This window comes from Cupressus sempervirens, chromosome 1 (assembly GCF_028749045.1).
Source record: "Cupressus sempervirens isolate cs-2001-9-10 chromosome 1, ASM2874904v1, whole genome shotgun sequence".
NCBI classification, from domain to species: domain Eukaryota; kingdom Viridiplantae; phylum Streptophyta; class Pinopsida; order Cupressales; family Cupressaceae; genus Cupressus; species Cupressus sempervirens.
Window position 1 is genome coordinate 227,661,761 of NC_143118.1, and position 72,089 is coordinate 227,733,849.

A 72,089-nucleotide genomic window follows, 5' to 3' on the forward strand; every position below is an offset into this window, starting at 1 on the left:
GATGTTTGTAGGTAATTGAATTTTGTAAGCATTATGTCCATATTTTTCCAGAATTTGTCAAGGGCCAACTTTCTTAGGTAGTAACTTTGTATTCTTCCTTTGAGGTAACCTCTCTTTCTTCAGATACGCCCATACTAAATCACCAACTTCGAATTGTACTTCTCTTCTTTTCTGATCAGCAACTTCTTTGTACTTTTGATTTGAATTCTGTAGCTGCAACTTGACTTGATGTTGGGCCTCTTTAATAGCTTCAGCAAATTCTTCAGCATGTGAACTACTTGGAAAAGTATTTGGAAGCTCCCTTAGCTTGAGAATTCCTCTTGGATGTGTACCATACACAATCTGAAATGGAGATTTCCCTATACTTCTATTCACTCTATCATTGTATGAGAATTCAGCTTGAGCAAGTATGGAATCCCACTTTTCTCCATGTTGTTTTGTAAGGCATCTTAATAGATTTCCCAAAGATTTGTTGACAACTTCTGTTTGACCATCAGTCTGTGGATGATATGCAGATGAAAATGATAAATTTGTGCCTAGTTTCTTCCAAAGAGTCCTCCAAAAATGACCCACAAATATGCCATCTCTGTCTGAAACAATATTTAGTGGTAGTCCATGAATTCGCACTATCTCCTTGAAAAATAAATCTGTAATGTATGATGCATCTTTTGTGGATTTACATGGTAAGAAATGTGACATTTTACTAAATCTATCCATAACAACAGAAATGCTATCATACCCCTGCTGAGTTCTTGGTAATCCCATAACAAAATCCATACTAATACTTTCCCATGGTTGTGAAGGAATAGGTAAGGGCTGATACAATCCTGCATTGGTACTTTTACCTTTACCTTTCTGACAAATGGTGCATTCTTCCACAAACTTCTGCACATCCTTTTGTAACTTTGGCCAAAAATAGTGTCTACGAACCAGCTCTAAAGTCTTATCCAGTCCAAAATGACAAGATAATGCCCCACTATGTTTCTCCTATATGATATTATCTCTCATTGAACACTTTGGGATGCAAAGTTGTCCTCCTTTGAACAATAAGCCTTCTTGAACCAGAAAATTAGAATATTACCTATTGTACCTTTCATCCAGATTAATACATGCTTGATAAATGTCTTTGAAATCAGCATCATCAACATACATACCTTTCAGATTTGAAATGCCTGTAGTTTCCAACTGAATTTGTGACGTAGTCAAAGTTCTTTTGCTTAATGCATTAGCAACCTTATTTGTTACTCCCTTCGTGTGCTTGATAGAAAATGTGAATTCTTGCAATGTCTCCACCCATTTCATGTGTCTATGATTCAATTTGTCTTGACTGTTTATGAAACTAAGTGCCTGGTTATCTGTGTATACAATGAATTCCCTGGGTAGCAAATAGTGTCTCCATTTCTTCAGGGATTGAACAAGTGCATACATTTCCAAATCGTATGTTGAATATCTCTGTTTGGCTTCATTGAGCTTCTCGCTGAAAAATGCTACTGGTCTGTCCTCTTGACTAAGAACACCTCCTATGGCTATGTTGCTTGCATCACATTCTATCTGAAAGACTTTATTGAAATCAGGAAATGCCAGGACTAGTTTTCGGGCCACTTTTTGCTTAAGAAGTTCAAAGGCTTTATTGGCTTCTTCTGTCCAAACAAATTTACACTTTTGGCCTCCTTTTATGGTGTTCAAAATAGGTGCACAAATCAAGCTGAAATTTCTGATAAACTTTCTGTAGAAAGTGGCTAAACCATGAAAACTTCTAACTGCTGCAATAGTTCTAGGAGTTGGCCAAGAAAGAATTGCACTTACCTTATCTTGATCCATCTTGAGTGTTCCCTTTGAGATCACAAAGCCAAGGTATGTCATTTCCTCTCGCATAAAACTACACTTCTCAATATTGATCATTAGCTTTTCCTCTTGTAACCTTCTCAACACCAAATCTATGTGTTTTAGATGCTCCTCTTTTGTTTCACTGAAAACCAAAATGTCATCTAGATATACTACCACAAACTTCCCTATAAAATCCTTCAAAACTTCATTCATAAGCCTCATAAACATACTAGGAGCATTAGAAAATCCAAATGGCATTACCTTCCATTCATACAATCCCTCATTTCTCCTAAATGTTGTTTTCAATTCATCTCCTAGCCTAATTCTTATCTGATGATACTCGCTTTTCAAATCAATCTTTGAAAAATATCTTGCTTTCCCTAAACAATCCAGTAAATCTTCTATTCTAGGCATTGGAAATCTGTACCTTATAGTGATCTTGTTTAGTGCTCTTGAATCTTTTCATAATCTCCATGTTCCTTCTTTCTTTGGTGCTAGGACTGCAAGTACGGCGCATGGGCTTAGACTTTTACCAATCAAACCAGCCTCTAGCAACTCTCCAATTTGTCTTGCCATTCTTCATTTTGTTGTGGTGTTAGTTTATATGCCGCCTTGTTGGGTAATGCTGATCCTGGTATGAGATCAATGCAATGACTGATTTCTCACACTGATGGGAGACTTTTTGGTATTCCATCAGCTATAATTTCTTTGTACTTGTCCAGAATTGGTTCCACTTCGTCAGGTACCTTTTCCTTGTTCTTTTCTATCACTTCCACCTTCAAGTTTGAAGACTCCATCTCTAAATTTTCTTCCTCAGTCTGATTTTCAGCATCATTCTACAATTTTTCCTTGAGTAGAGGAATCAGTGCAAAGAGTGGGCTCTTCTTTTCTTTCACTTCTTTCAATAATTCTTTCTTACCCATCACCATAACTTTGGCTTCTGCGGCTTTTGCTTCTTCTTGACTTGGCTCAACTAAAGGTATCAGTTCAATGACCTTTCCATTCTTTGTAATGGTATATGTATTCTTCACTCCATCATGATGTGCCTTGAGATCATATTGCCAGGGTCTGCCAAAAAGTAAATGGCATGCATCCATGTTAACAATATCAAACAATAATCTGTCCTTATAGGCTCCAATCTGAAATTCCACCCAAGCTTGCTCTTCTACTATAGTATGCTGCCCTTTATTTAACCAAGATATTCTGTAAGGATACGAGTGTTGTATTCTTGGTAGCTTCAACTTTTCCACCATTTCAAGAGACACAAAATTTTCTGTAGAACCGGAGTCTACTAGTACCTTGTAAACTTTTCCTCCAGATTTATAGGTAGTTTTGAAAATGGACTTCCTTTGAGGTGGTTCTTCTCTAACAGGCATTTTCAACAGTGTTCTTCTCATCATAAGTGCTTCCCCTTTTTTCGGATAACCATGGTTATCTGAATCTTCTTGTAAATCCGCTTCTTGTGCCAGATGTATTCTTCTTTCACCATGAGTACTAGAGCTTGCTTTTGCTGGACATTTGTGTGCCATATGACCTTCCTGATTATAGTTGTAACATCTTATTGGTCCATTCGTCCTTCCTGGTGATTTTCCTCTGAAATTTGGCCTTCTACCTCTGAAACTTCCTCTGAAATTATCAAACTTATTAACTTCATTATGCATCTCCGTTTGTGGCTGAAAATTTGGACTCCTTCCTGCAAATGTACCTCTTCCTCTGAATGGTTGTCTTCCTCTACCTTTGTTATTATTTTCTTGTCTCCTTTTTATTTTCTCTTCCACCTGATAGCATTTAGCTACCGTGTTAGGACTTTGCAACTCTTCTTGTATGTTCATCCTCAAACCATTTAGGTATCTTGCTACCTTGATACTCTTAGGTTCTGCAAATTTTGACCTTAGACTTAACTTCTGAAACTCTTTTGTATAAGTATAGACATCCATATCCCTTTGTCTGAGATTTTGCCTCTTCTGATGTAACTCTACCTCATAGTCTTCAGGGAGATACGTCTCTCTTATCATTGACACCATATTCTTCCATGAATAGATCTTCCTCTTATCTTCCTTTACCCTTTCTTCTTGCATGAAATTCCACCATGTAAGGGTTTCTCCCTTCATTCTGGATTTGGCCAATTTAACTTGCTATGATTCTAAAACTTTCTCACATTCAAAATGATTCTCTAAGGCTTCAATCCATTCCAACACTAATTCAGTGTCCATCTTTCCTATAAACATAGGTAAATAAACGGGTTTTCATCCCAAAGCCTTTAAAGCTTTAAAAAATGGCCTCTCGTTCTCAGCTATTCTATCTTCTTCACTGTCAGATACATCTTCCTCTTCTTCCATTTCTTCTTTCATTTCTTTCTTCTCAACTACACCCTACATATATTCTAACTTACTGGCTAGTTCTGCCACTATCCCCTTCAACTCTCTATTCTCATTCTGGAGAAGTTCTTCTTGCTCCTCGACCTTCTTTGCTAACTCTGCATTGGTCACCATCTTGCTTGACCCTACTGAAAAATCTTGATCAGGGGCGTTCAACATATAACTTCACAACCTACAACTCTCAAGCTCTGATACCAAAAATGATGCAGAGCCACAGCTTGGAAAGCTCAGGAGGAATACTCACTCAACTGAGTTACTTCAAGGGGCACAACATCAATCAGTCAGGATCGAACTCGAACCAAACTCAAGATTGGATTAATCAGAATATATAAATATCCATAGTTTATCTTCACCCACACACCAAGATCTTAAACCCAGAATGTCCTCAAAGAAAATATATTTGCACTTTAACAAGAGAGACCAAGATTGAATTGCTGCCAAACTCCATAGTCAATTATATATATCCTTTCTAAGGCAAAAACTGAAACTTTCTCTATTACCCAAATTTGAATCCTCTCTTACATAGCCAACCGGCTTATTTAAAACTGACTCTCCTTTTCTAATAAAAGGATGAGAAACATTTTTTCGTCTTCTATGCAGGAAAAGGATAAGAATCTGAAACTGCCTACTACCTATTATTGGAATCTGACAATCATGCAGTAGACCACATTTTAAATATCCACATTTTTTTCGTCTTTTATCCAAGAAAAGGATAAGAATCCGAAACTGCCTACTACCTATTATTGGAATCTGACAATCATTATCTACAAATTAAAACTATTCTAATTTAAAAAACCTATACCTGGTCCTAGGTGGCTATATCTAGAGAGCTCATTGAACTGCTACTCTAGGTATGCCACCACATGTAGGATGTTTATTGAAAACATTAAATTTAAATATTGAAAACATAAAACATTTCTTATTTTATTTCCCGCTCTGCTACTACAGCAGCTTTTAAGTAAGGCTTTTTATATTCTTCTACTTCTATCTTTTCGCATTAAATTCTAGTTGAATGATTTTATGATGTTAAACGCATAGAAAATAAGCATTTCATGGCAAATTTGGCTATAGGGCTTTGAATTTTTTTTTTAAAAATTTCCCCTTGTGCGATGGTGTTAATTTTGGTAGGATTCATTATTTTTAAAAATAAATTAAATTTAAACTTTTGTATTACTGTAAAAACATATTTTTTTGAGTCACATTGAGAGCTATTTTTTCCCTCTGAAAAAATTGTACCTTTATCATGGAAGGGCATGAAGGTTTTGTTAATAAAGAAAAATAAAACTAACCCCTGTATACTTTAGTGTTCTTTGGTGTTATTTTAGTCCCACTCAATAGATCTACTACAATGCAATATGCATTGTCTTGTCCTTTTGTATGGTTTTCATCCGAATATTCTATTGGCATGCTGAGTGTTTGAAAACCCCAAATTGTATCTATGTAGTTGTAAGTACTAGTAATGGCTTACCATGATAACTTGGTATTAAAACAAAAGCCATGTGTACATAATATCATTTCTTTTTAATCTTTCTTTAAGCCATGTCCTCTAAAGCAATTGTTGGGACTTGCAGGAGTGTCTTATTGCTACCAAGTTGGCAGCATTATTGTGTTTATTTTTTACTCCTTTATTTTTCATTAATCACCAAAATAAGACTTTCTATATGTTAGTTTGAATAAGTTGTCATTTCTCATTGACAAGAGTATGACCACCGCTAGAGCTTGAGTACGTGTTAGTTTCTTATTCAGTGGTGTAAATTTTCCTAGGAAGCTCTATTGTAAAGAGCGCATGTCCGTGCATGTTGGATTATTTCCACTCTTATAATTGTAAACTATGTGGTCATGAGTGAAGGATTTCATGTTGTAGTAGATTAAGATGAGATGGATTAGTTGTGAAATGTTTTTCGAGCATGAATTGGTTCATCCTAGAAAAAGGAAGGTTGGTGCTATTCTAAGATGATGGAAAATTTGATTGGAACCGATAGTCTATATTCTCTTTTTTATTAATAATGTCACTCTTTGAACAATAATTTTTTTTTTTGATATTTGATCTATTTAGACTCGAACATACTATAACAAATATGGTCCTCTTGAGTTCATACAAGTATCTATGGTTTGAAATGTAACATGTGGCATATGTAACTTTATCATGGAAACTAATTTTTACTATATTTAATTAGACATTCTAATATTGTTAGTCAATTGGAATCGTGGGGATTAAATGTTTAATTTGAATTGTAGAGATTGAATATTTTCCTTTCATCAATAGGCTATAGAGATGACATTTAGTATAGCATATTTATAATTATTTACATTTTTCTAGTTAATGTCATTTGCTGAGGCTGATTGTTATGGAAAGGGAATAACTAGGAAATGGCTCTTAAGGATTGTTTCTCATTGAAACAAAATGGTGTGTTTGTTTTTATTGTAACTACTGGTATAATGAGAGTATAAAATGATAATTCATGGTATTTATAGAAGAGATGAATGGTTATTATTATTAAAGTTAATTTTTTTAATGATTTATTATTATTATAGTTCATACTTTTAGTAGATTAAATTTATTAATTATTACAATGTAGAAAATCTAAGATTCTAAAATTTATTAAATCTTATTTTAAAATTTACCTTTTTCCCCTGTTTTCTCTTTTCTCATTGATAAATTCTAGTTTTACTAGTGTTTAACTTAAATTTTAACTAAATATTAAAAAAAATCTATAGATATAAGTTGAATTAATCATAAATATTAATCATGCTAGCCTTTTTTTGGAACCTTTGATTAGTCAAGACCTCATCAAAGTTGTTCAAAAGCTCAATCATATGCAAATTCTACTATGGTAGGTCCCATTGCCACAAAAAAACCTCAAAACCAAGAAAAAATTTAGATAACAAGTTGAGTTACTAAACATTAATGAGTCATGATCAGACAATGTGCTGCAACTTATTCGGCGAAAAATGACACCAATTTAAACAAAGCTAGCAATGGCAACCTGCATAATGGATTTGATTTGAAGAGTCCAATTTATCAATCTAGAAACCAAGATCCACACTAAAATTCCAATTAAACTCATGGCCTACCATGTAGGTATTATCTCTATTGTTAGCTGAAATTAATTCTATACTATCCATCCTAAATAAAAAACCTTGTATGAAAATAGCCTAAGATAATCTACCTCAGAGTCCTTTCTAATGGGGAGAAATTGCCATAATTTTTTTTATTCCCCAATAGTTTAAAGCATTCAACATTTTCATTAGAAATTGTTTCTTATTCACTATGGGACAAAGACAAATGCCAGGGAAATAGTTGAAAAGTAAATTGTCCACTAAATATGATAATTTGAAACGTTGGGAATTATCTAGATGGCATGCCACTAGTGCTAACTTATCTAATTTTAGATTTCTTCTTTCCACATATTCAATCTTCAATGTGTTCAGACAAGCAGACAATGCATTCATTCATTTGTCCGACATTAGAAAAATTTGAAATAAAAGATTCTAATAATATTTTAAATATATATTAGGTTAATATATTAATATACAATTTTTAATTTCATTTTCTAGATAGTTATTTTTAGTTTGAAGTTTATCAATATCTAGTTTTCACAATTCATGCCAATTTGTTCAAACTTATTGTGAGCCAAGTAATGTGTCACTGAAATGTGAAGTTTGTTGTTTATTAAGTTTTTTTTTTCCAAATAACTTTTTTCAAATTTTCTATATGTTTGATATATATCATAAAAAATGCAATGCTTAGTGTTATTCTTTTTCAATCTCATGTTCAAACATATATGTTTTTATTTTCTATTCACATTCATCCTTGTAATTAGTCTGTTTTAATATTTTATACCTAAAATTATCTAATCTAGTTTTCAATTAAGTTATTAATAATTTTACAACATATGGCCTACCAATCCAAAATATGGCCTTTATGATAAAATCATACAACATGAGTCCGAAAAGCCTTGTAATTCCCCAACATTTTCATTTATGTATTTTTTCTTTTTGACTTCTGAAAGAGTGTTGACAGAGGGTGATGTAACTCATCTATCCCTAGTATAACAAGGAAATATTTTTGGTCAACCAAATAGGGGGAATCATGAATGTCTTAAACATCACACTTTAAGCTTCATTCTAACACTAAAAGTGTTAAATACTCAAAATTAGATTATCCTCCATTGAGCAAAAGAGTTAGTGCGATGATGAGAGGATAAGCTTATAAAGTCGTGTCATGTAAAATTATGTTGTAGACACTATGTGCATAATTAAAAGTGTGAATAATTGTGTTTTCTACATGACAACTCTACTAATTATGCAAACTCTAGTGTTGTAGACACCATGTGCTAAAATAGAGTTGTTAACTCTTGTGTCATCAGAATGACAAGTCATATGAGTAAAAATACTCCTAGATGTATAACCTAATAAATAATAAACTAATTCATTTATCCTAAGTAAATTTAAATTAAGTGTAAATAATAATCATTTAACAGCTCAGACAGGGCAAATCGTCATACATGAGCCCTTCTCTTCATCATTCGAAAGCGATAGAGTGAAATGCAGGGACATATATTTTTTTGCACGCAAGCTCTCCAGTGCAATATTTGTAGACGGAGTGGCAATTTTTTGTACTCTGGTTTGCTATTTTTCTTATTTGTGTTTGAATTTCTTTGCATGGTGTTTTCTTATTTTAATATGCGTTTAAGCTTGTGAAGATATAGGGTTTCTTTATCCTATGGTTGGATTTCAGTCTTTGTGTGCAAAATTGGTAGTTTAATTCTATGAAAATTTTGGATCCGTTAGTTTTTAGTTATATATTGTGAGTGAGAGCTTTATGCTGTATCTTTTCATAGGGGGTGGCTCCATGGCAATATGCTATCTGAACAGGAGGCTCCATGATGATGTCTCTCGGCAGCAGGGGCTTTGTGTATTACTAGCACCTTTATCTTTCAGTCTTTAGACCACCATCTTCTCATTCCCATTTCATGATCAGATTTAATCGACGAAAAACCCAAATTTAAATTCTGAAGAATTTTGTATTGAAACTTTGTATTGGTTAGCCTTCATATTGTCAATATTCTTGTGGAATGTTGTGGCCATTTGTTATCTTGAAGGATACAACGTATCGTCTACATCTGCAGATCTAAATTCCATTTCTCTAATCAACAACGAAATTCAATACAATTTGTTTATAACATAGGATTAACAAAGAATTATAGAATAATTGTCAAGAATACCCTGCTTTTGGATGAAAAATCGTAAAACACCAAAGAACAAAGCAATCGAATTGAGAGTAAAATATCTCCTACTTATGAATTATCGTACATCTTTATAAGAACATAGAGCATCCATAAAAACCAATTTAAAGCATAGATGAGGATATCTCGAGCCACAGTTATTAGTAGCATTACAAATGTGTTACTTCGTTAAGAAAAATCAAGGTCATCTGTTGGATCGATAGAATAACTTGGATCCATTAAAACTAGATATGGGATATATTGGGCACTGGGGGATCCAATACATTAATTATATGAGTAGAGGCATCAATCAGTTTGGTAGAGAGATGCCTCTTTGGGGCCTGGTCAAGTAGAGAGCTTGGAATGAGCTGTAAGGGATGCTTTGGTGGGCATCAAGGGAGCCGTTTGTAGTAGGAATTTTCCTATCATGTATGAGTAGGTTTCAAGCTTGCATTCTAGTTTTGAGTGAGATCTTTTATACCTTTAGAGATCCACTCTACAATGCTGAGTTAAAAGGATAATATTAGGTAAAATTGGAATCACAATACTATGGAGTTAAAAAGGACAATAGTAAGTAAAATTGAAATCACAATTTGAATATTTTGTGAGCACTTAATCATCAATTTTGGAACAAAAACAAGCCTTCCTAGAAATACCTTATATGAACAGTACAAGGGAAATAGACTCTCAATAGCATAAGAAGTTGAAAAGTATTCATTATCATAGATGCATATAAATGAAATAGAAACCTTATCCTAGAAGGAAGAAAGTCTCTTTTTGGCTACCCTTAAATATCACACACTAAAAGAAGAATTAGATGCATATAAATGAAATAGCAAGCTTATCCGTGAAGGAAGAAAGTCTCTTTTTGGCTACCCTTAAATATCACACTAAAAGAAGAATTAATCTTGGGAAAAAAAATCAAATTAAACTATTTAACACTTTTGATTTAGAAATTTAGTGTGTAATGTTTAAACTGTTCCCCTATCTTTCGTTATTCGAAAAGCTCAGTTCCGTGTGGACTGCACCTGTGGAATTTGAAACACTTGAAAAAATTGGTGATTTGCAATCTCGACATGTGCAGACCTGCAATTATTGGAGAAATGGGCCAAGCAGACCTCACCTTTCATAACCCAGTTCACGGTTTGACCTTCTAAATCTCTGTGGAGCCTCCATGTTATTGGGTGTCCGTACTCATCTCCTCCAAACAACACCCCTCCTTGTGTTGTGAAAGCTCTGCAGGCTTTCAAATACCTATCGCCAGACCAAGTCTTGGACTTGAAGACTAAAAACTTTTGATGCTTATAATTAGACACCGCCTTTCCCATAGCGCTATCATAGAGAGTCCATTCTCGATCTACATGTGGCATGTTGACAAAGGATTGCTCAAACACCCGACTATTGATGCTTGTTTTGGATGTGACGGCTTTGGAAAGCTTCAAAATAGGGTGCTTTCGCGGTTCAAAAGTGGCCTCCACAATTTCCCCTCTCCCAATATCTGTGATGGGATTCTGTGATGATTTTCCCAATGAAACAGAGTGGACATGGGATTGAACTAGGGGTCCTATAGTTATGCCAATCTTTGCTGGAAATTGCTGCTCATCTTCAAGGCTTGTTGGAATTGACTTTTGTTCCAGTTGCAGATGCAGTCGAATTACATTGCACTCAAGATTATCATTTTCCACCCTAACTTCAATAAAGTCTCTGAAGATGTTAACCACATAGTGGAATTGAATGACACATTGCAGCTGCTGGTAATTCAAGGCATTGGAGAGTTGCTTATCAGCAAGGCGTCCCTCGCCCGTTCTACACATTGATAGTATTGGACTATAGCTGTTGATGTTCCAGAATCCAGGAAGACTTTAACTGCATTAGGATATTCTCAAGTCATTACTTCCCCCTTTATTATCAATCTCACCATGTAATAAGCACTTGCAAGTGAACTCGACAGAAAATGCCTTAGCACATAACCAGTTGCACCAGGTCCTATGAGTGACAAAATATTCTCTACTCTATGACAACACAATTTTTGTGCTTTGCTTTCAAAGATTTCAGATCGAAAATGCACCATAAAAGAATAGCAAGTGAGTGAAAAGAGAGAGTTGAATGCTTGCTTGTACTTAGCAGATTCAATTGTCCTCAGCTAGGTGTCCATTTGCTTAAGCTTCACGAGATCTGGATCGAAGACTTTTATATACACACATGCCAACAGGTTCAAGAATAATTGAAACATGTTACTCTGGCATGATTCTACTTCAACAATCCCAAGATCAAAAAGCTTATGAACAGCGGAGGAGAGAGAGAGGTCAAGGAGAGAGAGAGGGAGATTTTATCGCAAGGTATAAATTCGAATGAAAGGAAGAGTGATTTTTTTGGGCCAAAATGAACGTTTAGTGGAAGGAATTCATGCTTCTTTGATTTCTTCCGGTCAAGGTGGCATACACAGTCGTAAATGTCTAGAAATTGAGAAGTCTGAGTCAGAACTCCTATGATTGACAAAATTTCCTCTGCTCTACGACATGGCAATTTCTCCACCCACCTTTTGGAGATTTGAAATATGGAATAATACAGAAAGGAAAAGCAAGCAACTGAAAAGAGAGAGTTAAATACTTGCTTGTATTTAACAGGTTCAATTGTGCCCAGCAAGATGTCCATTTGTGGGATGTCATTATAGTCGAAGGCATTGCAATAAACACAGATGAACAAGTTGGAGAATAGCGGGAACGTGTTCTTTTGGTGGGCTTCTTGTCCAAAAATCCCAGTAGAGTAGATTCCAAGACTAGAATGCCTACCCATATCCGATGAGACAAAGAGACCGATGTTACTAATACCTTCAAATTCAGATTCAAGGAAAAGTGAACCTGTGTTTTCAAATGAATCCACGTCGCCAAAATAAATGTTCCACGAAAGCGGAGGAAATTTATGTCCTAACTGATAGAGATGGCATATCCAGTCATAAACGTCCACAAAATCAGTCTTCGACTCTCCCGCTTTCCAAAACTCAGCCCCGTCCATTACTAGTTCGCTCATCATTTTTAGCATGATCTTTTGTTTCAGGCCAATTTTCGGACTTTAATATGTAAGCCTAATAAATCTCTGAACTATTTGAGATGAAATATTATAGTGGACTCAGTCTCAAATGATGTCTTCTGATGGGTTTCACAGCCAACATGCACGCGGTTTTGACTAGTAATCAATCTATATCCCTTTAAGTCAGTGCTTAGAAATTGTTAAAATGTAAAAGTCTTTTGGAAATGGGTCATTATATTAGATCAAATCTAAAGTCAGTATTAGCATTAGGGTTAGGGCTAGGGTTATTTTTAGGATTATGAATCTTGTTAGGGTTATAGTTAAGGTTAGGTTTAGACTTAGAGTTAGAGTTAATGTTAGGATTAGGGTTAGAATTTGGGTTACAAATATAGTTAGGGTTAGAATTAGAGTTAGGGTTAGGGTTAAGGAAAGGGTGAGGGTAAGAATAAGGGTTTAGGTTAAACATATAGTTAGGGTTAGGATTAGAACTAGAGTCAGGGTTTGAGTTAGAGGTAGGGTTAGAATTGGAGCTCGAATAAGGGCTAGAGTTAGAGTTTAAATTAGGGTTATAATTAGGCTTAGGGTTAGGGTTAAAATTAGATTTATGGTTAGAGTTAGAGAAAGGGGTAGAGAAAGGGTTAGTTTTAGGGTGATGGTTAATGTTAGGTTTATATTTAGAGTTAGGGTTGTATATAGAGTTACATCAGGGTTAAGGTTAGGGTAAGGGTTTGAGTTGGGGTTAAGGATAGGGTTAGGGCTATGGTTTTCATCTAGATTAAAGTAAGGGTTAAGGTTAGAGTTAGAGTTTTGAGTCAGGGTTAAGGTTAGAGTTAGGGTTAGGTTACGATTTTAGTGAAGGTTAAACTAAGGATTAGGGTTAGGATTAGAGTCTAATTATGGTAGAGTTAGATTTACAATTAGGGTTATATTTAGGGTTAGAGTTAGGGGTAGGATTATGGTTTAAAAAAAGTAATTTTGTTTTTGGCATATTGTATTGTAAAATGTTATAGTCAAACATAGATATATGGTTAGGCACAAAGTTACCATTACAATTAATGTTAACCTTAGGAATAGAATAAGGGTTAGGGTTAGCATTAGGGTTATGGCTAGAGTTAGGGTTAGGGCTTGAGTTATGGTTAAGGTTAGGGTTAGAGTTACGATTATGGTTATTGTTAGAGTTATGGTTGAGGTTCGGGTTAGAGTTATGTTTATGGTTAAGGTTAGGGTTAGAGTTATGGTTATGGTTAAGGTTTGGATTAGAGTTATGTTTATGGTCAAGGTTAGAGTTAGAGTTATGCTCATAGTTAAGGTTAGGGTTAGAGTTATGGTTATGGTTAGGGTTAGTGTTATAGTAAGGTTAGGGTTAGGGTTTGAGTCAAGGTTAAGGTTAGAGTGAAGGTTAGGGTTTGAGTCAAGATTAAAGTAAGGGTTAGGGTTAGGGTTAGAGTCAAATTATGGTAGTGTTAGATTTAGGGTTAGAGTTATGCTCATGGTTAAGGTTAGGGTTAGGGTTAGGGTTATTATAGGGTTCAAGTTAGGGTTATTGTAGGTATAGGGTTAGGGTTTGAGTCAGGGTTAAGGTTAGGTTTAGGATTAGGGTTAGGGTTTTAGTTAGGATAAAAGTTAGGGTTAGGTTTAGATTCTAGTTATGGTAGAGTTAGATTTAGGGTTAGAGTTAGGCATAGAGTAATGTTTATGGTTAAGTTTAGGGTTAGAGTTATGCTCATGGTTAAGGTTAGGGTTAGACTTATGGTTATGGTTAGGGTTAGGGTTATAGTAGGGCCGGGGTTAGGGTTAGTGTTAGGGTTAGGGCTTGAGTAAGGGTTAAGGTTAGTGTTAAAGTTAGGGTTAGGGTTAGTGTTAGAGTTAAGGTTAGGGTTAAGGTTAGAATTAAGTTTAAGGTTAGTGTTAAGGTTAGGGTTAGGGTTAGATTTAAAGTTAGGGTTAGCATTAGGATGAAAATTAGGGTAAGGGATAGGGTTTGACTTAGAATTAGGGTTCTTGTTAGGGTTAGAGTTATAATCAAGGTTAGAGTTAGAGTTAGGGTTAGGGTTAGGTTTAAAATTAGAGTTAAAGTTGGGATTAGGGTTAGGGTTGGAATTAGGGTTAGAAATATAGTTAGAAATAGAGATAGAGTTAGGGTTAGGATAAGGGTAAGAATTAGGGTGAGGGTTAGAATTAGGGGTACAAATATAGTTAGGATTAGTGTTACGGTTAGAATAAGAGTTAGGGTTAGGGTCAAAGATTGAGTTAGAATTAGAGTTCGACTAAGGGTTGGAGTTAGAGTTAGAGTTAGAGTTAGGGTTATATTTAGGGTTAGAATTAAGGTTAGGATTAGAATTAGTGTTAGAGATAGGGTTACGGTTAGTGTTAGGGTTATGGTTAGGGTTAGCATTAGGCTTAGGGTTAGGGTTAGTGTTAGGGTTATGGTCAGGATTAGCATTAGGGTTAGGGTTACAATTAGAGTTAGAGTTAAAATTAGAGGTAGTATTAGTGTTAGTGTTCATATAAGAGTTAGAGTTAGGATTCAAGTTAGAGTTAGAGATAAAGTTAGAGATAGAGTTGTGATCAGGGTTAGATTAGGGTTAAGGTTAGAATTAGCATTAGATTTAGGATTATAAAGGGTTAAGGTTAGGGTTAGGGGGAGAATTAAAGTTAGAAATAGAGTTAGAGTTAGAGTTAGGGTTATGGTTAGGGTTAATTGTAATCACACTCTCTCTCACATGTCCCATTCTATAATTCCCCCCCCCCCCTCTCCAATAATGTATACCCTCCCCACTCCCCCTATGTTGTTCTCCTTGTTCATCTCTTTCTCTACATATATACATCTCTCCCTCCATAATTATTGTCATTGTCTATCACTATCCATCATACTCTTCCTCTCCCCATCATTGTCTACATCTCTTTTGGGCCTTATATATTCTTTTTCTTATTTAGCTCATCTCTCCCTACTCCCCTTTTATATATCTACATCTCCTACCCCCTCTAATCATCTCTCTCTCTCTCTCTCTCACACACACACACACACACACACACACACACACACACACACACACACACACACACACACACACACACACACACACACACACACACACACACACCATTTCTCACTCATCACTCATGGCCTATCTCTCTCCACCATCTCCATCTCCATCTATTTTGGACCCTTCTTATTCTTTTTCTCTCCATGGCTCATCTCTCCCCCTCTCCCCTTTTCCTTCTACCCCCTCTAAGATTATCCTCTCTCTCTCTCTCTCTCTCTCTCTCTCTCTCTCTGTCTCTCTCTGTCTCTCTGTCTCTCTCTCTCTCTCACACACACACACACACACACACCCACAAACACACACACACACACACACACACACACACACACACACACACACACACACACACACACACACACACATTGCATCATGTTATTTATCTCACTCTTTCTCTATATCACGTCACCTAATGTTAATATTCTCTCTCTCTCTCTCTCTCTCTCTCTCTCTCTCTCTCTCTCTCTCTCTCTCTCTCTCTCTCTCTCTCTCTCTCTCTCTCTCACACACACACACACACACACACACACACACACACACACACACACACACACACACACGTCACCTCATGTTATTTATCTCTCTTTAAATTTGACTTCATTTCTAAAGTTTGTCCCAATTTATATTTTTTTTTTGTATTTCTATAATATAAAATCAAGTACATTTAATAGAACTTAATTATCTTTAATAGTTTTTTATACAATTAATAAATTTAGGTAAAATTTTATAATTTTTATATTTGATTTAAGTAACAATTTTATTATCTTTTCTTTCTTTAATATAAGTATTATGTTAAAATTCATTTGTAAAATCTAAAATAATTTCTAAACTTCAATATTTTACAACCTCCAAAATCTTATTATTTTAATAATAAAATAAAATTACATATATAATTTTTTGTTTTTTTGAAGATTTGAAAAAATAATAAACTTTCATATAAAATGAAAACTGCAAGCAAAACAGTAACCAAAAAAGATTTATAGAAAGTTTTTCCTTTCTACTTTACAATTCATTACCAAAATAATAACAAATTTTCAAAAGAAAGAGAATATTTGTGAAAATTAAAACTTTTTGCAGTTATCTCAAACTGTTATTACTAAGTTTTCCTAGATTTAGTAGTATTCTCTGGATGAACTCAGAGATATTAATAATCAATATTTTTAATAATAAAATTAAAAAAAACATCAAGACTAACAATAATTATAAAAAAATAAAAAATAGCAGCAACAATAATAATAAGAAAAGAGTAATTTCTTTCAGTGTTTTGTCTCTTCCATGCACCGTTTAATCTAATAGTCATGCTCCAATTCACCAAATAAAGAAGAGAATGTAACATGCAATTTGAACTTTGAGTTTTTAGAATGATGAATTTACGCATGAAATACGGAGAATCAAGTAGTTATAAATTATTAATCACAAGTTCTACAACTGTCTATGTTTGTTATAACAAAAGTTACATAGGAATCTTGGGCCAGTCTCATTCGATAAAATTAGATTAAGTACAAAGTTAGTTTTGATTGTAGTGTAGTTAAATAAGCATGCGAAATTTCATATGAGGCATTTCTCAATATAAAATATTGCAATTGTAATATATTTTAAGATAACGAATTAATACAAAAACTGAAGTTTTTTCTCCATTCTCGTTTTGCTGTAGCAATTGTGTTTTTGATATTTTTGATAAGTGTTGTAGCATGTTATATTTAATATTAAATTACTCTTTATTATTATATTTAATAGTAGTTTCAAACATTAATAAAAAGACTCTAAATACAACCAAATCACATAATCTAAGAACTAAAACATAAGTACCCATCACAGGAACAGTTAGAATGCCCAAAATCTCTAAAATAATTGCACCTGCAACTGTCATTACAGAAGCAATTTGTTACTCCAATCTATTATCTTTCTTATACTAAAGGAGCACAAGAAAAAGTGAGATTGATATTATGAGTTACAAAAGAAATTTGAATGTATTTATAAGCATTTCTGCTCAGAGATTTCTTATAACATTGTGTTAAGACCAGATTTCCCTTTTTTTCAATTGTATTGCTAAGAAAATCACCATGGCCGCATTCTATATTTACAGCAATTATCACATTGGACAAGTCGTTCAGCATTGACATAATTATTTGCACCCTTTTTCAATGAAGAATCCCATCAGAATGCCACACGCTAGACATCGTGACAAAATTACAAACCGGTGGGAATGAGCTAGAACCTCTCAATCCGCACTTAACCAGATTAAACCACCGAAAGAATAGGTAGCAAGAAGGAACCTATAAATTGGAGCCGCAACAGAGCCAATTCCAAATGCATATCCAGATCTAGAGTTAGTCATTTTACTTTAATCCATTGCCATTCAGTCCCAGCAACGCGCTAATAGCATCAGGAAGCTCCATGCATGAATCAGAAGAAAATGGATGGATCTAGTAAGAAAAGTACATATTGGACCAAAATATTTCAGAAATAGAAAAGAAGACACCCCTAAAACACTCCCATCAAGCACCATTAACAATGAAAAGTATTATAAAATATATATATGTCAAATAGATTTTGAATACAAATCTAAATCTAAATCAAACATGAAAGACTAAACTATTAAATGCAAGCCTAAATAGTTATGAACAGAATTCTAAATCTAAATGAAATTAATTAAAATTGAAATCTAAATCAAAGTAGAATATTATAACTAATTTTGAATTTCAATTTACATCTACATCTAAATCTAAATGAAAATGTAAATAAAAAATAGAAATCTCACCTGCAAAAATATTACTCCAGAACTTCAATTTACTCCTATTCAAAAACTCCAATCTAATCCTCCAATAACCTCCACCTCTTCCTAACTACAAAAACATAAAATTAAAATGAAATGAGGAGCCTTGGTTTTATAACTTCTGAGAGGCTCCTCATATCCCCCAATAGATATCTCTTCACATTCCACGAATTTGTTTAAAATTCCCCCACTCCCTGCCAAAAAAAAAAGCATGAATGTGCATGCAAAATTATATTTTAAAAAAAAAAATCATATTGAAATTATTTCGCCCCTATTTTTTTGGGTCCTACTTTTCGGGCCCTACTTTTTTGGGCCTATTATTTTGGCCTCCATTTAGCTTCCTATTATTTTGGCCAACTATTATTTTGGGGATTCTTTTTTAATATTTAATTTGGAAGTTTGTAACCGCTATGAATTCTTTTTTATTGACAAGGAATCTTGGCATATTCCCATGCTGGGCATTTGTGCTACCATTGTATAGAATGCCTCTCGGCATAATAAATAAGAAGAGTTGTGGCTTATTCATTTTTTGCTCAGTCGTAGTTTTAATGCCACTAAGATGCTTTTACCTAGCATGAAAAGAGCTTTGGCTGAATATTCCATAGTGAAGCATTGCTAAGGAGGATGAATAGATACAACCTTCTAGACGAGAGCTAGAACAAGCTCGATTGAGTTATTGCATTGACCTTCAAAAACATTTTGGATCATCCTACGAAAACCGTTGTCTTTATGTTTTGCATGGTCAAGTCCATCCATCATGTTGGTGTCTGTAATGCCCCTCCTTGGTATAGCTTCAGATATTGTGAACAATACTTTATTTCCTTATATGAGTAGCTATCTAGTCTTTAAAATTGAATTGTGCAATGGAGATTGTATACAATTTCTCTTACTACTCTATCTTATATATTAAGCAATAAGAATCCCATTAGTATTTGTTATATAAGAATTCTTTATTCTTAACATATGTTATTCGGTTTAAACTCTTAGGGCCCGTTTGGCCACAGGCATAGGAATGGAGAACAAGCATGTAATGTTGGGAATGCTAATTCTAAGAATCCGAAACTGCCTACTACCTATTATTGGAATCTGACAATCATTATCTACAAATTAAAACTATTCTAATTTAAAAAACCTATACCTGGTCCTAGGTGGCTATATCTAGAGAGCTCATTGAACTGCTACTCTAGGTATGCCACCACATGTAGGACGTTTATTGAAAACATTAAATTTAAATATTGAAAACATAAAACATTTCTTATTTTATTTCCCACTCTGCTACTACAGCAGCTTTTAAGTAAGGCTTTTTATATTCTTCTACTTCTATCTTTTCGCATTAAATTCTAGTTGAATGATTTTATGATTTTAAACGCATAGAAAATAAGCATTTCATGGAAAATTTGGCTATAGGGCTTTGAAACATTTTTTTTATATGTCCCTTTGTGCGAACGTGTTAATTTTGGTAGGATTCATTATTTTTAAAAATAAATGAAATTTGAACTTTTGTATTACTGTAAAAACATATTTTTTTGAGTCACATTGAGAGCTTTGTTTTCCCTTTGAAAAAATTGTACCTTTATCATGGAAGGGCATGAAGGTTTTGTTAATAAAGAAAAATAAAAGTAACGACTGTATACTTTAGTGTTCTTTGGTGTTATTTTAGTCCCACTCAATAGATCTACTACAATGCAATATGCATTGTCTTGTCCTTTTGTATGGTTTTCATCTAAATATTCTATTGGCATGCTGAGTGTTTAAAAACCCCAAATTGTATCTATGTAGTTGTAAGTACTAGTAATGGCTTACCATGATAACTTGGTATTAAAACAAAAGCCATGTGTACATAATATCATTTCTTTTTAATCTTTCTTTAAACCATGTCCTCTAAAGCAATTCTTGGGACTTGCAGGAGTGTCTTATTGCTACCAAGTTGGCAACATTATTGTGTTTATTTTTTACTCCTTTATTTTTCATTAATCATCGAAATAAGACTTTCTATATGTTAGTTTGAATAAGATGTCATTTCTCATTGACAAGAGTATGACAACCACTAGAGCTTGAGTATGTGTTAGTTTCTTATACAGTGATGTAAATTTTCCTAGGAAGCTCTATTGTAAAGAGCGCATGTCCTTGCATGTTGGATTCCTTCCACTCTTATAATTGTAAACTATGTGGTTATGAGTGAAGGTTTCCTTGTTGTAGTAGATTGAGATGAGATGGATTAGCTATGAAATGTTTTTCGAGCATGCATTGGTTCATCCTAGAAAAAGGAAGGTTGTTGCTATTCTAAAATGATGGAAAATTTGATTGGAACCGATAGTCTATATTTTCTTTTTTTATTAATCATGTCACTCTTTGAACAATTTTTTTTTTTTATATATTTGATCTATTTAGACTCCAACATACTATAAAAAATATGGTCCTCTTGAGTTCATACAAGTATCTATGGTTTGAACTATAACATTTTGCATATGTAACTTTATCATGGAAACTAATTTTTACTATATTTAATTAGACATTCTAATATTGTTAGTCAATTGGAACCGTGGGGATTAAATGTTTAATTTGAATTGTAGAGATTGAATATTTTCCTTTCATCAATAGGCTATAGAGATGACATTTAGTCTAGCATATTTATAATTATTTACATTTTCTAGTTAATGTCATTTGATGAGGCTGATTGTTATGGAAGGGGAATAACCACGAAATGGCTCTTAAAGATTGTTTCTCATTGAAACGAAAAGGTGTGTTTGTTTTTATTGTAACTACTGGTATAATGAGAGTGTAAAATGATAGTTCATGGTATTTATAGAAAAGATGAATGGTTATTATTGTTAAAGTTATTTTTTTTTAATGATTTATTATTATTATAGTTCCTACTTTTAGTAGACTAAATTTATTAATTATTACAATGTAGAAAATTTAAGATTCTAAAATTTGTTAAATCCTATTTTAAAATTTAACTTTTTCCCTTGTTTTCTCTTTGCTCATTGATAAATTCTAGTTTTACTAGTGTTTAATTTAAATTTTAACTAAATATTAAAAAAAAATATAGATATAGGTTAATTAATCTTAAATATTAATCATGCTAGCCTTTTCTTGGAACCTTTGATTAGTCAAGACCTCATCAAAGTTGTTCAAAAGCTCAATCATATGCAACTTCTACTATGGGAGGTCTCATTGCCACAAAAAACTTCCAAACCAAGAAAAAAATTAGATAACAAGTTGAGGTACTAAACATTAATGAGTCATGATCAGACAATGTGCTGCAACTTATTGGGCGAAAAATGACACCAATTTGAACAAAGCTAGCAATGGCAAGCTACATAATGGACTTGATTTCAAGAGTCAAATTTATCAATCTAGAAACTAAGATCCACACTAAAATTCCAATTAAACTCATGACCTACCATGTAGGTATTATCTCTATTGTTAGCTGAAATTAATTCTATACTATCCATCCTAAATAAAAAACCTTGTATGAAAATAGTCTCGAATAATCTACCTCAGAGGCCTTTCTAATGGGGAGAAATTGCCATAATTTTTTTGATTCCCCAATAGTTTAAAGCATTCAACATTTTCATTAGAAATTGTTTCTTATTCACTATGGGAGAAAGATAAATGCTAGGGAAATAGTTGAAAAGTAAATTGTTCACTAAATATCATAATTTGAAAGGTTGGGAATTATCTAGATGGCATGCCACTAGTGCTAACTTATCTAATTTTAGATTTCTTCTTTCCACATATTCAATCTGCAATGTGTTCAGACAAGCAGACAATGCATTCATTCATTTGTCTGACTTTAGAAAAATTTGAAATAAAAGATTGTTATAATATTTTAAAGATATATTAGGTTAATATATTAATATAAAATTTTTAATTTCATTTTCTAGATAGTTATTTTTAGTTTGAAGTTTATCGATATCTAGTTTTCACAATTCATGCCAATTTGTTCAACCTTATTGTGAGCCAAGTAATGTGTTACTGAAATGTGAAGTTTGTTGTTTATTAAGTTTTATTTTTCCAAATAATTTTTTTCAAATTGTCTATATGTTTGATATATATCATTACAAATGCAATGCTTAGTGTTATTCTTTTTCAATCTCATGTTCTAACATATATGTTTTATTTTCTATTCACATTCATCCTTGTAATTAGTTTGTTTTAATATTTTATGCCTAAAATGATCTAATGTAGTTTTCAATTAAGTTATTAATAATTTTACTTTCACCTTGATTTATACTCTTTTATGCACATTTTCGTGTAGTTTGCATATGAAATTACTTTTATCATGGACATTCAATCCTTAATTTTTACTTTCTTATTTTTAAAAGGATATCTTTGCAATAAGATTAGAATGTTCACCAATAAATTTTATTTTTTAAAATTATATAACATTATTAAAATATATAACTAAATAAGAGGAAACATTGAGGGTGATAACTCTAGAAATATGTGAAAGTAGATTATATATTAATACAACATAGTAAAATAAATATAGTTAGAGTTTAATAAATGAAGGTTTTGAAGAAATGTACAATATATGAAAATTGAAAATTCATTCCTATAATTGTTCTAACTTTTTGTATTTTTAGGTATATTTGGTTCTTCACGCCTGAAAATAATAGTGTCTTCAAATCATTGTATAACAAAATGATATTGATTTGATTTATATTGGATATACATTTGCTACAATGGGATGCTTATTACATTGAATAAAAATGGCTTTATAAGTCATTATTCTTGTGAATAACCATCTACAAAATGCAACTTCCCACAAACTAATATGACCTTGATTTAGTGCTTATTTATCAAACTATTAACCTAAATCTAAACCTAGAGTTAAGCCAAATTAATGTAAAACTCCAACAACATCTATGCTAAGTAATTTTTTTGTCAAGTCATTACACCCACTCAATAGGTAGGAACTTATTCTCTAACAAACTTCTTGTTCTTTGCTAGAAATCAATTCAATATATTTATTTTTAAATATTTGATAGATGTCATTCATTACATTAATTTTTCACTTTCGTATGTTGTTGGAGTTATAGTGGAAGTAGATCATAACTGTGAACTATATATTTTATGTTCATTTGAGTATTTAAGATAATTATTTTCTTATTGATATATTTTTTCTTTGACACACCATCGTATAATTTCACACACACACACAAGACTAGGAGGAAAAATTAATGATATATATAGTGTCCCACTTCATCAATTGTTCAGACATTTTGACTAGATTATTTTTTTTTCGCACATTTTGACTAGATTAAAAAACTTATAGATGAAATATAATTGTATGCATTAATTTCATGTCATTAGGCCTCATCTTGGATAAGATCTACTAGTGTAAATTTGATCTAGATTGTTCACAATAGTAATGTTGAAATGTATAACTTCAAAATATAAATTCAAATTTGAATAACATCCACCCACTAGTCATTGTGGACTTGCCCATTTCATTTTTTTGTTGATTTGCATGTTAAATTTTATTTAAATACATTCACTCAAACATCCAAAATTGTCAAATACTATTCAGCCAACTAGGATTTACCAAAGAACACTTTAATTGAGAGGAACACAATAGCATTTTATCATAACATATACCATCGCATCTTTAACAATTATTCTAAGATCATATAATTGATTTGATTATGGGTTTAATTGATGAGAGTAGGAATCTCACATTTTAACACATTACTTTAAAAACACCATGAACCTTTTTTAAGGTTTAGATATCATAAGATCAAAGCAACTAAATTCTAAGCATTAATTTTTTTTCTATTTGATTGTTATGAAATATATGTTTATACTTTGACACTAATTTGATTTCTTTATCACCCTTATATAAGCCAAAGCAACTTTTAGAGCCATTTATTGATCATAGATAGAGATCTAAATAAGAACAATACAAGTCTCATACTGTAATATTTCATAATAATACTATTAAATGTTAAATACCATCAAGATAAAAATGATATTGAATTCAAACCTTCTACAATTTTAAAAAAACTTTACAACATATATTTAAACTTTCATTATTTTAAATTTATTTAAAAATCTTTAAAATATTTTCTTTATCTCCATTTATTTAGGTTTTTACTAATTTACGCTTTTAATTTTAATTTTAATTTTTAAAAAATGGATGATTTATATCTCCAAATATTATATTTAAAAAAAATATTTAATGTGGTATTTATTAAATTATTTTAAAAATGTATATTCTATTTATAATAAGATTTGAAATTTTGACATGTAGATGGTTTGTCAAATTTAACTTAGAAAAATAAAAGTAAACATTAACACGCTCACACCATCCCACTCCACCTATTATGCCATTGTAGAATGCCTATCAACATTAAAAACTTTACAACATATATTCACACTTTTATTATTTTAAATTTATTTAAAAATCATTAAATAAAAGTTCTATAACAGGGCCCTTCGTCGATCTTCTCTATGGCTTTTCTCACGGTTGAATGTAGGGACATCCATCACATTTTTATGCGTTGCCTACCAATCCAAAATATGGCCTTTATGGTAAAATCATACAACATGAGTCCAAAAAGCCTTTTAATTCCCCAACATTTTCATGTATGTATTTTTTCTTTTTGACTTCTGAAAGAGTGTTGACAGAAGGTGATGTAACTCATCTATCCCTAATTTGGTCAACCAAGTAGGGGCAATCATGAATGGCTTAAAAATCACACTTTAAGCTTCATTCTAACACTAAAAGTGTTAAATACTCAAAATTGGATTATCCTCCATTGAGCACAGGAGTTAGTGCGATGATGAGAGGATAAGCTTATAAAGTTGTGTCACATAAAATTATGTTGTAGACACTATGTGCTTCATTAAAAATGAGAATAATTGTGTTGTCTACATGAAAACTCAGTTAATTATGCAAACTCTACTGTTGTAGACACCATGTGCTAAAATAGAGTTGCTAACTCTTGTGTCATCAACATGACAACTCATATAAGTACACATACTCCTAGATGTCTAACCTAATAAATAATAAAATAATGCATTTATCGTAAGTAAATTTAAATTAAGTGTAAATAATAATCATTTAACAGCTCAGACAGGGCAGATCGTCATACATGAGCCCTTCTCCTCATCATTCGAAAGTGATAGAGTGAAATGTAGGGACATGGATTTTTTTCCATGCAGGCTCTGCAGTGCGATATTTGCAAACAGAGCAGCAATTTTTCGTACTCTGGTTTGCTATTTTTCTTATTTGTGTTTGAATTTCTTTGAATGGTGTTTTCTTATTTTAATATGCGTTTAAGCCTGTGAAGATATAGGGTTTCTTTATCCTGTGGTTGGATTTCAGTCTTTGTGTACAAAATTGGTAGTTTAATTCTATGAAAATTCTAGATCCGTTAGCTTTTAGTTATAATTTGTGAGTGAGAGCTTTATGCTATATTTTTTGTAGGGAGTGGCTCCATGGCAATATGCTGTCCGAACGGGAGGCTCCATGATGATGTCTCTTGGCAGCAAGGGCTTCGTGTATTGCTAGCACCTTTATCTTTCGGTCTTCAAACCACCATCTTCTCATTCCCATTTCACGATCAAATTTAATCGACCCCTTTTTATACTACTCCTGTTGGTAAACCAACGACCGAGATTAAATCAAACCAATGGTTGAGATTAAGACAACTCGATAGCAAATAATAGAATTGGTTGCAAGGTGTCCAAAACGGAATCACCAAAATTAGTAAATAATAACCATTTACTAATTCTTGGCAAGTGGACAAACAACTGTCCAAACCACCCATAAATACAACTGCTATTCATAGATAAGGACGAACAACTATCCAAGCTACGCATAAATACTACTGCTATTTCCAGGTCAGAAATAATAGCTGTCCAACTAACAATAATTAACACCTTTGATGCTTATAATTAGACTTGAAGACTAAAAACTTTTGATGCTTATAATTAGACACCGCCTTTCCCGTAGCGCTATCATAGAGAGTCCATTCCCGAACTACATGTGGCTTGTTGATGGAGGATTTCTCAAACACCCAACTGTTGATGTTTGTTTCAGATGTGACGGCTTTGGAAAGCTTCAAACCAGGGTGCTTTGGCGGTTCAAAAGTGGCCTCCACGGTTTTCCCTCTCCCAATATTTGTGATGGGATTCTATGATGATTTTCCCAATGAAATAGAGTGGACATGGGATTCAACTAGAGGTCCTATAGTTATGCCAATCTTTGCTGGAAAGTGCTGCTCATCTTCAAGGCTTGTTGGAATTGACTTTTGTTCCAGTGTCAGATGCAGCTGAATTACATTGCGCTTAACATTATCATTTTCCACCCTAACTTCAATAAAGTCTCTGAAGATGTTAACCACATAGCAGAATTGAATAACACACTACAGCTATTAGTAATTCAAGGCATTGGAGAGTTTCTTATCAGCAAGCCATCCCTTGCTCGTTTTGCGTATTGACAGTATTGGACTGTAGCTGTTTATGTTCTAGAATCCTGAAAGACTTGAACTACATTAGGATATTCTCAAATCATTATTTCCCCCTTTATTATCAATCTCACCATGTAATAAGCACTTGCAAGTGAACTCGGCAGAAAAATGCCTTTGCACATAACCAGTTGCACCAGGTCCTATGAGTGACAAAATATTCTCTACTCTGACAAGACAATTTCTGTGCTTCGCTTTTAGAGATTTCAGATCGAAAATGCACCATAAAAGAATAGCAAGTGAGTGAAAAGAGAGAGTTGAATGCTTGCTTGTACTTATCATATTCAATTGTCCTCAGTTGGGTGTCCGTTTGCTAGAGCTTCACGAGATCTGGATCAAAGACTTTTAGATACACACTGTGAAAAATCAACTATTGCAGTCAATGATTATTAATCTCCTATCATAATCGATTATTAAACTGCTGAAAATAAATTCCCAGCTAATATTCAAAAATAACACAACTGCAATTTCATTTATAATACGGAAAGAAATTAACAACACAATGAACACAATATTTTTGGACAAATTGTCCTTGGAAAAACCCCTTGGGAAAACCAGTTCTATAGATAAGGAATTATATTAAACTTCAGCAAATCAAGAGATACAAAATTCCTTGCCTCTCACTGGCAGAACTCCGACTACCTCCTAATTTATCTCGCTGATATTCCCCACTGCTATTCCCACGCTAACACTGCAAGACTGTTTGCTAACACTATAAACGTTTCTCCAAACTTCATCTTCCAAATGACCCAATAACCCCTTTTTATACTACTCCTGTTGGTAAACCAATGACCGAGATTAAATCAAACCAATGGCTGAGATTAAGACAACTCGATAGCCAATAATAGAATTGGTTGCAAGGTGTCATAAAGGGAATCTCTAAAATTAGTAAATAATAACCATTTACTAATTCTTGGCAAGTGGACAAACAACTGTCCAAACCACCCATAAATACTACTACTATTCATAGATAAGGATGAACAGTTGTCCAAGCTACCCATAAATACTACTACTATTTTCGGGTCAGAAATAACAGTTGTCCAACTAACAATAATTAACACTCCGTCTTAGCGAGGAAGCTGTTCTGCAAGACACCCATCTTATCTCTGAAGAAGATAAATTTGGCCTTTCCCAAAGTGTTCATCAGAATGTCTGCTACCTGCTCATCTATAGGTATGTATTGTAGTCGAACAACTCCCCTTTGTACACAATCTCTAATGAAGTGATATCTGATATCTATATAGCTTCACATGTCGCCATGCTAGCTGCTATGTATTCTTCTTCTACTGAACTTAGAGCCACAAACTTCTGCTTCTTGCTGAACCAAGATACAACTCCTGATCCCAAGCTGAAACAACACCCTGAAGTGCTCCTTTTGTCTGTTGTACTTCCTGCCCAATCTGCGTCAGTATAGCATATCAACCTAATACCTTCACCTTGAACATATCTAATCCAATACTCGATTGTACCACGCAAATAACGTAGCACATGCTTAGCCGCTATCCAATGCATTCTCTTTGGTTCAACTTTGAACTGACTAAGAGATTTTACTGCAAATTCTATATCTGGTCTAGTGTTGACCAAATACATAAGTGAACCAATCAACTGTCTATATAAAGTGGGATCTACATATTTCTCCTTAGATGTATCTACCTTCCTCCAATTTGTGATCATGGGTGTAGACACGGCTTTACAATCCTCCATCCCAAATTTCTTCAAGATTTCAATGCAATATTTCCCTTGACCAAGGAAAATCTCCCCATCTATCTACCACACTTCCATGCCTAGAAAGTAGGGCATAAGTCCTAAATCCTTCATCTCGAACTCTTCTGCAAGGTTCCTCTTGCAATCCACTATGAGCCCTAGTGAACCTGTAAGAAATAGGTCATCCACATAAAGAACAAGAATGAGAATCTCACCCCTAACCATCAAGTAGTAGAGGTTACCATCTGCTTCACTCTTCACAAAGCCCATTTTCTGCAAGCATGTATCAATGCGCTCATACCATGCTCTAGGAGCCTGCTTGAGTCTTTACAATGCTTTCTTTAATCTGCACACGTGGGTCTCTTTGATGTGTGCTACAAAGCCTTCTGGTTGTTCTATGTATACCTCCTCCTTCAACTCACCATTGAGGAATGCTGTCTTGACATCCATTTGATGGATTTTCCATCCCATCTGTGCTGCAAGTGAGATTACAGCTCGTATAGAAGTATACCTGGCAACTGGAGCAAATGTCTCCTCATAGTCTATTCCCTCCTTCTGAGAGAACCCCTTTGCCACGAACCTAGCCTTGTATTTCTCGATGGTACCATCTGCACCATGCTTTATCTTATAGATCTAGCGTGATCCAACTACAACCCTATCTGTTGGTCTAGGTACTACCTCCCACACATCATTCTGCATTATTGAAGAATACTCCTCAACCATAGCATCTCGCCATACCTGATGTTCTGCAGCTTCCTGATAGCTAAAAGGCTCACTATCTACCAACTGACTAACTAATGCCACATAGTCATTGAACTTGGCTGGTTTTCTTCGCTATCTAGTACTCTTCCTAGGAGCTCCCACAAACTCTTGAGCATCCCTTTGTGTATCTGGAACCACATGGTTCCTGCTGCCAACTGTAGAGGATGAAATGTCAACCTCTAAGTCTTCTAGATGCATTTCCTATTGCACCTGTTGCTCCATACTCTATGAATCTTCACTAATTGAGTCTACACTCGTACTGGTAACTGTACTTGAGCTTTGCTACCCTTGACTTAGTCTTGGAGCTTCTATTGGCTGCTCACTCTAATCATCTGCTGCCAAATCTCTAGATCACCTAAATGCCTTGTCCTCCATGAACTTGACATCCCATCTAAAAATAATTCTTTTAGTCCCTGGAATGAAAATCCTATATGCCTTTGAGGTCTCACTATACCCAACAAAGTACCCCCTCTCTGTAGTTTGATCTAACTTTGTACGTGTATCTCCAAGAATATGGCAATATGCCAAACTCCCGAATATCTTGAAGTGACTAACATCTAGCTTCTTCCCTATGAAAGCCTCCTCTAGTGTCATCTTCCCTAGCACCTTGTGTGGAACTCTATTCTGAATGTAGACTGTTGTATTACATGCCTCTGCCCATAAGTAACGGGGCATGTCCTAGTCATGTAGCATAGCTCTTGCTACCTCCGTTATAGAATGGTTCTTCCTCTCAGCAACTCCATTCTGCTGTGGATTGTAAGGAACAATCCATTTTCTCTTGATTCCTTCTTTGGTGCAAAACTGCTGGAAGACATTTCCTTTGTACTCGCCTCCATTGTTTGACCGAAGATCCTTTATATTCTTTCCTATCGAGTTCTCCACAAGAGCCTTGAACTCTTGGAATCGACCGAAAACCTCATCCTTAGTCTTCAAGAAGTATATCCAGGTCTTTCTAGAGAAATCATCAATAAAAGTAACATAGTACTCATATCCTCTGAGAGATTTTGTCGACATTGGTCCACAAACATTTGAAAGTACTAGATCAAGAACACCCTTAGATCTGGTGTCACTCCTTGGAAAAGATGCTTTTACAAACTTCCCCAACACACATCACTTACATACATTGTCATGCTCTATGCTCACCTCTGGAACACCTGTCACAGTCTCACGAAGCAATCTATGTGCTCCATGATGAATATGGCCCATACTCCTATGCCATAGCTCTCCAAGATCTCTAGGATTACTATTGCTCATAAGTGTCTTAGGAGTATCAAACTGCAATCTATAAAGGCAACCACTCCTAACTCCAATAGTTATGGGTGATTTCCAATTTTTGTGCTTAATCAACACATGTGTCCCTCTAAAGAGTACATTATACCCCCTATCCTGAAGAATATATATAGAAATCAAATTCATACCTAAGCTTGGCACATATAACACATCATGATGTGGAATTATCTTTCCATTCTCACTCTGAAACTGAACAGTCCCTTTCCCAACAGGGTTGAGTTTGGACAAGTTTCCCATAGAAGTCTGGATGTTGGTGTCCTCCTCCTTGTAACTAGAGAAGTACTCTCTAGCTCTTGTCATATAAAATGACGCCCCACTATCTATATACCAAACACACTATGAGGTTGAGCTAACCATACAAGCTATGACTGCAAACTCATCTTCCATTCTACTAGAGAGTTCTTCTACACTTGCTGAAGTTGCCACCTGCTTCTTACCCTTCTTCCTCTCTGGGCAATCACTGACATAGTGGCCAAACTCGTGACATCCAAAGCACTTGACCTTAGAAAGGTCCTTCTTCTTCTTTTCACTTTTTGAATTTGATCCTTTGCTAGATCCCTTCTTTGCTTTCCCTTTACCCACTAGGGCAATGTTCTCTTGTTCCACCTCATTTTTTTGACTCTTGTTGGCCCCATTGACAAGACTTAGTCTAAACTCCTCTTGAGTGAAATCAGTCCATAGTCGATCCCAACTTGGTAAAGTATCTCGTCCACTGACAACTTGAACAAAGACACTCCATTGTTTGGTAAACCCATTTAGGGCTATTCTCACTAGCTCATCATCACTAGGGCTATCTCCAATAGCTGCTAACTCATCCTTGACAAGTTTGATCCTGGTGAGGTAACTTGTGACATCTTCTCCCTGATTCATCCGGGCATTCTTTAGCTTCTCTCTAAGAATCAACTTCCTGTTGGTGGTAGCATTCTGGTACAAATTTAGAATGGCATCCCACATCTTCTTTATTGTATCTTGCTCTGAGATATGTGGAACAATATGATCCTTGACACCATCAAGGATAATCCTCCTCGCTTTACCATCATCCTTCCTATATGTTGCAAGCTGTGTTGCATCTGTTGGTACAGGTACACCACTGGTAGCATAATCCTTGATACCATTCTCTTCCAACAATAAAGAAATTTTGGCCTTCCAGACACCAAAATTTGAGGTACCATCCAATCTATCCTGATCTCTCAAACCAGCTGAAGCCATCTCAAGGGTTTAAAGCAATAATAAATCTAAAGAGATCAAAATTTATTTAATAGGGAAAAACTCTTCTACCCTTAACAATGCTCTGATACCATGTAAAAAATCAACTATTGCAGTCACTGATTATTAATCTCCTATCATAATCGATTATTAAACTGCTGAAAATAAATTCCCAGCTAATATTGAAAAATAACACAACTGCAATTTCACTTATAATACGGAAAGAAATGAACAACACAATAAACACAATATTTTTGGACAAATTGTCCCTGGAAAAACCCCTAAGGGAAAACCAATTCTATAGATGAGGAACTATATTAAACTTCAGAAAATCAAGAGATAGAAAATTCCTTGCCTCTCACTGGCAGGACTCCGACAGCCTCCTAATTTATCCCGTTGATATTCACCACTACTATTCCCATGCTAACACTGTGCCCTTGCTAACACTACAAGACTATTTGCTAACATTGCAAACGTTTCTCCAAACTTCATCTTCCAAATGACCCAATGACCCCTTTTTATACTACTCTTGTTGGTAAACCAACGACCGAGATTAAATCAAACCAACGGCTGAGATTACGACAACTCGACAGCCAATAATAGAATTGGTTGCAAGGTGTCCAAAAGGGAATCTCTAAAATTAGTAAATAATAACCATTTACTAATACTTGGCAAGTGGACAAACAGCTGTCCAAACCACCCATAAATACTACTGCTATTCATAGATAAGGACGAACAGTTGTCCAAGCTACCCATAAATACTACTGCTATTTTCGAGTCAAAAATAACAGCTATCCAACTAACAATAATTAACACACACATGCCCATAGGTTCAAAATTACCTGAAACGTGTTACTCTGGTGTGATTCTACTTCAACAATCCCAAGATCAAAAAGCTTATGAACAACCGAGGAGAAAGAGAGGGAGATTTTATTGCAAGCTATAAATTCGGATGAAAGGAAGAGTGAATTTGCTGGGCCAAAATGAATGTTTAGCGAAAGGAATTCACGCTTCTTTGATTTCTTCCGGTCGAGGTGGCATACGTAGTCATAAATGTCTGGAGATTGAGAAGTCTAAGTCGAAACTCCTATGATTGACAAAATTTCCTCTGCTCTACGCCATGGCAATTTCTCCACCCACCTTTCAGAGATATGAAATATGGAATAATACAGAAAGGAAAAGTAAGCAACTAAAAAGAGATAGTTAGATACTTGCTTGTATTTGCTAGGTTCAATTGTACCCAGCGGGATGTCCATTTGTGGGATGTCATTACAGTCAAAGTCATTGCAATACACACGTACAAACAAGTTGGAGAATAGCAGGAACATGTTCTTTTGGTGGGCTTCTTGTCCAACAATCTTAGTAGAGCAGATTCCAAGACTAGAATGCCTACCTATATCCGACCAGACAAAGAGACCAATGTTACTAATACCTTCAAATTCAAATTCAAGGAAAAGTGAACCTATGTTGTCAAATGAATCTGTGTCACCAAAATAAATGTTCAGCGAAAGTGGAGGACATTTATGTCCTGACCGGTAGAGATGGCATATCTAGTCATAAACGTCCAAAAAAATCAGTCTTCGACTCTCCCACTTTCCAGAACTCGGCCCCATCCATTACTGGTTCGCTCATCATTTTCAGCATGATCTTTTGTTTCGGGCCAAACTTCGAACTTTAATATGCAAGCCTGATAAATCTCTGAACTATTTGAGATGAAATATTACAGTGGACTCAGTCTCAAACGACGTCTTCTGATGGGTTTCGCAGCCAACTTGCACGCGGTTTCAACTAGTATTCAATCTATATCCCATTAAGTCAGTGCATAGAAATTGTTAAAATGTAAAAGTCTATTGAAAATGGGTCATTATATTGGATCAAATCTGAAGTCAATGGTATCACTTCTTGTGGGTCATCCAACATTATATATACTAGCTTATATATACCTCTATAAATATTATGTCGAGAGTAATCGTTCTCGAGGCGCCTATTTTCATTTAATCCCAATGTTATTTTAATCATAGTTGGGAATTATGAAAATAAAAATAGGCGCCTCGAGAATAATTACTCTCAATGTAATATATATAGAGGCATATATAAGCTAGTGGCAATCGTGGCGCAATTGGGAAAGTATTTTTAATTTTTTTTCTCTTTTTTTAAGGTAAGTGCTGAATTATTTATTTGTTTTTAAATACAATTGTATAAACTTACTATAAAATTATTCTTGAATATTTTATTTTTTAATTCTATAGATGGTGTTTATTTGCATCACTTTAATTTAGTTTTATTTTAAGCATATTGTTACGTAAAAGCATATTGTTACGTAAAATGTTATATTGAAGAGTAGAGTTATAGTTAGGGTTAGGGTTAGTGTTAGGGTTGGGGCTATTGTTAGGGTTTGAGTTATGGATAGGGTTAGAGTTACGGTTAGGAATAGAGTTACAATTAGAGTCAGTATTAGCATTAGGGCTAGGGTTAGGGTTATTTTTAGGATTATGAATCTTGTTAGGGTTATAGTTAAGGTTAGGTTTAGAATTAGAGTTAGAGTTAATGTTAGGATTAGGGTTAGAATTTGGGTTACAAATATAGTTAGGGTTAGAATTAGAGATAAGGTTAGGGTTAAGGAAAGGGCGAGGGTAAGAATAAGGGTTTAGGTTAAACATATAGTTAGGGTTAGGATTAGAATTAGAGTCAGGGTTTGAGTTAGAGGTAGAGTTAGAATTGGAGCTCGAATAAGGGCTAGAGTTAGAGTTTAAATTAGGGTTATAATTAGGGTTATAATTAGGCTTAGGGTTAGGGTTAAAATTAGATTTATGGTTAGAGTTAGAGAAAGGGGTAGAGAAAGGGTTAGTTTTAGGGTGATGGTTAACGTTAGGTTTATATTTAGAGTTACGGTTGTATATAGAGTTACATCAGGGTTAAGGTTAGGGTAAGGGTTTGAGTTGGCATTAAGGATAGGGTTAGGGCTATGGTTTTCATCTAGATTAAAGTGAGGGTTAAGGTTAGAGTTAGGGTTAGGTTACGGTTTTAGTGAAGGTTAAACTAAGGATTAGGGTTAGGATTAGAGTCTAATTATGGTAGAGTTAGATTTACAGTTAGGGTTATATTTAGGGTTAGAGTTAAGGGTAGGATTATGGTTCAAAAAAAGTAATTTTCCTTGTAGCATATTGTAATGTAAAATGTTATAGTCAAACATAGATATATGGTTAGGGACAAAGTTACCATTACAATTAATGTTAACCTTGGGGATAGAATAAGGGTTAGGGTTAGCATTAGGGTTAGGGCTAGAGTTAGGGTTAGGGTTTGAGTTATGGTTAAGGTTAGGGTTAGAGTTACGGTTATGGTTATTGTTAGAGTTATGGTTAAGGTTTGGGTTAGATTTATGTTTCTGGTTAAGGTTAGGGTTAGAGTTATGGTTATGGTTAAGGTTTGGATTAGAGTTATGTTTATGGTTAAGGTTAGGGTTAGAGTTATGGTCATAGTTAAGGTTAGGGTTAGAGTTATGGTTATGGTTATGGTTATGGTTAGTGTTATAGTAAGGCTAGGGTTAGGGTTTGAGTCAAGGTTAAGGTTAGAGTGAAGGTTAGGGTTTGAGTCAAGATTAAAGTAAGGGTTAGGGTTAGGGTTAGAGTCCAATTAGGGTAGTGTTAGATTTAGGGTTAGAGTTATGCTCATGGTTAAGGTTAGAGTTAGGGTTAGGGTTACTATAGGGCTCAAGTTAGGATTATTGTAGGGATAGGGTTAGGGTTTGGGTCAGGGTTAAGGTTAGGGTTAGGGTTTTAGTTAGGATTAAAGTGAGGGTTAGGGTTAGATTCTAGTTATGGTAGAGTTAGATTTAGGGTTAGAGTTAGGCATAGAGTTATGTTTATGGTTAAGTTCAGGGTTAGAGTTATGCTCGTGGTCAAGGTTAGGGTTAGACTTATGGTTATGGTTAGGGTTAGGGTTATAGTAGGGCTAGGGTTAGGATTAGGGTTAGGGTTAGGGCTTGAGTAAGGGTTAACGTTCTAGAGTTATGGTTAGGGAAAATGTTTAAGCCAAGATTAAAGTTAGGGTTAGGGTTATGGTTACAGTCCAATTATGGTAGAGTTAGATTTAGGGTTAGAGTTAGGGATAAATTAATGTTTATGGTTAAGGTTAGTCTTAAAGTTAGGGTAAGGGTTAGTGTTAGAGTTAAGGTTAGGGTTAAGGTTAGAATTAAGTTTAAGGATAGTGTTAAGGTTAGGGTTAGGGATAGAGTTAAAGTTAGGGTTAGCATTAGGATGAAAATTAGGGTAAGGGATAGGGTTTGAATTAGAATTAGGGTTCTTGTTAGGGTTAGAGTTACAGTTAGGGTTAGAGTTAGAGTTAGGGTTAGGGTTAGGTTTAAAATTAGAGTTTGAGTTGGGATTAGGGTTTGGGTTGCAATTAGGGTTAGAAATATAGTTAGGAATAGAGATAGAGTTAGGGTTACGATAAGGGTAAGAATTAGGGTCAGGGTTAGAATTAGGGTTACAAATATAGTTAGGGTTAGTGTTATGGGTAGAATAAGAGTTAGGGTTAGGGTTAGAGATAGAGTTAGAACTAGAGTTTGAATAAGGGTCGGAGTTAGAGTTAGATTTAGAGTTAGGGTTATATTTAGGGTTAGAATTAAGGTTAGGATTAGAATTAGTGTTAGAGATAGGGTTATGGTTAGTGTTAGGGTTATGGTTACAGTTAGCATTAGGGTTAGGGTTAGTGTTAGGGTTATGGTTAGGATTAGCATTAGGGTTAGGGTTAAAATTAGAGTTAGAGTTAAAATTAGAGGTAGTGTTAGTGTTAGTGTTCATATAAGAGTTAGAGTTAGGGTTCAAGTTAGAGTTAGAGTTAAAGTTAGAGATATATTTGTGATCAGGGTTAGATTAGGGTTAAGGTTAAAGTTACCTCATTAGATTTAGGGTTAAGGTAAGAGTTAGGGCTAGGATTAGGATTAGAATTAGGTTTAGGGTTAGAATTAGCATTAGATTTAGGATTATAAAGGGTTAAGGTTAGGGTTAGCGGGAGAATTAAAGTTAGAGATAGAGTTAGAGTTAGAGTTAGGGTTAGGGTTAGGGTTAGGGTTAGTGTTAAAATTAGAATTATCTAGTTAGAGTTAGAGTTAGAGTTAGGGTTTGTGTTACTATTGCTGTTAAGATAATTTTTTGGTTACTAATACTATTATAGCTAATAAAATTATAATTAATAAATATTATTACTCTAAATTATAATTATAATTTAGATTTAGGGTTAGGGTTAGGGTTAATTGTAATCACACTCTCTCTCACATGTCCCATTCTATAATTTACCCCCCACCACAATAATGTATACCCTACCCACTCCCCCTACGTTGTTCTCTTTGTCCATCTCTTTCTCTACATATATACATCTCTCTCTCCATAATTATTGTCATTGTCTATCACTATCCGTCATACTCTTCCTCTCCCCATCATTGTCTACATCTCCTTTGGGCCTTATATATTCTTTTTCTTATTTAGCTCATCTCTCCCTACTCCCCTTCTATATATCTACATCTCCTACACCCTCTAATCATATATCTCTCTCTCTCTCCTTATTTTTCACTACATCTATCTATGTCTACCTCATGTCTCTCACTCTCTCCCCCTTGTCTCACTCTTTCTTTCTATCACATAGACACAGACACACACACTCCATCTTCATGTTATATTTAACATTAAGTTAATCTTTATTATAATATTTAATAGTAGCTTCAAACATTATTAAAAAGACTCTAAATAAAACCAAATCGCATAATCTAAGAACTAAAACATAAGTACCCATCGCAGGAACAGTTAGAATGCCCAAAATCGCTAAAATAATTGCACCTGCAACTGTCGTTACAGGAGCAATTTGTAACTCCAATCTATTATCTTTCTTAGACTAAAGGAGCACAAGAAAAAGTGAGACTGATATTATGAGTTACAAAAGAAATTTGAATGTATTTATAAGCATTTCTGCTCAAAGATTTCCTATAACATTGTGTTAATATCAAATTTCCTTTTTTTTCAATTGTATTGCTAAGAAAATCACCATGGCCACATTATATATCTAGAGCAATTATCACATTGGAAAAGTCCTTCAGCATTGACATAATTATTCGCACCATTTTCCAATGAAGAATCCCATTAGAATGCCACATGCTAGACATCGTGACAAAATTACAAACTGGTGGGAATGAGCCAGAACCTCTCAATCCGCACTTAACCAGATTAAACAACCGAAAGAATAGGTAGCAGGAAGGAACCTATAAATTGGAGCCGCAACAGAGCCAATTCCAAATGCATATTCAGATCCAGAGTTTGTCATTTATATTTAATCCATTCCCATTCAGTCCCAACAATGTGCTAATAGTTTCAGGAAGCTCCATGCATGAATCAGAAGAAAATGGATAGATCTGGTTAGGAAGTTACATATTGGACCAAAATATTTTAGAAATAGAAAAGAAGACACCCCTAAAACACTCACATCAAGCACCATTAACAATGAAAAGTATTATAAAATATATATATCAAATAGATTTTGAATACAAATCTAAATCTAAATCAAACATGAAAGACTAAACTATTAAATGCAAGCCTAAATAGTTATGAACAGAATACTGATGAAAAGGTTGCTATGGTATTAATAGAGCAGCAGCAAGAAGGAAATGTTAATGGTCCAAGGAGCTGGATAAATGACATGAAGAATTTCTTATTAGGGAATGGATACCCTCAGGGATTGGACAGAACTAAAAGGAGACAATATAGACTGCAGTCCATTCCCTATGTTGTAATTGATGGTATCTTATTTAGAAGAGATTTTAATGGGACCCTGTTGAGATGCATTGAAGAGGATCAGGCTGAGAGGATGATAAAGGAACTTCATGATGGCCCTGATGGTGGCCATTTCTTTGCAAGAAAAACTACCATGAAGATCATGAGGGTCAGTTATTATTGGCCATCTCTGTTCCATGATTGTTATGTATATGTGAGAAAATGTGAGAAGTGTGCTTTCTTCTCAAGTAAACAGAGGCTTGTAGCTCTCCCCCTTCGTCCTATTTAGGTGGATCAACCCTTTACCCAATGGGGGTTGGATTTTATAGGCCTCATTAATCTTCCATCTGGTGCAAGTCATAAATGGATTATGGATGCTACTGATTATTTCACTAGATGGACAGAAGCAGTTGCCTTGAAGGATGCCATAGAATCATCAGTTGTTGAATTCCTTGATGGAATTGTATCTAGATTTGGTGCTCCCTCTACTATCATTTTGGACAATGCTAAGTCTTTTGTTGGAACCAAGATTTGTGCATGGGCAATGAATCACAATATTTACCTGAGCACATTGTTAAATTACTATCCCCAGGGTAATGGTTTGGCTGAGTCTTCCAACAAGAATCTGATCAGAATCATGAAGAGGACAATAGAAGACAATCAGAGGGTCTGGCATAAGAAATTAAGAACTGCTCTGTGGGCTGATAAGATAACACCCAAGAGATCTGTTGGGAATTCACCTTTTGTGTTGGTATATGGTAGGGAGGCCATACTCCCAATTTCATTGGAATTCTCATCCTTGGAATTGGCTCATCAGCTAGAATTGATTGAAGATAATGCCATGTCAGTAAGAATGGCAGAGCTGATTGAACTAGAAGAAAAGAGAAATAAGGCTATGCAAACCCTAGAGATACATTAGCAGCAGATGAAGAGGAGTTTTGATAAGAAAAATAGGGTTAGGACCTTCAGAGAAGGAGATTTAGTTCTAAAGTGGGATGCAGATAGGGAAAAACCAGGAAGACATTCCAAATTTGATGCACTATGGTGTGGCCCCTATTTTATTTCCAATTGAAAACAAGCTAATGTATTTTAGTTGAGCAGGCCAAATGGTGAAATCTTGCCCATTCTAGTCAAAGGGATCTATCTGAAGTCCTGTTTCTGAAGATTTGTGAATCCATGTACATAAGTAGTTTAGTTTCTTTTCTATTATTTCCTAGTTTTCAAGAAGTGCACGGGCATAGTTGCCTCCCTGTGAGGTAGCGAACTTTGAGGTGTCTCAGGTTGCAGAGGAAGTTTTGGTTTTCTGTTTCCAGTTGCAGAGGCAAAGCTAGGGCTTTCAATGTTTTGATCTCCTCACAGATGGGTTAGGGTTTTACAGTTCTCAGGTTCGTACATTTTAGACCCTATGGCCCAATGGATTATTTACAGGCACTGGTCATGCCTCGAGTAGGCTCATGCCCCCTATGAGTCGCCAAAAATGTTGTATTTTAACTTTCCTGCCAAAATTCATAATTCATATTGCCCTTCCCGCCTTTGAAATATCCATAGTCAATACCCATGAAATATTAAAAATTATCAAAGTTTTGAACCTTATGATATATTTTGTGGCCCGCAAGTTCTTGTTTGTTAGATCTGAGGAAGATCTATGGAGGGTGTTGTCTCGCTATGATGAAGTTGCGTGAGATTTATGTTAGTGACATCGCGCCCTGTTGATGTTTGTCTGGTGGGTCCAGTTTGCAAGTCGTCCAAGACCCTTTGGTGGGTGGAAAAAGTTTCATGGCGGATCAGAAAGGTTCCACAACATCGTGGGCGCTATGTTGCTATTGTGTGTTGGCCAAAAAATCTTCATAGTGACATAACGCCCGACGAAAATGTCTGACAGCAGGCAGGCTGCGTCACCGAGAATGTTTTATGGCAGATGGTCAATTTTCATGGGCTGAAAAGTTCAAAAGGCGGCAAGGCGCCATGTCGCCATCAAAAAACCCACGATTTTTTTGATAGCGACATAGCACCTGGCCGGCCGGAGGTTGTTCCTACGGTGAGTCCTAGTATCGGCGAGAAGGTTCGCGGCAACAGAAGAGATCAACAGAAAAACCTTCAGGCAGGTGGTTGGGTCCCATTTTGTACCTCATCTTCCCAGTTGGTGGGGTTCGGTGCCATGGTGGCGAATCATTGGAAGATGCGTGTAGATCGAAAGACATGTCATCGTTGGGCACCATCGTGCTATGGGAAGTTGGCCTCAATTTTCTCATAGTGACATAGTGCCTTGGCACCACGTGTCCCTCAGTAGGGTTAAGGCAGTATGGACCCTCTAGGTTGGTGCCTTGTCAGACCAAGGTGGTGCTTCATTAGTCCAATGGGAAATAACCACATATGCCAGGTCAGAATACAGTCGGTGCATGGGACCAGATCTTCAATGCAGCTTGTGTAGTCAGGGTTAAGATCTCCACCGTCAAATCTACAAAGATCAATAATAGGTGCCATCGGGCTATGAATAAGCCACACAAGATTTACGTTAGCGACATGGCGCCTGGAGGACACGTGTCCTCGTGGGTCTAGGTTTGGAGGCACAGGAAATATAGATGGTTGGCACGTGGTCGGTTCCCATTGACTGACACACTGAGGGGCAGGGGTCAGTATCTATCTTGCTTGCCGTCGAATCAAGGAAAATTGACAGAAGGTGCCATGTCGCCATGGTGAAGTTGCGCGATCTTTACCATAGCGACATGGTACCCTTTTGCCACATGTCACCGGGGCCAGGTTGCACCAAGGTACATCTGTCAGGTATTGCCATGTGTTGTTTGGGCGTGGTCTGGTTGCTGAGGTGGTGCCAGATATGATGGACTAGGGTAGGGACAACATAGAGCATGATGAGTCTTCACGATCGTCAGATCAAGGCAGATCAACGGAAGGCACTGTCTTGCTATGGTGAAGTTGTGCGATCTTTACCATAGTGACATAGCATCTTGCTGACACGTGTCTCGCTGGTAGACCAAGGTTGACGGTTAGCAGCTGGCAATTAATGTCGCAGTCAGGTTTGTAATCGTCGCAGTTAATGATAACAGTTCGAGGGTGGCGCGGTTAGTTCAATAAGGTCAACCACAGAGGACTTCCCAGGTGGCAGAACGAAAAGAGGTGATTGGCCTGCATGGCCTAGGTAGTGCATAAGGAACTATTTGACTTGCTTTGACCTCACAAATTCATGAGCCAAAAACAATGAATCAGGTTTTTTGCCATGAGATTTTGATCCTGTGATCAATGCCACCGACTCAGAAGTGAATGCAAGGTCCAAGGACATTCTACCACCATTATAGATCTATCTACTATGTTAGGGGATGTTTTTTGGCGCCGTTTTGTCTTCTCCAGGCTCTTTCTCAGAGGAATATCAAATTTTTTTTTACTCAAACCACCAAATCTTTGATTGGATTTTTAGGGTGAGAAGTTAATGCCAGTAGGTGAAAAGTAAATGTAATGCAAAAAAATCCTCAGTTATGCCTGAACTATAAAGGCATTTTTGTGATCTTTTCTGGGAGGACTCTCCTTTTCTGATTTCTCTGCTACTGCTCGCAGGTCTACAGTGTAAAATTCCCTTTGTCTCTGAGCTGTATAACATTTTGTATCATCTCCTTCAGCCATCGATGTGTATGTGCATCCATCTTGCCTCTCATTAGTGTATTGTTGAGATCTGTGACTGGCATACTGTATCTATTTTCGACCTATTGGATAATATATAAGTGAAATCTTTTTCCTTGCATTATTCAATTTGGTTTCCTGATCTGTATGTGGTTTTTGATTGACATAAGTTTGGGTGTGTATGTCTTTTGAATGTTATCTTGGTTTTGTAGTGCATATATGGGCAGAAATGAGTCTAAACACTCTATTTTGGTGCATCACCTCATTAGATAAGACTAGGTAGATTTGCTTTCATGCTCTTCTTCTCCCTTTTCCTCTACAAGAGTAGATAGGTGTGCCCCGATAGTAGGAGGAAGCGGCCTTCTCCGGAGACTCAACCTCGCAGTTCAAGTCCCACAGCTTGGAGGTTGTTTCCATGTTTCACTAGGTTGTCCTCGCGCATAGGCCTTGGACAAGGGTGCAAACCTAAGTGACAATAGGTATAAGCTCATTTTAGAGGCAAAATTGGAATACAAAAATCGTATTCCAAACTTTTCTATACCTATTCCATCAAAAAAATAGAAAATAAAAATAGTATTCCAATTTTTCTATTCCTATTCCATCAACCAAACGAGATCTTAATTATCTGCTGATATTTCCATTTGATTCTGATAAGAGGTCGAGTAATTATTGGTATGGTAAGGATAAAACTTCTGTCCAAGTTTCAGATGAGTATTGATCACAACATGAGTTTCTTATCAAGCAAATATATTATCCTGAGGCTTGGCAAAAATCTGATAGTCGGTATTCTTAGGAACTAAATGATCTTTCTCTTTTTGGTTTATTATGTATCATGCTAGAGGCTGCACCCTCTGAAATCAACTTCTGATGTTTGAATACTCTTCTATCATAAAGTCTTCCAATGGTTAATATCAGATGAACCATATGTCTGTACTATCTCTTCCTCTGAGTACAAGACATCCTGCGATGAATGGCTTTGAGTTTTGCTATTGTTGTAGTGGATATTCTTCCATGTGTAGCTCTCTATTTCTCCTGATGTTGGCTCCAATCTTTCCTTTCGTCTACAAGACTAGGCCCTGCTCCCTTCATGCTGAACTCTACACCGATTTGGGGAATGAGAGATCAAATCCTATAATCATTTTAATGCTGATCTCGATCACCTAAACTTTAGTGAGCATGATTATTGAAATAGATACCAGTGTGCTCCTTTGGTATTTTCTTCCTTCTATCTATGGTGTTCGATCAAACCTAAATGTTATTACTTCCATCACTGCCCACCTTGTATTGGTGCTTACCTTGACGTTCTAAGTTTGTATTGATTGTACCTTTAACATCATCCATGGCCTTTGATATAACTCGTAGTCAGCAATTGGACACTTATTAGAATGAATATGTGAGTTAGTTCCTTGTCTGTTTGTGTTCACGTCACTAGAAATCTGCTAACCATTCCAGTGGCATACCTGACTATTATACCAGTCTCCGTATGACCACCTATTGATGCCTCTGAACGATATTTTTTTTTCTTTGTCTTAGTTTCTATTCATGACTGATGTAGTTGATGGGGTTAACATCACCAAGTACAATTATCTTTTCCAAAATCATGTCTTCAATACCTTTGTTTGGTTATATTCACTAATTTTATTAGCCTTCAGCGATATTGGTACTATCACCTTCGAATGTGATCGTTTTTACTTATAGCCTTTTATATCCTTCTCTGATTTTTTGCTTCCTACTTCCTTGATTTGATTGTTTGTTCTACTCTTTTGCTGTGCATTCTTATTCCTCCCCACTCTACATTCTGCTTTATTCTTTCTCCAATATTCTGAAAGCAATTGTTTCCCGCTTGGATTTCCTCCCCCGCTATTCATTCCTCTGCATGAATTTTTCTCCCTCTCCTCTATCCATGGTAGTTACTTCCTCTTTCTTTCCCACCCCAGTGAACTATTATGTCCCCTCAGTCTGAATAGTCTGCTTCTATATAAATATCTTTGAATGGATGCAACTGATCGAGCATGGTTATTTTATTATATAAATTCTTTACTAATGTGATCTTTTAAATGGTTTGTAATATTTATTATATAGGATCATATCCATTCTCATATTATAATTATTATAATAGAATATAATATTTTATTTTTATTATTTTCATCTTATTGTTATATCAATAATGGATAATTGATTTCAAAATATTATATTAATGTTACTAATTTCTTTAATATATTTATTAAAGAATTTATCTATGTTACTTTATCAATAAAATTAGATACATTATACTATTTTATTGATATAATATTATACCATATCAATTTGATAAAAATAATATATTTAATAATATTAAGTTATGCTATATAATACTTTTATTATTTTATTAATGTTATTTATTAAATTTAACCTTATAAATGTGATATTATTATTTATTTAACTTCATCAAGTGCAATGATATTATACTATATTTATTTATTTATTTATTCCTTATATTAACTCTATTATTAAAATTGATCTTGGAAATGGGGACATTACAGTGTCCTTATTAGGTAAGTCCCATTAGATAATGGAATATATTTTTTCTTTTTTTTGTTGCTTGTTCTCTTTTTAAACTAGAATAATGATAAAAATCTATTTGTGATTCTTCACTTGGCCCTGGATGTATGGGTGTTGCAAAGATAGCCTTAGTTATATCAATATTACCTTCCCTAATGCTACACATTCTTAAAATTGTCATGCCTTAAAATTGAAAATCTTTTGACAAATTAAAAAATATGTCAGTGTTACATCTTCAGTATCTCAAGTAGGTGGCTTTTAAGTAAGGCTTTTTATATTCTTCTACTTCTATCTTTTGGCATTAAATTCTAGTTGAATGATTTTATGATTTTAAACGCATAGAAAATAAGCATTTACTATCAAATTTGGCTATAGGGCTTTGAAACATTTTTTTTTAAAAGATGGATTTTATTAGAAAATTGAACATATCTGTAATAGGCATGTGATGAATGAATCAATGCTTCTTTATATGTCCCCATGTGTGAAGGTGTTAATTTTGGTAGGATTCATTATTTTTTAAAATAAATTAAATTTGAACTTTTGTATTACTATAAAAACATATTTTTTTGAGTCACATTGAGAGCTCTGTTTTCCCTTCGAAAAAATTGTACCTTTATCATGGAAGGGCATGAAGGTTTTGTTAATAAAGAAAAATAAATCTAACCCCTATATACTTTAGTGTTCTTTGGTGTTATTTTAGTCCCACTCAATAGATCTACAACAATGCAATATGCATTGTCTTGTCCTTTTGTATGGTTTTCATCCGAATATTCTATTGGCATGCTAAGTGTTTAAAAACCCCAAATTGTATCTATCTAGTTGTAAGTACTAGTAATGGCTTACCATGATAACTTGGTATTAAAAAAAAAGGCATGTGTACATAATATCATTTCTTTTTAATCTTTCTTTAAGCCATGTCCTCTGAAGATATTGTTGGGACTTGCAGGAGTGTCTTATTGCTACAAAGTTGGTAGCATTATTGTGTTTATTTTTCATCAATCATCAAAATAAGACTTTCTATATGTTAGTTTGAATACGTTATCATTTCTCATTGACAAGAGTATGACCACCACTAGAGCTTGAGTACGTGTTAGTTTCTTATTCAATGATGTAAATTTTCCTAGGAAGCTCTATTGTAAAGAGTGCATGTCCTTGCATGTTGTATTCTTTCCACTCTTATAATTGCAAACTATGTCATCATGAGTGAAGGATTCCATGTTGTAGTAGATTGAGATGAGATGGATTAGCTATGAAATGTTTTCCGAGCATGCATTGGTTCATCCTAGAAAAAGGAAGGTTGTTGCTATTCTAAAATGATGGAAAATTTGATTGGAACCGATAGTCTATATTTTCTTTTTTATTAATCATGTCACTCTTTGAACAATAATTTTTTTTTTTGATATTTGATCTATTTAGACTCCAACATACTATAACAAATATGGTCCTCTTGAGTTCATAAAAGTATCTATGGTTTTAACTGTAACATGTGGCATATGTAACTTTATCATGGAAACTAATTTTTACTATATTTAATTAGACATTCTAATATTGTTAGTCAATTGGAACCGTGCGGATTAAATGTTTAATTTGAATTGTAGAGATTGAATATTTTCCTTTCATCAATAGGCTATAGAGATGACATTTAGTATAGCATATTTATAATTATTTACATTTTCTAGTTAATGTCATTTGATGAGGCTGATTGTTATGGAAGGGGAATAACCACGAAATGGCTCTTGAGGATTGTTTCTCACTGAAACAAAATGGTGTGTTTGTTTTTATTGTAACTACTAGTATAATGGGAGTATAAAATGATATTTTATGGTATTTATAGAAAAGATGAATTGTTATTATTATTAAATTTAATTTTTTTAATGATTTATTATTATTATAGTTCCTACTTTTAGTAGATTAAATTTATTAATTATTACAATGTAGAAAATCTAAGATTCTAAAATTTGTTAAATCTTATTTTAAAATTTAACTTTTTCCCCTGTTTTCTCTTTTCTCATTGATAAATTCTAGTTTTACTAGTGTTTAACTTAAATTTTAACTAAATATTAAAAAAATGTATAGATATAAGTTGAATTAAGCATAAATATTAATCATGCTAGCCTTTTTTTGGAACCTTTGATTAGTCAAGACCTCATCAAAGTTGTTGAAAAGCTCAATCATATGCAACTTCTACTATGGTAGGTCTCATTGCCACAAAAAAACCTCCAAACCAAGAAAAAAATTAGATAACAAGTTGAGTTACTAAACATTAATGAGTCATGATCAGACAATGTGCTGCAACTTATTGGACGAAAAATGACACCAATTTTAACAAAGCTAGCAATGGCAAGCTGCATAATGGACTTGATTTGAAGAGTAAAATTTATCAATCTAGAAACCAAGATCCACACTAAAATTCCAATTAAAATCATGGCCTACCATGTAGGTAGTATCTCTTTTGTGAGCCGAAATTAATTCTATACCATCCATCGTAAATAAAAAACCTTGTATGAAAATAGCCTCAGATAATCTACCTCAGAGGCCTTTCTAATCGGGAGAAATTGCCATAATTTTTTTGATTCCCCAATAGTTTAAAGCATTCAACATTTTCATTAGAAATTGTTTCTTATTCACTATGGAACAAAGACAAATGGCAGGGAAATAGTTGAAAAGTAAAATTTTCACTAAATATCATAATTTGAAAGGTTGGGAATTATCTAGATGGCATGGCACTAGTGCTAACTTATCTAATTTTAGATTTCTTCTTTCCACATATTCAATCTCCAATGTGTTCAGACAAGCAGACAATGCATTCGTTCATTTGTTCGACTCTAGAAAAATTTGAAATAAAAAATTCTAATAATATTTTAAAGATATATTAGGTTAATATATTAATATACAATTTTTAATTTCATTTTCTAGATAGTTATTTTTAGTTTGAAGTTTATGGATATCTAGTTTTCACAATTCATGCCAATTTGTTCAAACTTATTATGAGCCAAGTAATGTGTTACTGAAATGTGAAGTTTGTTGTTTATTAAGTTTTATTTTTCCAAATAACTTTTTTCAAATTGTCTATATGTTTGATATATATCATTACAAATGCAATGCTTAGTGTTATTCTTTTTCAATCTCATGTTCAAACATATATGTTTTTATTTTCTATTCACATTCATCCTTGTAATTAGTCTGTTTTAATATTTTATACCTAAAATGATCTAATCTAGTTTTCAATTAAGTTATTAATAATTTTACTTTCACCTTGATTTACACTCTTTTATGCACATTTTCTTCTAGTTTTCATATGAAATTATTTTTATCATTCCATTCAATCCTTAATTTTTACTTTCTTATTTTTAAAAGGATATCTTTGCAATAAGATTAGAATGTTCCCCATTAAATTTTATTTTTTTAAAATTTATATAACATTATTAAAATAGATAACTGAACAAGAGGAAACATTGAGGGTGATAACTCTAGAAATATGTGACAGTAGATTATATATTAATACAACATAGTAAAATAAATATAGTTAGAGTTTAATAAATGAAGGTTTTGAAGAAATGTACAATATATGAAAATTGAAAATTAATTCCTATAATTGTTCTAACTTGTTGTATTTTTAGCTATATTTGGTTCTTCACACCTGAAAATAATAGGGTCTTCAAATCACTATATAACAAAATGATATTGATTTGATATATAGTGGATATACATTCGCTACAATGGGATGCTTATTACATTGAATAACAATGGCTTTATAAGTCATTATTCTTGTGAATAACCATCTACACAATGCAACTTCCCACAAACTAATATGAACTTGATTTAGTGCTTATTTATCAAACTATTGACCTAAATCTAAACCTAGAGTTAACCCTAATTAATGTAAAACTCCAACAACATCTATGCTAAGTAATTTTTTTGTCAAGTCATTACACCCACTCAATAGGTAGGAACTTATGCTCTAACAAAGCTCTTGTTCTTTGCTAGAAATCAATTCAATATATTTATTTTTAAATATTTGATAGATGTCATTCATTACATTAATTTTTCACTTTCATATGTTGTTGGAGTTATAGTGGAAGGAGACCATAACTATGAACTATATATTTTATGTTCATTTGAGTATTTAAGATAATTAAATAATTTTCTTATTGATATATTTTTCCTTTGACACACCATCGTATAATTTCACACACACACACAAGACTAGGAGGAAAAATTAATGATATATATAGTGTCCCACTTCATCAATTGTTCAGACATTTTGACTAGATTATTTTTTGTTCACACATTTTGACTAGATTAAGAAACTTATAGATGAAATATAATTGTATGCATTAATTTCATGTCATTAGGCCTCATCTTGGATAAGATCTACTAGTGTAAATTTGATCTAGATTGTTCACAATAATAATGTTGAAATGTATAACTTCAAAATATAAATTCAAATTTGAATAACATCCACCCACTAGTCATTGTGGACTTGACCATTTCATTTTTTTTTATTCGCATGTTAAATTTTATTTAAATACATTCACTCAAACATCCAAAATTATCAAATACTCTTCAGCCAACTAGGATTTGCCAAAGAACACTTTAATTGAGAGGAATACAATAGCATTTTATCATAACATATACCATCACACCTTTAACAATTATTCTAAGATCATATAATTTATTTGATTATGGGTTTAATTGATGAGAGTAGGAATCTCACATTTTAACACATTACTTTAAAAACACCATGAACCTTTTTTAAGGTTTAGATATCATAAGATCAAAGCAACTAAATTCTAAGCATTCATTTTTTTCTATTTGATTTTTATCAAATATATGTTTATACTTTGACACTAATTTGATTTCTTTATCATGTTCATATAAGACAAAGCAATTTTTAGAGCCATTTATTGATCTTAGATAGAGATCTAAATAAAAACAATACAAGTCTCATATTGTAATATTTCATAATAATACTATTAAATTTTAAATACCATCAAGATAAAAATGATATTGAATTCAAACCTTCTACAATTTTAAAAAAACTTTACAACATATATTTAAACTTTCATTATTTTAAATTTATTTAAAAATCTTTAAAATATTTCCTTTATCTCCATTTATTTAGGTTTTTACTAATTTAAGCTTTTAATTTTAATTTTAATTTTTTTAAAATGGATGATTTATATCTCGAAATATTATATTTAAAAAAAATATTTAATGTGGTATTTATTAAATTATTTTAAAAATGTATATTCTATTTATAATAAGATTTAAAATTTTTACATGTAGATGGTTTGTCAAATTTAACTTAGAAAAAAAAAAGTTAACATTAACACGCTCACACCATCCCACTCCACCTATTATGGCATTGTAGAATGCCTATCAGCATTAAAAACTTTACAACATATATTTACACTTTTATTATTTTAAATTTATTTAAAAATCATTAAATAAAAGTTCTATAACAGGGCCCTTCGTCGGTCTTCTCTATGGCTTTTCTTACGGTTGAATGTAGGGACATCCACCGCATTTTTATGCATTGCCTACCAATCCAAAATATGACCTTTATGATAAAATCATACAACATGAGTCCAAAAAGCCTTGTAATTCCCCAACATTTTCATGTATGTATTTTTTCTTTTTGACTTCTGAAAGAGTGTTGACAGAAGGAGATGTAACTCAACTATCCCTAGTATAACAATGAAATATTTTTGGTCAACCAAATAGGGGGAATCACAAATGGCTTAAACATCACACTTTAAGCTTCATTCTAACACTAAAAGTGTTAAATACTCAAAATTGGATTATCCTCCATTGAGCATAGGAGTTAGTGCGATGATGAGAGGATAAGCTTATAAAGTTGTGTCACATAAAATTATGTTGTAGACACTATGTGCTTAATTAAAAGTGTGAATAATTGTGTTGTCTACATGACAACTCTGTTAATTATGCAAACTCTAGTGTTGTAGACACCATGTGCTAAAATAGAGTTGCTAACTCTTGTGTTGTCAACATGACAACTCATATAAGTACACATACTCCTAGATGTCTAACCAAATAAATAATAAAATAATGCATTTATCCTAAGTAAATTTAAATTAAGTTTAAATAATAATCATTTAACAGCTAGGATAGGGCAGATCGTCATACATGAGCCCTTCTCTTCATCATTCGAAAGTGATAGAGTGAAATGCAGGGACATGGATTTTTTTGCATGTAGGCTCTCCAGTGCAATATTTGCAGATGGAGTGACGATTTTTTGTACTCTAGTTTGCTATTTTTTTGATTTGTGTTTGAATTTCTTTGAATGGTGTTTTCTTATTTTAATATGCATTTAAGCCTGTGAAGATATAGGGTTTCTTTATCCCGTGGTTGGATTTCAGTCTTTGTGTGCAAAATTGGTAGTTTAATTCTATGAAAATTCTGGATGTGTTAGTTTTTAGTTATATATTGTGAGTGAGAGCTTTATGCTGTATCTTTTCGTAGGGGGTGGCTCCATGGCAATATGTTGTCCGAACGAGAGGCTCCATGACGATGTCTCTCGGCAGCAAAGGCTTCGTGTATTGCTAGCACCTTTATCTTTCAGTCTTCAGACCACCATCTTCTCATTCCCATTTCACGATTAGATTTAATCGACGACAAACCCAAATTTAAATTTTGACGAATTTTGTATTGAAACTTTGTATTGGTTAGCCTTCATACTGTCAATATTCTTCCGAAATGTTGTGGCCATTCGTTATCTTGAAGGATACAACGTATCATCTACATCTGCAGATCTAAATTCCATTTCTCTAATCAACAACAAAGTTCAATACAATTTGTTTATAACATAGGATTAACAAAGAATTATAGAATAATTCTCAAGAATACCCTGCTTTTGGATGAAAAATCGTAAAACACCAAAGAACAAAGCAGTCGAACTGAGAGTAAAATATCTCCTACTTATCAATTATGGTACATCTTTATAAGAACATAGAGCGTCCATAAAAACCAATTCAAAACATAGACGAGGATAACTCGAGCCACAGTTATTAGTAGCATTATAAATGTGTTACTTCGTTAAGACAAATCAAGGTCATCTGCTGGATCTATAGAATAACCTGGATCGATTGAAACTCGATATGGGATATATTGGGTGATGGGGGATCCAATACATTAATTATATGAGTAGAAGCATCAATCAGTTTGGTAGAGAGATGCCTCTTCGGGGCCTTGTCAAGTAGAGAGCTTGGAATGAGCTGTAAGGGATGCTTTGGTGGGCATCAAGGGAGCCGTTTTTAGTAGGAATTGTCCTATCATGTATGAGTAGGTTTTAAGCTTGCATCCTGGTTTGGAGGGAGATCTTTTATACCTTTAGAGATCCACTCTACAATACTGAGTTAAAAGGATAATATTAGGTAAAATTGGAATCACAATACTATGAAGTTAAAAAGGACAATAGTAAGTAAAATTGAAATCACAATTTGAATATTTTGTGAGCACTTAATCATCAATTTTGGAATAGAAACAAGCCTTCCTAGAAATACCTTATATGAACAGTACAGGGGAAATAGACTCTCATTAGCATAAGTAGTTGAAAAGTATTCATTATCATAGATGCATATAAATGAAATAGCAACCTTATCCTAGAAGGAAGAAAGTCTCTTTTTGGCTACCCTTAAATATCACACACAAAAAGAAGAAGAATTAGATGCATATAAATGAAATGGCAAGCTTATCTGTGAAGGAAGAAAGTCTCTTTTTGGCTACCCTTAAATATCACACTAAAAAGAAGAATTAAGCTTGGGAAAAAAAATCAAATTCAACTATTTAACACTTTTGATATAGAAATTTAGTGTGTAACGTTTAAACTGTTCCCCTATCTTTTGTGATTCGAAAAGATCAGTTGGGTGTGGACTGCACCAGCGGAATTTGAAACACTTGAAAAATTTTGTGATTTGCAATCTCGACATGTGCAGACCTGCAATTATTGGAGAAATAGGCCAAGCAGACCTCACCTTTCATAACCCAGTTCACGGTTTGACCTTCTAAATCTCTGTGGAGCCTCCATGTTATTGGGTGTTCGTACTCATCTCCTCCAAACAACACCCCTCCTTGTGCTGTGAAAGCTTTGCAGGGTTTCGAATACCTATCGCCAGACCAAGTCTTGGACTTGAAGACTTAAAACTTTTGAGGCTTATAATTAGACACCGCCTTTCCCATAGCGCTAGCATAGAGAGTCCATTCTCGATCTACATGTGGCCTGTTGACGGAGGATTGCTCAAACACCCAACTGTTTATGCTTGTTTCGGATGTGACGGCTTTGGAAAGCTTCAAACCAGGGTGATTTGGCGGTTCAAAAGTGGCCTCCACGGTTTCCCCTCTCCCAATATCTGTAATGGGATTCTGTGATGATTTGCCAAATGAAACAGAGTGGACATGGGATTCAACTAGAGGTCCTATAGTTATGCCAATCTTTGCTGGAAAGTGCCGCTCATCTTCAAGGCTTGTTGGAATTGACTTTTGTTCCGGTAACGGATCCAGTCGAATTACATTGCACTCAACATTATCATTTTCCACCCTAACTTCAATAAAGTCTCTGAAGACGTTAACCACATAGCGGAATTGAATGACACATTGTAGCTGCTGGTAATTCAAGGCGTTGCAGAGTTGCTTATCAGCAAGCCGTCCCTCGCCCATTCTGCGCATTGACAGTATTGGACTGTAGCTGTTGATGTTCCAGAATCCCGGAAGACTTGAACTGCATTAGGATATTCTCAAATCATTATTTCCCCCTTTATTATCAATCTCGCCGTGTAATAAGTACTTGCAAGTGAACTCGGCAGAAAAACGCCTTAGCACATAACCAGTTGCACCAGGTCCTATCGCAAGCTATAGATTCGGATGAAAGGAAGAGTGAATTTGCTGGGCCAAAATGAACGTTTAGCGGAAGGAATTCACGCTTCTTTGATTTCTTCTGGTCGAGGTGGCATACGCAGTCGTAAATGTCTGGAAATTGAGAAGTCTGAGTCGGAACTCCTGTGATTGACAGAATTTCCTCTGCTCTACGACATGGCAATTTATCCACCCACCTTTCGAAGATTTGAAATATGGAATAATACAGAAAGGAAAAGCAAGCAACTGAAAAGAGAGAGTTAAATACTTGCTTGTATTTGGCAGGTTCAATTGTGCCCAGCGGGATGTCCATTTGTGGGATGTCGTTACAGTCGAAGGCATTGCAATACACACGTACAAACAAGTTGGAGAATAGCGGGAACGTGTTCTTTTGGCGGGCTTCTTGTCCAACAATCCCAGTAGAGCAGATTCCAAGACTAGAATGCCTACCCATATCCGACGAGATAAAGAGACCGACGTTACTAATACCTTGAAATTCGGATTCAAGGAAAAGTGATCCTGTGTTGTCAAATGAATCTGCGTCGCCAAAATAAATGTTCAGCGAAAGCGGAGGACATTTATGTCCTGACCGGTAGAGACGGCATATCCAGTCGTAAACGTCGGAAAAATCAGTCTTCGACTCTCCCGCTTTCCAGAACTCGGCCCCGTCCATTACTGGTTCGCTGATCATTTTTAGCATGATCTTTTGTTTCAGGCCAATCTTCGGACTTTAATATGCAAGGCCGATAAATCTCTGAACTATTTGAGATGAAATATTACAGTGGACTCAGTCTCAAACGACGTCTTCTGATGGGTTTCGCAGCCAACTTGCACGCGGTTTCGACTAGTATTCAATCTATATCCCATTAAGTCAGTGCGTAGAAATTGTTAAAATGTAAAAGTCTATTGAAAATGGGTCATTATATTGGATCAAATCTGAAGTCAATGGTATCACTTCCTGTGGGTCATCCAACATTATATATACTACCTTATATATACCTCTATATATATTACGCCAAAAGCAATCGTTCTCGAGGTGCCTATTTTCATTTAATTCCAAGGTTATTTTAATCACAGGTGGGATTTATGAAAATGAAAATAGGCGCCTCGAGAATGATTACTCTCGGCGTAATATATAGAGGTATATATAAGCTAGTGGCAATCACGGCACAATAGGAAAAATATTTTTAAATTTTTTCTATTTTTTTAATGTAAGTGCTGAATTATTTATTTCTTTTTAAATACAATTGTATAAACTTACTATAAAATTATTCTTGAATATTTTATTTTTTAATTCTATATATGGTGTTTATTTGCATCACTTTAATTTTGTTTTATTTTAAGCATATTGTTACGTAAAATGTTATATTGAAGAGTAGAGTTATAGTTAGGGTTAGGGTTAGTGTTATGGTTGGGGCTATTGTTAGGGTTTCATTTATGGATAGGGTTAGAGTTACGGTTAGGAATAGAGTTACAATTAGAGTCAGTATTAGCATTAGCGTTAGGGCTAGGGTTATTTTTAGGATTATGAATCTTCCTAGGGTTATAGTTAAGGTTAGGTTTAGAATTAGAGTTAGAGTTAATGTTAGGATTAGGGTTAGAATTTGGGTTACAAATATAGTTAGGGTTAGAATTTGGGTTACAAATATAGTTAGGGTTAGGGTTAGGGTTAAGGAAAGGGCGAGGGTAAGAATAAGGGTTTAGGTTAAACATATAGTTAGGGTTAGGATTAGAATTAGAGTCAGGGTTTGAGTTAGAGGTAGAGTTAGAATTGGAGCTCGAATAAGGGCTAAAGTTAGAGTTTAAATTAGGGTTATAATTAGGCTGAGGGTTAGGGTTAAAATTAGATATACAATTAGAGTTAGAGAAAGGGGTAGAGAAAGGGTTAGTTTTAGGGTGATGGTTAAGGTTAGGTTTATATTTAGAGTTAGGGTTGTATATAGAGTTACATCAAGGTTAAGGTTAGGGTAAGGGTTTGAGTTGGGGTTAAGGATAGGGTTAGGGCTATGGTTTTCATCTAGATTAAAGTAAGGGGTAAGGTTAGAGTTAGAGTTTTGAGTAAGCGTTAAGGTTAGAGTTATGGTTAGGTTACAGTTTTAGTGAAGGTTAAACTAAGGATTAGGGTTAGGATTAGAGTCTAATTATGGTAGAGTTAGATTTACAGTTAGGGTTATATTTAGGGTTAGAGTTAGGGGTAGGATTATGGTCTAAAATAAGTAATTTTCTTTTTGGAATATTGTAATGTAAAATGTTATAGTCAAACATAGATATATGGTTAGGGACAAAGTTACCATTACAATTAATGTTAACCTTAGGGATAGAATAAGGGTTAGGGTTAGCATTAGGGTTAGGGCTAGAGTTAGGGTTATGGTTTGAGTTATGGTTAAGGTTAGGGTTAGAGTTCCGGTTATGGTTACTGTTAGAGTTATGGTTAAGGTTTGGGTTAGAGTTATGTTTATGGTTAAGGTTAGGGTTAGAGTTATGGTTATGGTTAAGGTTTGGATTAGAGTTATGTTTATGGTTAAGGTTAGGGTTAGAGTTATGGTCATAGTTAAGGTTAGGGTTAGAGTTATGGTTATGGTTAGGGTTAGTGTTATAGTAAGGCTAGGGTTAGGGTTTGAGTCAAGGTTAAGGTTAGAGTGAAGGTTAGGGTTTGAGCCAAGATTAAAGTAAGGGTTAGGGTTAGAGTCCAATTATGGTAGTGCTAGATTTAGGGTTAGAGTTATGCTCATGGTTAACGTTAGTGTTAGAGTCCAATTATGGTAGTGTTAGATTTAGGGTTAGAGTTATGCTCATGGTTAAGGTTAGGGTTAGGGTTAGGGTTATTATAGGGCTCGAGTTAGGGTTATTGTAGGGATAGGGTTAGGGTTTGAGTCAGGGTTAAGGTTAGGTTTAGGATTAGGGTTAGGGTTTTAGTTAGGATTAAATTTAGGGTTAGGGTTAGATTCTAGTTATGGTAGAGTTAGATTTAGGGTTAGAGTTAGGCATAGAGTTATGTTTATGGTTAAGTTTAGGATTAGAGTTATGCTCATGGTTAAGGTTAGGGTTAGACTTATGGTTATGGTTAGGGTTAGGGTTATAGTAGCTCCAGGGTTAGGGTTAGGGTTAGGGTTAGGGCTTGAGTAAGGGTTAAGGTTCTAGAGTTATGGTTAGGGAAAAATTTTAAGCCAAGATTAAAGTTAGGGTTAGGGTTATGGTTAGAGTCCAATTATGGTAGAGTTAGATTTAGGGTTAGAGTTAGGGACAAATTAATGTTTATGGTTAAGGTTAGTGTTAAAGTTAGGGTTAGGGTTAGTGTGAGAGTTAAGTTTAGGGTTAAGGTTAGAATTAAGTTTAAGGTTAGTGTTAAGGTTAGGGTTAGGGTTAGAGTTAAAGTTAGGGTTAGCATTAGGGTGAAAATTAGGGTAAGGGATAGGGTTTGAATTAGAATTAGGGTTCTTGTTAGGGTTAGAGTTACAGTCAGGGTTAGAGTTAGAGTTAGGGTTAGGGTTAGGTTTAAAATTAGATTTAGAGTTGGGATTAGGGTTAGGGTTGGAATTAGGGTTAGAAATATAGTTAGGAATAGAGATAGAGTTAGGGTTAGGATAAGGGTAAGAATTAGGGTGAGGGTTAGAATTAGGGTTACAAATATAGTTAGGGTTAGTGTTACGGTTAGAATAAGAGTTAGGGTTACAGTTAGAGATAGAGTTAGAATTAGAGTTCGACTAAGGGTTGGAGTTAGAGTTAGAGTTAGAGTTAGGGTTATATTTAGGGTTAGAATTAAGGTTAGGATTAGAATTAGTGTTAGAGATAGGGTTATGGTCAGTGTTAGGGTTATGGTTAGGGTTAGCATTAGGGTTAGGGTAAGGGTTAGTGTTAGGGTTATGGTTTGGATTAGCATTAGGGTTAGGGTTACAATTAGAGTTAGAGTTAAAATTAGAGGTAGTGTTAGTGTTAGTGTTCATTTTAGAGTTAGAGTTAGGGTTCAAGTTAGAGTTAGAGTTAAAGTTAGAGATACAGTTGTGATTAGTGTTAGATTAGGGTTAAGGTTAAGATTACCTGATTAGATTTAGGGTAAGGGTAAGAGTTAGGGCTAGGATTAGGATTAGAATTAGGGTTAGGGTTAGAATTAGCATTAGATTTAGGATTATAAAGGGTTAAGGTTAGGGTTAGGGGGGGAATTAAAGTTAGAGATAGAGTTAGAGTTAGAGTTAGGGTTAGGGTTAGGATTAGGGTTAGTATTAAAATTAGAATTATCTAGTTAGAGTTAGAGTTAGAGTTAGGGTTTGTGTTATTATTGCTATTAAGATAATTTTTGGGTTACTAATCATATTATAGCTAATAAAATAATAATTAATAAATATTATTACTCTAAATTATAATTATAGTTTAGATTTAGGGTTAGGGTTAGGGTTAATTGCAATCACACTCTCTCTCACATGTCCCATTCTATAATTCCCTCCCCCCGCTCCCAATAATGTATACCCTCCCCACCCCCCCTACGTTGTTCTCTTTGTCCATCTCTTTCTCTACATATATACATCTCTCCCTCCATAAGTATTGTCATTGTTTATCACTATCCATCATACTCTTCCTCTCCCCATCATTGTCTACATCTCTTTTGGGCCTTATATATTCTTTTTCCTATTTAGCTCATCTCTCCCTACTCCCCTTCTATATATCTACATCTCCTGCCCTCTCTCTCTCTCTCTCTCTCTCTCTCTCTCTCTCTCTCTCTCTCTCTCTCTCTCTCACTCACTCACTAACTCACTCACTCATGGCCTCTCTCTCTCTCCACCATCTCCATCTCCATCTATTTTGGACCCTTGTTATGCTTTTTCTCTCCATGGCTCATCTCTCCCGCTCTCCCCTTTTCCTTCTACCGCCTCTAAGAATATCCTCTCTCTCTCTCTCTCTCTCTCACACACACACACACACACACACACACACACACACACACACACACACACACACATTGCATCATGTTATTTATCTCACTCTTACTCTGTATCATGTCGCCTAATGTTAATATTCTCTCTCTCTCTCTCTCTCTCACACACACACACACACACACACACACACACACACACACACACACACACCATCTTTATGTTTATATATCTCTAAAATGCTCTATGTATGTCTACCTCATCTCTCTCTCTCTCTCTCTCTCTCTCTCTCTCTCTCTCTCTCTCACTCTCTCATACTTACTCACTCATGGTCTCTCTCTCTCTCTGAACCATCTCCATCTCCCTCTATTTTTGACCCTTCATATGCTTTTTCTCTCCATGGCTCATCTCTCTCCCTCTTCCCTTTTCCTTCTAGCCCCCCCCCCCCTCTCTCTCTCTCTCTCTCTCTCTCTCTCTCTCTCTCATACACACACACACACACATAAAAACACACACACACACACACACACACACACACACACACACACACACACACATTGCATCATGTTATTTATCTCACTCTTTCTCTGTATCACATCGCCTCATGATAATTACCCCCCTCTCTCTCTCTCTCTCTCTCACACACACACACACACACACACACACACACACACACACACACACACACACACACACACACACACACACACACACACACACACACACACACACTCACACACACACACACACATATTTGATTTAAGTAACAATTTTATTATCTTTTCTTTCTTTAATATAAATATTATGTTAAAATTCATTTGTAAAATCTAAAATAATTTTTAAACTTCAATATTTTACAACCTCCAAAATATTATTATTTTAATAATAAAATTAAATTACATATCTAAAAAACTTTTTTTTAAGATTTGGAAAAATAATAAACTTTCATAGAAAATTAAAACTGCAAGCAAAATAGTAACCAAGAAAGATTTAAAGAAAGTTTTTCCTTTCTACTTTACAATTCATTACCAAAATAATAGCAGATTTTCAAAAGAAAGAGAATATTTGTGAAAATAAAAACTTTTTGCAATTATCTCAAACTGTTATTACTAATTTTTTTTAGATTTAGTACTATTCTCTGGATGAACTCAGAGATATTAATAATCAATATTTGTAATAATAAAATATTTTAGAAATAGAAAAGAAGACACCCCTAAAACATTCCCATCAAGCACCATTAACAATGAAAAGTATTATAAAATATATATATCAAATAGATTTTGAATACAAATCTAAATCTAAATTAAACATGAAAGACTAAACTATTAAATGCAAGCCTAAATAGTTATGAACAAAATTCTAAATCTAAATGAAATTAATTAAAATTGAAATCTAAATCAAAGTAGAATATTATAACTAATTTTGAATCTCAATTTACATCTACGTCTAAATCTAAATGAAAATGTAAATAGAAAATAGAAATCTCACCTGAAAAAATGTTACTCCAAAACTTCAATTTACTCCTATTCGAAAACTCCAATTTAATCCTCCAATAACCTCCACCTCTTCCTTCCTACAAAAACATAAAATGAAAATGAAATGAGGAGCCTTGGTTTTATAACTTCTAAGAGGGTCCTCATATCCCCCAATAGATGTCTCTTCACATTCCATGAATTTGTTTGAAATTCCCCCACTCCCCGCAAAAAATAAGCATGAATGTGCATGCAAAATTATATTTAACAAAAAAAAATCATATTGAAATTATTTCGCCCCTATTTTTTTGGGCCCTATTTTTTCAAGTCCTACTTTTCGGGCCCTACTTTTTTGGGCCTATTATTTCGGCCTCCATTTGGCTTCCTATTATTTCAGCCAGCTATTATTTCAAGAATTCTTTTTTAATATTTAATTTGGAGGTTTGTAACCGCTCCTAATTCTTTTTTATTGACAAGGAATCTTGGCAGATTCCTGTGCTGGACATTTGTGCTGCCATTGTATAGAACACCTCTCGGCGTAATAAATAAGAAGAGTTGTGATTTATTCATTTTTTGCTCAGTCGTATTTGTAATGCCACTAAGATGCTTTTACCTTGCATGAAAAGAGGTTTGGCTGAATATTCCATAGTCAAGCATTGCTAAGGAGGATGAATAGATACAACCTTCTAGACGAGAGCTAGAACAAGCTCGATTGAGTTATTGCATTGATTTTCAAAAACATTTTGGATCATCCTATGAAAACCCTTGTCTTTAGGTTTGGCACAGTCAAGTCTATCCATCATGTTGGTGTCTGTAATTTTTCTATTCCTATTCCATTAACCAAACGAACTCTTAATTATCTGCTGATATTTCCATTCGATTCTGATAAGAGGTCGAGTAATTATTGGTATGATAAGGATAAAACTTTTGTCCAAGTTTCGGATGAGTATTGATCACAACATGAGTTTCTTATCAAGCAAATATAATATCTTGAGGCTTGGTAAAAATCTGATAGTCGGTATTCTTAGGAACTGAATGATCTTTCTCTTTCTGGTTTATTATGTATCATGCTAGAGGCTGCACCCTCTGAAATCAACTTCTGATGTTTGAATACTCTTCTATCATAAAGTCTTCCAATTGTTAATATCAGATGAACCATATGTCTCTACTGTCTCTTCCTCTGAGTACGAGACTTCCTGCCATGAATGGCTTTGAGTTTTCTATTGCTATAGTGGATATTCTTCCACGTGTAGCTCTCTATTTCTCCTGATGTTGGCTCCAATCTTTCATGTCATCTACAAGACTAGGCCCTGCTCCCTTCATGCTGAACTCTACACCGATTTGGGTAATGAGAGATCAAATCCTATAATCATGTTAACGCTTATCTTGATCACCTCAACTTTAGTGAGCATGATTATTGAAATAGATGTTAGTGTGCTCCTTTGGTATTTTCTTCCTTCTATCTATGGTGTTCGATCAAACCTGAATGTTATTACTTCTGTCACTGCCCACCTTGTATTGGTGCTTACCTCAATGTTCTATGTTTGTATTGATTGTACCTTTAACATCATACATGGCCTTTGATATAACTTGTAGTCAGCAGTTGGATGCTTAGTAGAATGAATATGTGAGTTTGATCCTTGTCTGTTTGTGTTCACGTCAGTAGCAATCTGCCAACCGTTCCAGTGAAATACCTGACTATTATACCAGTCTATGTATGACCACCTATTGATGCCTCTGAAAAATAGTTTTTTTTCTTTGTCTTAGTTTCTGTTCATGACTGATGTAGTTGATGGGGTTAACATCACCAGGTACAATTATCTCTACCAGAATCATATCTTCAATGCCTTTGTTTGGTGATAGCCTTTTATATCCTTCTCTGATTTTTTGCTTCCTGCTTCCCTGATTTGATTATTTGTTCTACTCTTCTCCTGTGCATTCTTATTCCTCCCCACTCTACGTTCTGCTCTGTTCTTTCTCCAATATTCTAAAAGCAATTGTTTCCCGCTTGGATTTCCTCCCCTGCTATTCATTCCTTTGTGTGAATTGTTCTCCCACTCCTCAGTCCATGGTAGTTACTTCCTCTTTCTTTCCCACCCCCATGAACTATTATGTCCCCTCCGTCTAAGTAGTCTGCTTCTATATAAATATCTTTAAATGGATGCAACCGATCGAGCATGGTTATTTTATTATATAAATTCGTTACTAACGTGATCTTTTAAATGGTTTGTAATATTTATTATATAGGATCATATCCATTCTAATATTATAATTATTATAATAGAATATAATATTTTATTTTTATTATGTTCATCTTATTATTATATTAATAATTGATAATTGATTTTGAAATATTATATTATATGTTACTAATCTCTTTAATATATTTATTAAAGAATTTATCTATGTTACTTTATCAATAAAATTAGACACATTATACTATTTTATTGATATAATATTATACCATATCAATTTGATAAAAATAAAATATTTAATAATATTAAGTTATGCTATATAATACTTTTATTATTTTATTAATGTTATTTATTAAATTTAACCTGATAAATGTGATATTATTATTTATTTAACTTCATCAAGTACAATTATATTATACTATATTTATTTATTTATTTATTCCTTATATTAAGTCTATTATTAAAATTGATCTTAGAAATGGGGACATTAGAGTGTCCTTATTAGGTAAGTCCCATTAGATAATGGAATATTTTTTTTCTTTTTTTTGTTGCTTGTTCTCTTTTTAAACTAGAATAATGATAAAAATCTACTTATGATTCTTCACTTGGCCCTGGATGTATGGGTGTTGCAAAGATAGCCTTAGTTATATCAATATTACCTTCCCTAATGCTACACATTCTTAAAATTTTCATGCCTTAAAATTGAAAATCTTTTGACAAATTAAAAAATATGTCAGTGTTACATCTTCAGTATCTCAAGTAGGTGGCTTTTAAGTAAGGATTTTTATATTCTTCTACTTCTATCTTTTGGCATTAAATTCTAGTTGAATGATTTTATGATTTTAAACGCATAGAAAAAAAACATTTCCTGTCAAATTTGGCTATAGGGCTTTGAAACATTTTATTTTTTAAAAGATGGATTTTATTAGAAAATTGAACATATCTGTAATAGGCATGTAATGAATCGATCAATGCTTCTTTATATGTCCCCATGTGCGAAGGTGTTAATTTTGGTAGGATTCATTATTTTTAAAATAAATTAAATTTGAACTTTTGTATTACTATAAAAACATATATTTTTGAGTCACATTGAGAGCTTTGTTTTCCCTTTGAAAAAATTGTACCTTTATCATGGAAGGGCATGAAGGTTTTGTTAATAAAGAAAAATAAAACTAACCCCTATATACTTTAGTGTTCTTTGGTGTTATTTTAGTCCCACTCAATAGATCTACTACAATGCAATATGCATTGTCTTGTCCTTTTGTATGGTTTTCATATGAATATTCTATTGGCATGCTGAGTGCTTAAAAAACCCAAATTGTATCTATGTAGTTGTAAGTACTAGGAATGGATTACCATGATAACTTGGTATTAAAACAAAAGCCATGTGTACATAATATCATTTCTTTTTAATATTTCTTTAAGCCATGTCCTCTTAAGCAATTGTTGGGACTTGTAGGAGTGTCTTATTGCTACCAAGTTGGCAGCATTATTGTGTTTATTTTTTACTCCTTTATTTTTCATTAATCACAAAAATAAGACTTTCTATATGTTAGTTTGAATAAGTTGTCATTTCTCATTGACAAGAGTATGACCACCGCTAGAGGTTGAGTACGTGTTAGTTTCTTATTCAGTGATGTAAATTTTCCTAGGAAGCTCTATTGTAAAGAGCGCATGTCCTTGCATGTTGGATTCTTTCCACTCTTATAATTGTAAACTATTTGGTCATGAGTGAAGGATTCAATGTTGTAGCAGATTGAGATTAGATGGATTAGCTATAAAATGTTTTTCGAGCATGCATTGGTTCATCCTAGAAAAAGGAAGGTTGTTGCTATTTTAAAATGATGGAAAATTCGATTGGAACTGATAGTCTATATTTTCTTTTTTATTAATCATGTCACTCTTTGAAAAATAATTTTTTTTTTTATATTTATAATTATTTACATTTCCTAGTTAATGTCATTTGATGAGGCTGATTGTTATGGAAGGGGAATAACCACGAAATGGCTCTTAAGGATTGTTTCTCACTGAAACAAAATGGTGTGTTTGTTTTTATTGTAACTACTGGTATAATGGGAGTATAAAATGATAGTTCATGGTATTTATAGAAAAGATGAATGGTTATTATTATTTTATTTAATTTTTTTAATGGTTTATCATTATTATAGTTCCTACTTTTAGTAGATTAAATTTATTAATTATTACAATGTAGAAAATCTAAGATTCTAAAATTTGTTAAATCTTATTTTAAAATTTAACTTTTTCCCGTGTTTTCTCTTCTCTCATTGATAAATTCTAGTTTTACTAGTGTTTAACTTAAATTTTAACTAAATATTAAAAAAAATCTATAGATATAAGTTGAATTAATCATAAATATTAATCATGCTAGCCTTTTTTTGGAACCTTTGATTAGTCATGACCTCATCAAAGTTGTTCAAAAGCTCAATCATATGCAACTTCTACTATGGTAGGTCTCATTGCCACAAAATAACCTCCAAACCAAGAAAAAAATTAGATAACAAGTTGAGTTACTAAACATTAATGAGTCATTATCAAACAATGTGCTGCAACTTATTGGGCGAAAAATGACACCAATTTAAACAAAGCTAGCAATGGCAAGCTGCATAATGGATTGATTTGAAGAGTCAAATTTATCAATCTAGAAACCAAGATCCACACTAAAATTCCAATTAAACTCATGGCCTACCATGTAGGTATTATCTCTGTTGTTAGCTGAAATTAATTCTATACTATCCATCGTAAATAAAAAACCTTGTATGAAAATAGCCTCAGATAATCTACCTTAGAGGCCTTTCTAATCGGGAGAAATTGCCATAATTTTTTTGATTCCCCAATAGTTTAAAGCATTCAAATGTTTCATTAGAAATTGTTTCTTATTCACTATGGGACAAAGAGAAATGTAAGGGAAATAGTTGAAAAGTAAATTGTTCACTAAATATCATAATTTGAAAGGTTGGGAATTATCTAGATGGCATGCCACTAGTGCTAACTTATCTAATTTTAGATTTCTTCTTTCCACATATTCAATCTGCAATGTGTTCAGACAAGCAGACAATGCATTCATTCATTTGTCTGACTTTAGAAAAATTTGAAATAAAAGATTCTAATAATATTTTAAAGATATATTAGGTTAATATATTAATATACAATTTTTAATTTCATTTTCTAGATAGTTATTTTTAGTTTGAAGTTTATGGATATCTAGTTTTCACAATTCATGCCAATTTGTTCAAAGCTTATTGTGAGCCAAGTAATGTGTTACTGAAATGTGAAGTTTGTTGTTTATTAAGTTTTATTTTTCGAAATAATTTTTTTCAAATTGTCTATATGTTTGATATATAGCATTACAAATGCAATGCTTAGTGCTATTCTTTTTCAATCTCTTGTTCAAACATATATGTTTTTATTTTCTATTCACATTCATCCTTGTAATTAGTCTGTTTTAATATTTTATACCTAAAATGATCTAATCTAGTTTTCAATTAAGTTATTAATAATTTTACTTTCACCTTGATTTACACTCTTTTACGCACATTTTCTTGTAGTTTTCATATGAAATTATTTTTTTCATTCCATTCAATCCTTAATTTTTACTTTCTTATTTTTAAAAGGATATATTTGCAATAAGATTAGAATGTTCACCAATAATTTTTTAAAAAAAAAATTATATAACATTATTAAAATAGATAACTAAACAAGAGAAAACATTGAGGGTGATAACTCTAGAAATATGTGACAATAGATTATATATTAATACAACATAGTAAAATAAATATAGTTAGAGTTTAATAAATGAAGGTTTTGAAGAAATGTACAATATATGAAAATTGAAAATTCATTCCTATAATTGTTCTAACTTGTTGTATTTTTAGGTATATTTGGTTCTTCACACCTGAAAATAATAGTGTCTTCAAATCATTGTATAAAAAAATGATATTGATTTGATTTATATTGGATATACATTCGCTACAATGGGATGCTTATTACATTGAATAACAATGGTTTTATAAGTCATTATTCTTGTGAATAAACATCTACAAAATGCAACTTCCCACAAACTAATATGAACTTGATTTAGTGCTTATTTATCAAACTATTGACCTAAATCTAAACCTAGAGTTAACCCAAATTAATGTAAAACTCCAACAACATCTATGCTAAGTAATTTTTTTGTCAAGTCATTACACCCACTCAATAGGTAGGAACTTATGCTCTGACAAAGCTCTTGTTCTTTGCTAGAAATTAAATCAATATATTTATTTTTAAATATTTGATAGATGTCATTCATTACATTAAATTTTCACTTTCATATGTTGTTGGAGTTATAGTGGACTTTCCCATTTCATTTTTTTTTAATTCGCATGTTAAAGTTTATTTAAATACATTCACTCAAACATCCAAAATTATCAAATACTATTGAGCCAACTAGGATTTGCCAAAGAACACTTTAATTGAGAGGATCACAATAGCATTTTATCATAACATATACCATCACATCTTTAACAATTATTCTAAGATCATATAATTGATTTGATTATGGGTTTAATTGATGAGAGTAGGAATCTCACATTTTAACACATTACTTTAAAAACACCATGAACCTTTTTTAAGGTTTAGATATCATAAGATCAAAGCAACTAAATTCTAAGCATTCATTTTTTTCTATTTGATTTTTATCAAATATATGTTTATACTTTGACACTAATTTGATTTCTTTATCATATTCATATAAGCCAAAGCAATTTTTAGAGCCATTTATTGATCATAGATAGAGATCTAAATAAGAACAATACAAGTCTCATACTGTAATATTTCATAATAATACTATTAAATGTTAAATACCATCAAGATAAAAATGATATTGAATTCAAACCTTCTACAATTTTAAAAAAACTTTACAACATATATTTAAACTTTCACTATTTTAAATTTATTTAAAAATCTTTAAAATATTTCCTTTATCTCCATTTATTTAGGTTTTTACTAATTTAAGCTTTTAATTTTAATTTTAATTTTTTAAAAATGGATGATTTATATCTCCAAATATTATATTTTAAAAAAATATTTAATGTGGTATTTATTAAATTATTTTAAAAATGTATATTCTATTTATAATAAGATTTAAAATTTTGACATGTAGATGGTTTGTCAAATTTAACTTAGAAAAATAAAAGTTAACATTAACACGCTCGCACCATCCCACTCCACCTATTATGGCATTGTAGAATGCCTATCAGCATTAAAAACTTTACAACATATATTTACACTTTTATTATTTTAAATTTATTTAAAAATCATTAAATAAAAGTTCTATAACAGGGCCCTTTGTCGGTCTTCTCTATGGCTTTTCTCACGGTTGAATTTAGGGACATCCACCGCATTTTTATGCATTGCCTACCAATCCAAAATATGACCTTTATGATAAAATCATACAACATGAGTCCAAAAAGCCTTGTAATTCCCCAACATTTTCATGTATGTATTTTTTCTTTTTGACTTCTGAAAGAGTGTTGACAGAAGGAGATGTAACTCATCTATCCCTAGTATAACAATGAAATATTTTTGGTCAACCAAATAGGGGGAATGATTTGCCCAATGAAACAGAGTGGACATGGGATTCAACTAGAGGTCCTATAGTTATGCCAATCTTTGCTGGAAAGTGCCGCTCATCTTCAAGGCTTGTTGGAATTGACTTTTGTTCCGGTGTCGGATGCAGTCGAATTACATTGCACTCAACATTATAATTTTCCACCCTAACTTCAATAAAGTCTCTGAAGACGCTAACCACATAGCGAAATTGAATGACACATTGCAATTGCTGGTAATTCAAGACGTTGGAGAGTTGCTTATCAGCAAGCCGTCCCTCGCCCATTCTGCGCATTGACAGTATTGGACTGTAGCTGTTGATGTTCCAGAATCTCGGAAGACTTGAACTGCATTAGGATATTCTCAAATCATTATTTCCCCCTTTATTATCAATCTCGCCGTGTAATAAGCACTTGCAAGTGAACTCGGCAGAAAAATGCCTTAGCACATAACCAGTTGCACCAGGTCCTATGAATGACAAAATATTCTCTACTCTATGACAAAACAATTTCTGTGCTTCGCTTTGGGAAGGGCATGAAGGTTTTGTTAATAAAAATAAATAAAACTAACCCCTATATACTTTAGTGTTCTTTGGTGTTATTTTAGTCCCACTCAATAGATCTACTACAATGCAATATGCATTGTCTTGTCCTTTTGTATGGTTTTCATATGAATATTCTATTGGCATGTTGAGTGTTTAAAAACCCCAAATTGTATCTATGTAGTTGTAAGTACTAGTAATGTCTTACCATGATAACTTTGTATTAAAACAAAAGCCATGTGTACATAATATCATTTCTTTTTAATCTTTCTTTAAGCCATGTCCTCTGGAGCAATTGTTGGGACTTGCAGGAGTGTCTTATTGCTACCAAGTTGGCAGCATTATTGTGTTTATTTTTTACTCCTTTATTTTTCATTAATCACTAAAATAAGACTTTCTATATGTTAGTTTGAATAAGTTGTCATTTCTCATTGACAAGAGAATGACCACCGCTAGAGGTTGAGTACGTGGTAGTTTCTTATTCAGTGATGTAAATTTTCCTAGGAAGCTCTATTGTAAAGAGCGCATGTCCTTGCATGTTGGATTCTTTCCACTCTTATAATTGTAAACTATTTGGTCATGAGTGAAGGATTCCATGCTGTAGTAGATTGAGATGAGATGGATTAGCTTTGAAATGTTTTTCGAGCATGCATTGGTTCATCCTAGAAAAAGGAAAGTTGTTGCTATTCTAAAATGATGGAAAATTTGATTGGAACCGATAGTCTATATTTTCTTTTTTATTAATCATGTCACTCTTTGAACAATATTTTTTTTTTGATATTTTATCTATTTAGACTCCAACATACTATAACAAATATGGTCCTCTTGAGTTCATACAAGTATCCATGGTTTGAACTGTAACATGTGGCATATGTAACTTTATCATGGAAACTAATTTTTACTATATTTAATTAAACATTCTAATATTGTTAGTCAATTGGAACTGTGGGGATTAAATGTTTAATTTGAATTGTAGAGATTGAATACTTTCCTTTCATCAATTGGCTATAGAGATGACATTTAGTATAGCATATTTATAATTATTTACATTTCCTAGTTAATGTCATTTGATGAGGCTGATTGTTATGGAAGGGGAATAACCACGAAATGGCTCTTAAGGATTGTTTCTCACTGAAACAAAATGGTGTGTTTTTTTTTATTGTAACTACTGGTATAATGGGAGTATAAAATGATAGTTCATGGTATTTATAGAAAAGATGAATGGTTATTATTATTAAATCTAATTTTTTTAATGGTTTATTATTATTATAGTTCCTACTTTTAGTAGATTAAATTTATTAATTATTACAATGTAGACAATCTAAGATTCTAAAATTTGTTAAATCTTATTTTAAAATTTAACTTTTTCCCCTGTTTTCTCTTTTCTCATTGATAGATTCTAGTTTTACTAGTGTTTAACTTAAATTTTAACTAAATATTAAAAAAAAATCTATAGCTATAAGTTGAATTAATCATAAATATTAATCATGCTAGCCTTTTTTTGGAACCTTTGATTAGTCATGACCTCATCAAAGTTGTTCAAAAGCTCAATCATATGCAACTTCTACTATAGTAGGTCTCATTTCCACAAAAAAACCTCCAAACCAAGAAAAAAATTAGATAACAAGTTGAGTTACTAAACATTAATGAGTCATGATCAAACAATGTGCTGCAACTTATTGGGTGAAAAATGACACCAATTTAAACAAAGCTAGCAATGGCAAGCTGCATAATGGACTTGATTTGAAGAGTCAAATTTATCAATCTAGAAACCAAGATCCACACTAAAATTCCAATTAAACTCATGGCCTACCATGTAGGTATTATCTCTGTTGTTAGCTGAAATTAATTCTATACTATCCATCCTAAATAAAAAACCTTGTATGAAAATAGCCTCAGATAATCTACCTCAGAGGCCTTTCTAATCGGGAGAAATTGCCATAATTTTTTTGATTCCCCAATAGTTTAAAGAATTCAACATTTTTATTAGAAATTGTTTCTTATTCACTATGGGACAAAGACAAAACGAGATTTGACAAGGAGCAAGGGACAAGGAAACGAGGGCCCCATTCTTTCTGTTCGAGCTCTTGCCTGTTGGCGGGGGAATGGTTGGTGGGGGTAATGGCAAAGACTAGGAGGAAAAATTAATGATATATATAGTGTCCCATTTCATCAATTGTTCAGACATTTTGACTAGATTATTTTTTGCTCACACATTTTGACTAGATTAAGAAACTTATAGATGAAATATAATTGTATGCATTAATTTCATGTCATTAGGCCTCATCTTGGATAAGATCTACTAGTGTAAATTTGATCTAGATTGTTCACAATAGTAATGTTGAAATGTATAACTTCAAAATATAAATTCAAATTTGAATAACATCCACCCACTAGTCATTGTGGACTTGCCCATTTCATTTTTTTTTATTCGCATGTTAAATTTTATTTAAATACATTCACTCAAACATCCAAAATTATCAAACACTATTCAGCCAACTAGGATTTGCCAAAGAACACTTTAATTGAGAGGAACACAATAGCATTTTATCATAACATATACCATCACATCTTTAACAATTATTCTAAGATCATATAATTGATTTGATTATGGGTTTAATTGATGAGAGTAAGAATCTCACATTTTAACACGTTACTTTAAAAACACCATGAACCTTTTTTAAGGTTTAGATATCATAAGATCAAAGCAACTAAATTCTAAGCATTCATTTTTTTCTATTTGATTTTTATCAAATATATGTTTATACTTTGACACTAATTTGATTTCTTTATCACGTTCATATAAGCCAAAGCAATTTTTAGAGCCATTTATTGATCATAGATAGAGATCTAAATAAGAACAATACAAGTCTCATACTGTAATATTTCATAATAATACTATTAAATGTTAAATACTATCAAGATAAAAATGATATTGAATTCAAACCTTCTACAATTTTAAAAAAACTTTACAACATATATTTAAACTTTCATTGTTTTAAATTTATTTAAAAATCTTTAAAATATTTCCTTTATCTCCATTTATTTAGGTTTTTACTAATTTAAGCTTTTAATTTTAATTTTAATTTTTTAAAAATGGATGATTTATATCTCCAAATATTATATTTAAAAAAAATATTTAATGTGGTATTTGTTAAATTATTTTAAAAATGTATATTCTATTTATAATAAGATTTAAAATTTTGACATGTAGATGGTTTGTCAAATTTAACTTAGAAAAATAAAAGTTAACATTAACACGCTCACACCATTCCACTCCACCTATTATGGCTTTAAAAACTTTACAACGTATATTTACACTTTTATTATTTTAAATTTATTTAAAAATCATTAAATAAAAGTTCTATAACAGGGCCCTTCGTCGGTCTTCTCTATGGCTTTTCTCACGGTTGAATGTAGGGACATCCACCGCATTTTTATGCATTGCCTACCAATCCAAAATATGACCTTTATGATAAAATCATACAACATGAGTCCAAAAAGCCTTGTAATTCCCCAACATTTTCATGTATGTATTTTTTCTTTTTGACTTCTGAAAGAGTGTTGACAGAAGGAGATGTAACTCATCTATCCCTAGTATAACAATGAAATATTTTTGGTCAACCAAATAGGGGGAATCAGGAATGGCTTAAACATCACACTTTAAGCTTCATTCTAACACTAAAAGTGTTAAATACTCAAAATTGGATTATACTCCATTGAGCATAGGAGTTAGTGCGATGATGAGAGGATAAGCTTATAAAGTTGTGTCACGTAAAATTATGTTGTAGACACTATGTGCTTAATTAAAAGTGTGAATAATTGTGTTGTCTACATGACAACTCTGTTAATTATGCAAACTCTAGTGTTGT

General features: G+C 33.6%; 1 protein-coding gene across 1 annotated transcript; it reads right to left on the reverse strand.

The window, feature by feature from the left end:
• Positions 1-10,440: 10,440 nt before the first annotated feature.
• Positions 10,441-12,448, reverse strand: LOC149576992 (uncharacterized). Its single transcript, XM_089795600.1, has 2 exons — positions 11,973-12,448; positions 10,441-11,266 (listed from the first exon to the last, which is right to left on the reverse strand). The coding sequence occupies exons 1-2, from the start codon at positions 12,446-12,448 to the stop codon at positions 10,441-10,443; spliced, it is 1,302 nt and encodes a 433-aa protein (XP_089651726.1).
• Between the last annotated feature and the right edge of the window lie 59,641 nt (positions 12,449-72,089).

Bases quoted from the DNA above. Each gene is read 5' to 3' on its own strand.
- LOC149576992 (XM_089795600.1), bottom strand. From the start codon at position 12,448: ATGGACGGGGCTGAGTTTTGGAAAGCGGGAGAGTCGAAGACTGATTTT. The intron at 11,267-11,972 runs GTGGGTGGAGAA...GAACATCAACAG, and splicing joins ATATTTCAAATCTCCAAAAG to CTATAGTCCAATACTATCAA.